Source organism: Euwallacea fornicatus, chromosome 7 (assembly GCF_040115645.1).
Source record: "Euwallacea fornicatus isolate EFF26 chromosome 7, ASM4011564v1, whole genome shotgun sequence".
Classification (NCBI taxonomy): Eukaryota; Metazoa; Arthropoda; class Insecta; order Coleoptera; family Curculionidae; genus Euwallacea; species Euwallacea fornicatus.
This window is the reverse complement of record NC_089547.1, coordinates 1,876,339-1,940,613: the sequence shown is the minus strand read 5'-3', so window position 1 is coordinate 1,940,613 and position 64,275 is coordinate 1,876,339. Positions and strand designations below refer to the sequence as shown.

Here is a 64,275-nt window from a genome sequence, read left to right as displayed (position 1 = left end):
CCCTTAAAATCGTATTTATGTTACTGCGTAAAATGCACCAACTTTCAGCAGAGAAATCTAAGTCTGGCAAATTTTCCATTAAACTTTCAATTCAAAGACCCACATGCTCACGGCTTTGTATTCCCTCTCTAGTCTCTCATAAAACCAATAACAATATTGGCTGTTTTCTGACTGTTAACCCCATGTTTGCGAATCAAAAGGTCGTCTTCAAAATCAGCATTTTTCTGCAAGCACGTATCGACAGACCCAATAAAATATTATTCGCCCTAAAATTTATAGACACAGATTTCGACTTTTACTGTGCAACACGTATTGCCTTTGGTGATAAAGCTGTATATCTTTGATATTTCCGAAGTTGCCCATATTGTAAATACGTGCCTCTAGCTAAACAAGCGAATTTATAAGCCAGTTTTTGGATTACACAAGTTGCAGAGCACTTATTTCACTTTATAACGTAGCGATACTTGCACACTACAAATTTAGCATACGTGATTGGAATGGAACTTCGCCATGAACTTATAAGCGAACTTCTCGCAAGAGAAAAATCGCACTAACCCAATTTTCCAATCAATTAATCAAGATCTCTTCATAACCGGTGACTAATTCAAATTAGAAAATCGGAGCTGCTGTAAATAACTGAGGGCAAACGTCTTTATAAAGGGATTAATGTGCCAGAAAGAAGATGAAAGAAAAACGCCATTAAACAAACATTGGCCAATTAAGCGAGGGATTTAAAAAGGTCGAAGGGCTGAGGCATTTGTCGTCAAAAGTGAAATTTATGAGTGGCTTTATCAAAGTAGAGAAAAATGAGCCATTAAACATCGGTAACATATCCGGTCCATTAAAAGTGCGTTCGAAAAAGTCACAAAGCCTTTTAGCAGGAAAGCAACTGCGCTCTGCAGTTAATCCTTGATGGAAATAAAAGGGCCACCCAACCATCAATCTCTCGAAATAAATCAACACCGAGTCGTCGATCAAAAGAGCCATCAGTTTTCATTTGGACGTGTGTCGATACAGCTAATAACAAAATATTTTTGCCCGAATATGGAAGAAGTTTCCATTAGGTCGATTTCTCAGCTTTTAGAAAGTTTTTACTATTTCCCGTCTGTCAATCTTGATTATCGTTTGCGTCAAACACTTTCGCGAACTTCTTTTGTTGCCCGATGTTCGTAGGGTAAAACGTGGTTCGAAGAAAATCAACAATGGCTTCAAGTTTTCCACGGGAAAATCGAATCGGTCGAATGACATAAGTGTATGTCTTTAAATTAACAAGTTTTCTATGCAGTTAGTTACTAAAGGTTGGGCCACAAAATGGAGGATGCGCCATTTTTCTAAAAAAAATTAACTAATTCAACTTGACCTATTTTCTGATCACTTGTCATAAACGCCCTGTAAAATTGTTGGTATTTAGGTGTTATGTTAGGATTTTATCGGAAATTTCCTTTTTCGAATGCTTTCAATTGAATAATTGTTTACATTTATGATTTTATTATAAATCCCAAGTAACCTGTATCTCGAAATATCTCGAAAATTACAAATTTACAGACAATAATTTATTAATCACCCCGTAGTTACTTTTCAATTATTTATCAACCATTTGATTTTGATATCACAATTCCTAAACATTCTATATAAAGCTCTGGGGGCTACATTATCGATATTCGGTTAGATTTCCGTTGGATTCAAGTTAACCTAGAAATAGGTTTCTCTCCTTCTATTTACTGTTATTGCCGTGCAACTCCAGTTTGCTTAACAACTCTATTAATCAATTCATGCAGATATCAATACTGCGATCTAGATACAACTGAGAAGTCGACTTTTATTGTGCTTGGGACACAACTAATCTAATTTAATATGTTGCATTACGTAGCATCTCAAACGAAATTTTGGCAGTTTTAATGACTATTCCAACATTTCACTCCAACCTTGTGTCTCTAAAAAATATTTCGATCGTTTAAACCGTTGGGTAAAGCAGTAGTTTCGAATAAATATCTTTCCATGAAGTTGACGAAAACATTAAAAAAAAAATAAAGAAGCTGCATAGAAAAAGAAAATAAATTTCAGTAATTGATATATCATGTTATTGTTATGGCTATTTTAATGGTATTCCTGTAACACGCGCAAGGATGAAATTGGGGGAGTGCACTTTATTCCAAATTTGTTTGCCTCAGAATAAACGTTGAGGTATTCTTGGAATTTTCCGAGAAGCCATTATCTTGAAAGATTATAGGGGGCTCAAGTCAAGATCTTGCATCTTATAAAACGTCACTTTTTTGTTGGTGCAGCTTATTTAAAATCCCTGAAAACGCATAGAATTCTATTATTTTCAACCTGTAGACACCTTTGAAGCGTATTCTTTTAGGTCCGAAACGGAAACGAGAAAGTGTTAGATAATCTGATTACTTTATTACAAAATTCTCACCCTACATCGGCGTATAAATAAATAGGGCGACAATGCGAACAATAATCCCTCCCCTACCGACAATAAAACGATATCGAGTTTAACAGTATAAAACCGGATGAGAGGAGTGAAAAGCAAATATATCGCTTTAAAAGCATCTCAATTTGTCCCATTACTTCTGTACGTGTACGAAATAACGAGACATTATATTTTAAATGGAGGTTACATAAAGGACTGCGTCAGCCGTAAATGATACTACATAAGTAAGGATAAGAGGGTTGCTTTGTATCTGCGAATGTATTGTGTCGCATTCTTATCAATTCGAGACGAGGAGATCTTTTAATACATTTCGATAAATTGCCACATGTCCGGGGTTCGTAAATAAGGGCGCCGGGTTAACTTCGCATGCTTTAATCTAAATAAAACGTTTGAACGTTCCATTATGTTTACATGAGATATGTTAATATCGCTATTTGTCCAGAGATAGGAGAGATTTGTTGACTGTTAGTTCGGCCACCTGCAGGGGAGGTTTTACACCAAATTCGTGTTCCAGAGACATTTGCCCTCACACGGGCATGTTTCAAAGCAACCCTCATACGTTATGCACTTTACTACACACCGATAAAGGGTAATGATATAAGCGCACATCACTTTCCCTTTTTTTAGGCTAATGGAAATTGAAATAACCACCAATTATATTATGCATCTCAAAGGTTCACGTAATTACAGGGCCCTAACCCGAACTTGGCGCTACTAATAGATCTCGTTTTACTGGAGGTATTGGAGGAATTGTACAGTGAAATTAACAGATTTCGGGGCGGATTTAGTTCTAAAGAGGCTCAAATGCGTACCTTCCTTTAAGCTACTCTAAGAGCGAACTTAATCCTCAATTTCAAATTTCCCAGAAACATTGTTTGATGTCAACTTAAAAGCGCTTCTGCCCGACTAAATAAAGAGAATTCCTTTTTGCTTTTGCGAGATGTCACTCCTGATCTGCATACGTACGCAATACATCTAGAACATAATTTTCTAATATCTCTGAAATATCTTTTACAGAACATTTCGTTCCGACACCCGTCAAGCGGAAGCTTTTTTCTGTATTTTTTTGACTTTACCAGGCAGGTTCACTCAAAAATAATAAGGATTTGACTGAATTTATCCGATCGATTGAAATGGGAACGATTCGTATGCACTAGGCCATGTAAAATTGGACTTGAGTTATGGCTCTGGTTTTAAAATTCCACCTACAAGGCGTACGAAATCACTTCGCTTCGGAACTTTTAATAAGTCGAGAGTCAAAATGATTTGCGAGCTACCATTAATGCAAAAGTTACACTTTCAATGTATGTTTTGATGAAACGTACAAATTTCGTACCTATAAGGACATCTTTGATTGGGTTAGTCCAATTTGAAAATAAATTTATAAAAAAACAAATTTTTAGTATTTTCAATGCACTTTCTAATTTAAAAGAATATATAAAAAATGTTTAACCCATTCTACATTGAATTATAAGTTTGGCAACATAGTTTCGACAATAACTCCCGCGAATCTGACGTAACGCCATTAGCAACTCCATGAAAACTAATTTACGGTTCTTAAACAAAAAACGGTTACATCGTTGTCAGCTTTTGCTAGTTTGTAGGATAAATGATTAAACTTATTTTTATAAATTTATCATCAAATCCTGATTTACATTACATCAAAAGCATAACTTTATCTTGAAACTACTTTACTTCACACATTTTAGGTTCCAAAACTCTCATACTCACGTTTATATCCACTTTCGTAAAAACCAAATAATATTATTCCACGATGTTCACGAATCAACGGGTCGTGTTACAAACAAGAATTTTTCTAGAAACACTAGAGATAAGCCTAAAAAAATATATATGTCCGTAGTTTGCGGATTAACGGTTGATGGAAAAAGCACCCTTATCAGGAGGGTTATCCCAGTTTTATATTTCATACATGCTTGAACTAACCAGCTGGCTATTTTTGTCCAATTTGGAAACATAATTTTAAAATTAAATTAAAATCGGTTTGTCGTTATGCACATGTCAGGCCCCACATGTGCTTCCAGAATATAAGTTATTAATTTTTTACTACTTTTTGCATGTTCTGCATGGCATGAAATTGCCCTACGTTCAAAGCTTTAATGCACAAAGATGCCTTTTATAATCCGCAGGTACAAAAGAAGGCGGAAATATTTAAATTTCATTTCCTGGATTTGGTGAGCAACCATGTGGATAAATAATGAAAAAACCTAACGAACCTAAAAACATCAAACTTGATTAAAAACTTGTTATTGGCGTTATCTAAGACCTCTCTCCATCCTACCAATTCGTAATTATTATCGTTTTATTTTTGCCTCGTCGAAGAGCGAATCTCTCATAAATTTTTATGATTTCATTGAGATATCTGGACAAGTTTTGAAAGCTCGCTGCCGGTTTTTCGTTTTGTTGTCCGATTCCCGGGTGCAAGAAAATTTTATTTAATTGGAACTTATCTCGAAGGGTTGAGTAATTCCGAATGAAAACGTCGCTGCTGAAGTTTCTCCTTAATAAGTTTTTCGAATTTCCTAACAGCCCGAACGGCAGTCAACTTTAATGAAAGACGTACTCAGAAATCTAATAATTATGTTTTTCGAAGAACATTTTTATGTATAGATTAAAAATCATTAGCCGCAAAATATTGTATAAATTAACCAGCAGGAACAATCGAGATTGTCTCTCTCTCTCTCTCTCTCTCTCTCTCTCTCTCTCTCTCTCTCTCTCTCCCTCCCTCCCTCCCTCTCTCTCCCTCTCTCTACCTCCCTCCCTACCTCCCTTCCTCCCTCCCTACCTCCCTTCCTCCCTCCCTACCTCCCTCTATCTCACTCCCTCTCTCTCTACCTCCCTCTCTCTCTCTCTCTTTCTCTCCCTCTCAGACACATACAGACGAAGGGAAGTAGTATGATAATTAGGCGCAATAAATTGCTGTCTAAATATATCCAATCAAGCTCCCCAGTTACACGAAATCCAAGAATGAAGTCATAATAAACTCATTCACGTCAAATTTGTCATTACCAGCAATAAAAATAATTTATGGTCTGAATCACTAATGTTCATAATTAGTAGGGTGGTTATCATTTTTTACATATATCAACGACGGTATTCAATATCATTTTAATCTTCAAATTTTCAAACAAAAAAATCACTTTATTACGGACAACTAGAGAATTTCATTCCCCATTGTGCCAACTAATTTTTGTAAGGAAACGGAAATTAATTTCGCGATGATTATTTATGTATACATGTGTTTCCATTACTTTCCATATCCCGTGCAACATCAAACCATTTGTACATAAATTGGGACAGGTCCATTAACAACACTAAACTAACAACTAGAATTGGTATGTTTTCGCCCGGCAATTTTTAACATTTTTATTTGAAAGCCATTAAAGCGGGCTACGCCCTAGGTGCGTCTGCAGTGTGGCCCATATTGAGCCTCCATGTAAACCCTGGAGTGTAGATTGTAAAATAAGTAGAAGGTTAGGGAAAGCAAACAATTCAAGAATGAGAAAACGTTACGCCAATATCATCGGAATTATCCTAAATCGCCCAAAAAGGACAAAAAACCTCAAACAGGACAAGAAGTTCGATAGAACTGAACAAATCAAACCCTCAACCCACATTGCAAGCTTGTGCTACGTCATACATCGTGTACATCAAAGCTCCTCCCACTAACGCCAACGCATGAGCGGGCGTTTACACATAGTATAAATACGAGGCACGATCCACTTGCTTCTTCAGTCACGAAAAGTCAGAAAGAGAACGTTTCAGAATATAATTTGACCGGCCGTGAAACCTTTTGAAAACGTTTGACAGATTTCAAAAATACTTTTTCGAAAACGCTCTTGCATTTTTCAAAATAACTGACTCCAAAACGAAAAAGAATAAGGTAGTTTTCAAAAAGGCATCGAACTGACCATTGTTCATAGTTCTGAAGTTGATTGGAAGATGTATAGGGTACAGCAGACTCATGTGAACAACAATATGCGGAAAAATATTAATTTTAATGATACCCAATTTCAGTGACTTATGAAATTTTAACCGCCGAAAAACAAATTCTTTTAAAGTACAGGTCGTATTAATTGCCTCGATGAGCTGTATCAGCCTGTATTAGAAAGGTTGCGCTGTATCTTTTAGTTCTCGAGATCGAAACTAGCAATCCTAAAGATTTTCGGGATTTTAAAAGTCCCTCCGATTTTTCTTTCTATTATCTTTTGATTAAGACTTTAGCAGTTTAGATTTCTAGACACCCATACACATAGGCCGAATTTAAGCCCCACTGGATACCTATGTAATCGTGCTTATTCCGTTGACATCAAGTGAGCAGACGGGCGCAACCAAAATTCTTATCGTGTTTACACTAAAAGCGTAATACAGTTGGCTCATATTGAATTACATGGGGATGCTCGAAAGCGGAACAATATAGCAATAAAAATGTAGAACACGTTTCTTCGCTTTTATTTATGGGTGATGCCACTTTAGTTTGTAGGGCGGCAGACACTTTTTAAATCGGCTTTAGCTGCGAGAACTAATAATTGTCGGGGATTCGAAAAGGAGAGAGGGAAAGAGAGAGAATTTCCCTCAAGCCTAAGTTTGATTATCTTTTCGTGGTATTTGAGCATTTCAACTGGGCAAAATGACGAAGGACATGACTCAATTACAGTCATTCACCATGTTATCAGGAAGTTTTTGCTGAGTTTCATAAGACTCCTTCTATAGAGTATGCTCTCATAAAACGTAGAAGACCGCTGATAAATTTTCCATTTCACGTCCAATCTCCAGCCTAAGGCATGCTCCATAAAAAGCATAGAATTAGGAAATCCCAGTAGAGTTGGCCTGGAATAAAAGAATGCTAAAGCAATGCTTAAAACCGGATATATACGCGAGGGAAACGCCCTCTTTTATTAAGGAGGATAAAATATCCAATAATAATTCCTTACTTTATATCTCTGTCTGATACAGACAAAAACCTATTGCCGTTTTATGGCGTTATTAAAGGCAAATAAACGTCCCCAGTATCAATCTCAAAATCAATGAATTATTATTTCCCAGTTTTATCGTCTTCGCCGTTTTACGGTTACACGGTTATTTTCCTCGGCAAATTACACTTCTCTGACAATTCGATCCGATATAAATTACATATTGCAATTAACGTGATACAAAGCGATAAAAGCTCGGGGTTTTTCAATAATAAGTGAGCACTTCAATCGGGCTGCCTATTTAAAACGATAACAAATCAGCAATCAAAAATCAGCGCTGAAAGCTATTTTCAACAGGTAGCGAAAACAAATAAGCTTCCGTTGCAATGTTAATTTAATATTTTTATTATAGCGCGATATAACGTGAGCATGACACATTTCAATTAGATAGAACAAACAAAACGAATTAAAACTTTGTTTGTTGTTCACGTGTGCTTCCATCTAAATTAGAGTCGGGCTTAATATGTTTCAAAAAAAGGAACAGTGCTATTACTATACATTACAGCACTGAACATTGCGAAAAAACCCAATATTTCCAACAAAAACTTCGCACAGTAAATGTTATTTCTTGACGAAATGGAGAACCGCACATTGTTTAGTGAAACAGAAAGTGCGTATAAGCTCGTATAACCTTATAACCATTGTATAATTTAATCAGTGCCAGATACAGGACGGTAATTAAAATAATTAAATGCTTCGAAAGTTCCGGAGTGTAAAGTTGGTAATTGCTGGCCGGGTTTAACCGAGCTCTTTACAGCTATGCCGGCAACTTTAGACTTATCGGAAGTTTTAAATGGGGGTTGTTTCGCACTGAAACTTAATAGATTCGGCTTTAAGGGTCGGTTTAATGTGTCCAGGACGGTTTAGTTAACGCTTAAGCTTATCACTTATTTGTTTAAAATTTTCGAGGCCCTCGAAAATAACTAACGGTTACTAGGACGTAGCGAGAAGATCAAATTGTGATGATAATTGAGGAACGGCTTGAAAGACGAGTTTCGAATTGTCTGAGAAAAATGTGTTCATGCAAAGCAACTGGAGGAATTTATTTTGTTGAAATTTCGACGATTTTGCAATGAGTAAATTTCAAGTAGAACCTCCATGCACTCCCATATTATACGACATTGGTTTTTTAGTGACTCTATCGACCTAATTCCACAACTTGGAAAACTACATTGCGATTTAAACAAGTGTAAAAAATCAGATAATTCGCATTTTTTTAATAAATAAGTCGCTGTAATAAGTAAAATTTCTCACCTCCTCTTGCCGCCCTAAATCTCCTTTAATTACGACCCTTACGAATTAAAGTTGATAGTCCATTATATTGCTATATTTAAAGAGATAAATTGACATTCTAATCTTGAAGAAAAATCAGTGGAACAGCTTGCTTGTGAACTTTATTAATTCTTGACTTGCTTAACCACAACTAAAATTTCAATTTTCCGAACAATTTCGGAATAACGAAGACTGATGCTTTTTCACCTGGGGTAATTATCTTAGAGAGGTGCCTCAAATTAATCGTGTCGATGAGCTCTATGTTGCAAGCATAAGCCGGATTGTGATATCCCTTTTAGTATCTAAGGTACGAGCTTACTTTGAGACTTATCTGCAACCTTTCCAAAGTCAAGAATCTGAGGACTTCCCGTGAAACTGTAACATAGGAGTGATGATCTTATACACAGATCACTCCTTTAAATCTAGCCCAAAACATGATTTTCTCTACTCATTACTTAAGTTTCTAAGATATCAATTACATTAAAGGCACGCAAAGAAATCAGGTAAACTTACAAATGAGTACAGACGGGCAGTATCTCTAAACGTTTCCGTCACCTTTTTATCGGTAATTTATACGAGACTCGTCTTTTTTCCGAGCTTTATCTCGACTTATTCCTGACGTGGGGTCATTTGTAACCTCAAAAAGTCGCATTTCTCTTAGTCAGCGCGAACACTTGTTTCAGTTATTTTTAGTTCAGTTCACCCCCCATTTCGGGGATGTTTTATGCATCAAAGACTGCATCGCCACTCAATATGGAGAGAAACTTTGTCATCTGAATTATGGCTGCAGGTGTCATCTTCCTCGGCCTAATCAGAGAATAAGAGATTAATTTTCATTTGTAAAGTTACGGTGTTAATTAAGGCTATTCCCCAGTGACTGACACATTAAGTCCAACTCCGGGTCTTATCTAACCCTTATGTAAACCGGGCATAAATCTTAGGCACAACTTTCTATGCTCTGGGATTTAAGGAGGCAATCGAGGGATTCGGTATAATTCATACTGGGTCTTTTAGGGGCAAAAAATGTCACACCCATATAGAGGCCCAAAGAGGGCTTTTATTGGGATATATGTTAGGTAATTGCCTGGATGACACGGCAAAACTCCCATTGCAGTCACGTACATTCCAGCAAATTACCACCAGTCAACATATATTAACCAGACTAATTTGTTGGGCACCTCTTTGTAGCGTTGCAGTGCCTGTTCGTACCACCAAGGAGCAAAATGGCAGCACGTTTTGTATTAAAAATGTTGCGTTTGTGCCAAGACTTGGAAATTTTATGACAAAGACGCTGGTGCCAACATGTGAGCTATTGAGCAAATTTGCTTTAGTCGCCGCTACATCATACTAATTTTTCTCACTTCTTTACGAGCTGCATGTGCTGAGGTGCAAAACCGTGTGACTGAAGCAAATATTTGGTTCATGTCCTGATTTTGAAAACGAAGTTCTTGCTCTTCCGCTGATAGCAAAGTCTCGCTACGACAACGCTGTGTTCAAACTTACTTTTAAGATGAGTAGATAAACAGAGCCTTTAGAAATGCACTTATTTTCCCTTATCTCCCATGACATTCGTCACCATAGCCCGAATTCCTGCAATGCGGCCCCGACCATGTATACGCAAACCCGATTTATAACGTCCGGAATCATTCCGGGAATGTTAAAAAGGCGTTTTTGTTGAATTAAACACGAACCCGGAAACGAGTTCAAGTCCGGAATCGTGGGAATTTATCGTGGACCGAGAAATAACTACCATAATTTGACTGGTAACTTTTTCCAACACGACTACGAAATTTCGCCGAAAGTTTGAAATAAACGCAAACGCGAAAGAAAAATAACACTTTCCGTCCTAATCTAATAAAAATCTCAAGCTGAACTTTTAAGTCGAAGGCAAATCTCTGCTGGACGGCAGCGTCAATCAAAGTAGAAGAGCGCAATTTGCAAGAGCAAGTTTCGAGGAAGTTACATAATTAATTTTTCAACTCCTCGAATATTTAGTTTTTCTTAAGTGGCAGAAAAGTTTTTCATCATTAAAAGTTGCGCTGCCAGGTAGGCACTTCGGACGTTTTACTTCTGTACTATACTTGGTACTTAGTGCAAGTACGTGCTCGAGAATCTAATTTCGAATTTAGATAATCTGCAGATGATTCTCAAATCGGTTTAAATGCACTCAGATTATGATTTTCTTAGAAATTTTCAGAACTTGTAATTTTCACCACGGAAGATATACAAATTAGCGGGCTTCCGCTAATTTGTTTATCTAGCTAAATTAAAGGAATTGATAATTGCTTTTCAACGTTTGTTTTTACGCGAAATAAATAAATCCCCAAGAAATAAATATTTATTTAGGCAAGCAACTCAAGGCAAAGCCTCCAAAAGTTGTGGCGTGCGGGCAGGTTCGTTCTTAATTAGAACGGGCCAAAAGTTCTTTATTGTCATGGAACCGAGTGGAAAAAGAGCTTTTCAAGGGCTTTTGTCCCTTGAACAACCTGTTTAAAATTGCACGAAACATTTTTCACTGTAAAAAAAAGGGTGTTTATTTACCACTATAATCAACATAAAATGCATCTAGCAAAATCTCCAGACACGAGAAAAGCATGGCCCCATTAGGGTAGCAACACGAAGTGTTACGGAAATTACAGCGAGATTGTGCGAATTCGATAATCGTCCGGGATTCATGCGAATCATCTGCCTCATTATCAAGGGGAATATTAAATATAATCATTGCAAAGTGCAAAGGTTCAGAACAAAGCCCTGGCTGCAAGACAACCAACTTGATGGCCGATTACGTTTCGGTTTAAATTCGATTAATAAGCTCGAATCAGAGTTAACGAGGGTTCGAAAAGGGGAAGTTTGCAGTACTATATAATAGAAACCGTTTATTTAGGGTTAATCAGCATAAACTTAAATCTAAAGAGTTTTCTTCACAGACGGGTAAAGGAAAAGGTGCATGCTATTTCTTGATGAAAGGTTGAACCAAAATGGGACGAATTGCGCGATTGCTTGGGATTAACTGCGAGTCAGCTGCTTCACTATCGTAAAATGAAAGGGTTCAAAACAAAGTTCTGGCTGTAAGAAAACCAATTTGATGGTCGATTACGTTCCTGTTTAATTTCGAATATGAATATTCGAAAGAGAATTTAAAAAGCTCCGAAAAAAGGAAGTTTTGCAGTAGGTAAAGTGTAGATAGCACTTATTTAAGAATAACTGAAATAAAACTAATGCACTGGAGCTTTTACCTCGAAATTACGGCTGACCGAAGTAACGGCGAACGAAATTTGCAATTAAAATTTCTTGACAAAATTGTGCATGGTGACACAATGCAGTTGTTTGGCGAAAGGTAAGATTCGCCCTTTGAAGTTCATTAACACACTGAATTACCATCTTGAAGAGGAGGAAACGTTGACAATTTGGTAAAAGCAAAAGTTGTTAATATCAAAGTTGCTAAAATAATAATAGTAATAACAATAATTTCCGAAGTTTCATAATGGCGAACGGAGAGTAAATTTGCACAAGCGACTTATATACTACGTTCGGCTTCCACAAAATTAAATCGACCCACGGTATCGGAAATATTTGCTCTTACTCTCTCCGAAATTGGATTCTATTGTGCTATCGGAAATGGTGACGTTGAACCGTTACCTTTCCTATGATAGATGATTAGATTATATGCTTCGAGTTAACGAGTTACATTTCTATTAGACATAGACGTAGAATCCCATGAGACCTAAGTAAAGGCTTTAGAAACTTGATAGCGTTTAGTCATATCTATTTTCAATTATTATTAATGAAGTATTACCAACAGAACGAGTTTCTGACCTTGCGACAACGATTGCAGTGGACATTAGCAAATTTAAGTAAATCATGAGAAAAACGTGTACATAGACGTAAACCAGGCCGAAACCCTTCCATTTAACGTTAGCGCACAGATTGCAGGGATTCGTAAAGTTAGATTAGTGTTACTTTACAACGTTTCTCTGCAAACGGCAAACGCGAAGAGAATTTCTATGCGCAAGCGCAACGTTATAAATAACGTTTGCGTTGAAGGTCTTTATGCTTAAAGTAAAAAAGTATATTATCAAAAGGGTTGAGGCAACAGACGGATATCGAGTGCAAAGATGCAGGCTGCACCGTAAGTACTAAAACCACACCGGAATCGTTTTAGTTTTATGGGCCGAAGGTGAATCAATGTTTTGAATTTGGCCGATTTTAGAACCCGAACCGGAACGAAAATGAGTAGAAATGTTTGAGAGGATTTTTCAATCAAAATTCAAATTTTTCAATTTTGATTTATTAAGTTTTCTGTGATGCGGCATTGAAAACGATAATCGACAATTTTCTACGAGTGGATGTATACGAGGTTTTGTGTTTTGGCTACCAATAAAGAAGCTGCGAAATTTACTTAAGGTTCCCGTAGCCTTAACTACTAACTTACTTTCACTTGTCACCATGAAGCACCCTGCCCCAACCATACCCAGTCGGGCGTTTCGCTTAATTCAAGCTTGACAGACCGGTGTCATTTCCTCTTCCTCTGGTACTGGGGGATCAGTGCGTCTGCGCACATGAAACGTAGCATACGCTTCCAATTCAATTAAGCAAAGTGCTTTCTTCTTTCCTTTTAGAAGTGGTTGCCCCACTTGAAGATCTATATAGCATCGAAGGTCTTGCATCGTAGCAGTGAAATTCACAAAAAGCGTCCATCCTATTGAAAAATATACGACCAACGCATAATACGGGCTGAAACGTTACGTTCTTTGTGCGCCGATGCTCCACCAGAGCAATGACGAATAAATTCGTCGAAGTTTCCAGATATTTCCATGTATGTTTAGTCAACATCGAGAGGCACGGAAAACCACTTATACGCTTATGTCCCCACCGCTTATATGCCCGAAAAATGTTCCCAATTTTATACCGTTTTCATCTCTGGCTTCACCCTATTAGCAACAGTATGCACAGTCGCAATATTCTTTGAGATAAATTCACAAAGGGATTGATTTTATGGAACTCCTTCCCCTATCAGTCTCAAAAAGAACTAAAATAGATAAAATATTTGTCCAGCACTATGCTGCGAACCCAGCAAACATCGTTGCCCTATATAGAATAACACTGCTACGACCTTAAGGTCAAAACTATATCTCGCGGGCCTCTCCGGAAACAATAATATTTGCCTTTACGTTGACTAAATTGAATCTTTGGCTTTGTTTGCCGATCGGAATACGTTTTGTGTTAACAAGTTCTGAAACCTCCGGCTTATTGATATGTGGCTTACACCCGGTGAAATTGGATTTTCTTCGGATTACTGCAAACAGTTAGTAATTAACTTTTTTCATTTTAGGTCTAAACCGAATTAATTGTTTACGCTTTAGGCAGGAAAATTGATAGTGACACAGCAATAAAATATAAGTGGGGCGCGAAAGTTGCTAATTAATCGTCGCTAGGTGGCGGGAGACAAAAACCGATTTGAATTAAACTCGGGGAAACGCAATTATTCATTTCACTCCCTGCGAACCCTCTAAATCTGGACCAGTATCAAGCGTTTTTACTGAAGATAATTTCCAGGAGATCCTCGTTAGAACGTACTCACAACAATTGCCGACACCGTATTTTTCGCCCAACGTCCGTAAGGCCAACGTTCCCCAATATTGCCTTGCGAGAAAAACGACGGTTCTACCCGATATCCCGATGAATATTATTCCAAATTCATATACATTGTCCCCTTCATGAATATATTCACCAGAAATTTGTATATGAAAGGATTCTAGCTTCAATATGAGAGCTTTTTATATTGCCGCCTCTTTCGTCACGCTGATATTTTATTTCCTAAAATTTTATTCGCAACAACATTGTTGCGGGAAACCAGAACCAAAATAAGCTTTTTATAGGCTTACTTACGCGAGTTAAAAGTGCAAATTAAACCCCCCTAACGATTGAGCTTTAAACGCCACATTTGCCACTTGAGCTCTCGAACGACTATGGAAATTAAAAATATTAATCCCCGGGCCCTGGCGCTGGAAATTGAATACAGATCCGCAAATTAAAATCAATTTTAAAGCTATTTCTGTTTTGCCGGTTCTTGAAGAATTAATTACGACAACCGCACGAAATTTGGGGAGGGCGGGAGTTCTGAAATATGCAACTCTCGTTTCGGTTAGTCCAAAAAAAACTCCGGGAAAAGTAGTTGACAGGCGACGGAGATGTAATTTTTTTTTCGGGGGCTATAAAACGATTTTGGCAGAGGCCTTTAGAGCGAATAATCGAATGGACTATCAGACCTTCCTCAAGCACTCGCGCAAATCCCATTTATGAGACAAAAATCTATCGCGTATTCGCACCTCTCAAAAAGCCACCGGGCCGGAAACATTGTTATATTAAGTTTTGGATTGCTTTTCCCTTTATTTATTTTGTTATTCACGATTCACCGACTCCCCATGTTTCCGATTTAATTAAGTTCTTTGGGGTGCGTGCTGCCACAAATCGCACTGAAAATTTTCAATAACAATATAAACAACCGATAACTCAATTAAAAAACTCCGCCTCTTTATCGGTCCAAATGATCGGAAATCCAACTTAAGGCCGAGCCCGTAAATTTCCTGCAAATTGGTGCAACGATGATCACGTGACAAAAGTGTTTTACATGCGAACATTTTCTAGTCGGGCCCATAAATACACATACAGAATATTCGCCGTGTATTTTTTCTGAATAAAGCCCAACCTGGTTATTACAATGGTTATCAACGTCAAAAGTATAATGAGTCTATTAACGTGTCAACGTTAGAAAATATCTGAAATAGGGGCAGCCACGACAGGTTGGGTGCGCAGCCTATTTTTCGATGTTAGCCCGATAAATTCTTTTATCTTTTTACCGATTGCAAATAAGGGGAAGTTCGTGAGTCATGAATATCGGACACTAGGTGCCTACTGCTATATGTTTTGAGTACAAGGCAAGGAGTGGATCGCAGATATGTCATATCACAGCAGTCAATCTGAACTAAGCTGCCTTCGTTCTTGCATTCAGCTTGGCCCCTGAACTTCGACAAAACAATGAAAGAAAAAATTTAGTTAAAAAATTCACGAAAGAACGGAAAAATGGTATTAAGGAATGGACATATACAGAGTCCGTCATATGGAACAATGACAATAACTTTTTTCATTTTTCTACCAAAAATTTTATCAAGTAAAACCTACAAGACTAATTTGTTATCACTTTTTGATGACCTTGAGCTTTTTTTCTTGCCCCCTTCCAATCCAACGAAGTCCAACTTGTGTTTTTCAAACGTGACCTTCGATTTCTGACTTATTTTATTGAATCCACACTTATTTGCGTATACAGACATAGCAAATTTTACTGGGGTTAGATAAGAAAAATTGCGAGAAAAAATGACTTTCCTTATATTATCGAAAAAGTTAAATTCAATCAGAAGAGCAAAGAAAAAACAATTATTGCTTGCAAGAATTTATTGTTATTTAATGTTGAAAGCATTTGTTCAAAAAGTCTTCCGTCGTTATCCAAACAGAATGTTATTCTTTGCATGAATGATCTTCTCACCTGAACGTACATACGTGTCTTGCCTGATCGATTACATTACACCGACGATACGACCCCTCAAATGATTTACGTTATTTGGCCGATCCTTATTAACTTGATATTTTAAATGGCTCCAAAATAAAAAGTCGCAGGGACTTAAATCGGGTGACCGAGCTGGTCACTATTTCACTAAGCAGAAAATTGGTACTTCTCTTCTTTAAATTAAAAATTGTAATTTCCGAAATGCTATTTACTTGATGTTTAAAACAAACACAGGCTGTTTTTGTTATTTTGCTTTTCTGATTAAATTTTATTTTTTAAATAAAATAAAGAGAATAATTTGTTTCTCCGCTTTTTCTTATCTAACCCCAATAAAATTTTACGTCTGTATGCGAAAATAATTGTAGACTCCACCAAAGAAGTCAGTAATAAAGGGTCACATTTGAAAAACACAAGTTGGACTTCGTTGGATTGTAATGGGGCAAAGAAAAAAGTTCAAGGTGAACAAAAAATGACAACAAATTAGCCTCGCAGCTTTTACTTGAAACATTTTTTGATGGAAAAATTATTTAAAAAATATTGCCATTATTCCATGTATGTATACGACGAATCCTGTATGGATGGCCCGCACGACTCGCAAGTAACTAAAATGAAATATAAAACAATTTTGCAAATTTTCCGTTTTTTCCAGATATCCCCGAAACCGTTCGTTATATTTTAATTATCAAACAGGCATTTTGTTGAGTGCCCAATTGCGCAACGATGCCCACCATTTAGCCATCGCTCAATTTTTATGCAACATCTAACGCTGCAAATTTTCAAAAGCAATGTAGAAATACTCAAAATTGAACTTAGGGATATCAAAAGAACTGAAATAGACGTAAGACACTTAAAACGTTGTTAAAAGTGTAAATATTTTGCTCTCTGTATCTCAGTAACGAAACTTTGGCCGCCTATTCATCCAGCCCTTTTACCTCAAAATGACGTGTTTCTGCCCCGATAAAACATTTATCAAATTAGAAACAAAAACTAGATCACTTCAAAACAATTACCAGATCGCTTTACAAATCCGACCCATTTCGAATAATTCCAAAGCTAAGGTTGTTTAATATAATCACTACAATGTAGAAAATTGCTGCATTCTTCGTGTTGTCCGACGCTGAAACAATTACATGGACAAATGGTAATTACTTAGAAAGATAAGTAATTTCGTAATTTGGCGTGGACAAAAAAAGTGCCGCAACAAAGGACCTGTGTCCCGCCCATTTTTCTTGCCAAGTAACGCCATTTAGAACTCGACTCCCCGTTATTGTGTTACACATACAGGCCTAATCGGTCAACGTCAGACATAATAAGGGTTCGTGGCGGCCAAATTCGACAGATGATAACTTATTTTTATGTCACGATATGTAATTTTCCTTCGTTTCGTCCCCTACTGTTTAAACTGCATTTTATGGACTTTATGGAATTCGAAGTCTCTAAGCTCACCGAGGGTCCTTAAACCATATAAATAACCGCTCCAAGCAGGTAGAGGAATCCCTTTGTTGCTGTTGCTTTGGAATTAACGCTAATGTGCAAACACCGGGCACAGTTAAAACAATATTAGCGACTATCCGGTTCTAGCTGCGGTTCGCCTCTTTAAAGGATAATTAGAATGGGGACAAGCGGTAAACCCCGCGTCACCAAGGGCAGCAATCCCTTTTTGAAATACGAGAAATAGTTTCGCCCCGAAATTGCCGCATGTCCCAAATTTGAAAACGATCTACGCGAAGGTATTAATACCACAGCGTTACCATCAAACAGATTTCAAATTATTACCCCAACATTAATCTCGGCCTAAACCTAAAAAATACCTCTTCAATAACGTTCTCCGTGATCCCCGCCATCGACGTATTCCCATCACTCATTTTTTCGGGTGCGCTATTTTTTAAATAATAGAAATTATGCTCTCGACACCTACCATTAATCTTTTGTGACATCAATTTGTTTTTTATGAGCCCCTGCTTTAAAGGACCCTCCCTGGTTAAAAATTGGATATTCAAATATGTGTTGATAAGAACAGGAAGATCTATGTGCGCAGAATCTTCAAGGTTCTGATGTTTTAATAACAACATTTCTCTGCTTCGCTTTGATCAGATTAATACAATTTCTTATGTATTACTAAAGCTAATTGCAGTCACACCTGATATCCATGCGATGTAAGCTGCCACCTTCGTGTAAACAGAATGGTTGAATGTTAACTTGCACAGAGGCAGAACTGCTAGACGGCTAGTGATTCCTATTTGAAAGAATTTCCCTTTGCTCTTCATAACCAACGGTCCACCACTATCACCCTGAAAAAAGAAATTGATATTCACATTTATTCCCAAAACAATGGCGATAAAAAAGACTATTTTCTTGGATCAAAACGCATGCCCTCTAAACCTTCGCTATTCATAATTAATTTCCCGAAAAAATCCAAAAAGAAAAATGCCCCTGTAGTAGCGTGAGTTAGCCTTCACCTACACATTCAGGCCTTCGTATAAATAAACAAAACATGGCTTTTAAATAAAATATATTCTCTGCACACGTTATGTCAGTTTTTCCCGGATAAATAGGGGAAAAACGCTCCCTTGCGTGATTCCGTTCTGTTCCCCTCTAAATTTTTAAACGATTAAGCTTCCCTTTCTCGATCCCTTTTGGCGCCCAGATTAAGTGGCAACATCAATTTTTCGCATTTTGAAAAATACAAAATAATTCTAAAGAAGCCACCAAACGCCCTGTAACTATGTTTGGCAAATTTCGTAACAGAGTGGGCGCTTGACTTTGTAAAAAAATTCAAATCAAGTCTGTTCGCGAAATCGATTGTGCACTTTAAATTTCTTTCCCCCAACGAATAATAAACTAATGGACAAAAAAAAAGACAATATGTACATTATTCAATTTCAATCTTACATAGATTTTTCAGTTTTAAATGGATTTTGATCATTTTTTCTTTGATAAATTGTTTTCATTTTAATCATTATTGGAGATTAATCTTTTAACAAAAGTTGTAATTAATTTGTCATGACACAGGGTGAAACCAAGGGGTACTTTTTGTTCTAGATTTCTGAACACCCTGTGGAAAAATCCGAAGACACTACGGGATATCTTTGTATGCAATTGTAAGGCTTCGTGTTTCCTTAACATTTCTTTTTTGATTCATAACAATACATCCATTTTGAAAGAAATTACAACCTTTTAACGAAAAAATGCGATTTACCAAAAGAAAATCAAAACATGTCAAACAAATAAACAATTATAAATAATATAAACTAAAAGCCAAGTTAAAGATAAATAAATTTAAGATACAATTAGAAATTAGTCTTTGTGGAATATTTTCCCACTCTTGGAGAAGAGTTATTTGAAGATTTGCAATGGTTTCCAGCTGTCTGTTATGAATACGACACCCTAGCATGTCCCATACATGTTCAACTGGGTTTAGGTCACGTATGCGAGGAAGCCCTTATTAAACCAATTTAACCATTGTAACTCCATTTCATCTAAGGAGTTACTAACAACTAATATTTCTTAATTAAAATGTTATTTTCATTATTGTATATTTGTTTGACATGTTTTGATTTTTTTGGTAAATTCCATCTTTTTGTAAAAAAAAGCAATTCTTTTCAGGATGGATGAATTTTTATGAATTTAAAAAAATGTTAAGTCCAGCTTTGCAACTGGAGACAAAGATATGTTATGGTGGCTTCAAATTCTCCCACAGGGTGTTCAGAAATCTAGGTCAAAAAGCACCTCTTATTTCCACGGTGTATGATGATAAATTAATTACAACTTTTAGAAAAATTAATTTCCAATAATAATTAAAATAAAAGCACCTGTAATTTAGCAATATATATATATATATATATATTGATATACAAAAACTAAACGATATTTATATTGTCCGATTCTTTATTTCCAAGAGTGTACATTAAATGTGGCTACAGGTTCTGGCAAAGTTACTGCAATTCGTTTTAAAATTGATTTTTTTATCGAAATTTGATGAAAATCATCTTATGTAAATTTATTCACACATGTCTACTCATTAGACTGCACATTAAACTCTGAATCGGGATTTCCCCTAAATACCATATTAGTACGAATATCATACCTCTGTAACACAGATCCTCCTCTGGTACTACGATAATATTAGTGTGATATTTAGAGGAAAGACCATCTTACAATTTACGACCATTTAAGCACACATTGCACCTCACCTCTCTGTTCATTTAATCAAAATCAAAGCTTTTCACTCTACAGAAGCTGACATGATTTAATTTGAGTGTTCACTGTTGCGGATAGTTCATATAATGAAGTGTTCATATAACCGAGTGCCCACTGTATATTGACATTCTTGTTTGGCGTCGCTATTATTTTCTTTATTGTTAAGCCTGAGTAGATTTTTCCGGTAAACACGAATAAATTGCTGGAGAAAAAACAGCATAAACATATTTTTGAAAAAATATAAAAATTCGAGGTTTTGAACATCCACTAGAAGGGTATTAAGAGGTTATCTCGCTTTCTGGGTTATTCTTAATTTAATAAACGGTACCATATTTTTTTAGTCACACTGTGTATTTTTACAACAAACCTTGCAAGCCTTGCCTTCATGGATCGTAGAAGTGCAACATAGCTGAGAATGAGTTGCCTTAAGCAGACATTTCTTAGCTGAATTAACATGAAGAGTTGCTCGCCTCAGCCTTGAGGGCCTTTGCAAAAAATCTGAAAAAAAATAATAAAGATACACATAGGAATAGTAAATATTAATCAAACCGTTTATAACACCCAATCCCGTCAAATAGACAGTCTGTCCTATGAGGTTTTCGCTGTTATTCGTATGCAATGCCACTGTCTGGATGAACCTAACTGAGAACCATAACTAAATGGAAGCATTCGCCAGAAGAAAGAGCTATGCAACCGTTCGAGATACGCAACAAAAGTTGATCAGTTAAAATTGATCCGAAGCAGTTGGACAACTGCTGACTGTGCTGAACGCGGCTATCACGTGCTAAATTAAATTCGCCTGCTCTAATTTACCTGCTTATAACCGCAGGTGTAGTTAAAGTCAGCAACCCTATGTCGTTGTCCCCCCCTCCGCTAAAGTAGCCCTCATGGATGTATACATCGGAGACTTCCAAACTTTGGCCGTCCCTGAGATCTGAGTAAACACTTCCCACCGAAACTTTGATTAAACGTCTAAAGTAAAAGGAAGAAGTTGTATAAATGTTTGATTGTCATCTCAAGTGCAATATCCGGCTGTAAATTGCGTTAGAAACTTTAATCTAATATAAGCTTAGGTGGAAATTGACTCGAACTTACGAAGGAAACTGTTTACCATCTCGTTCCAGGCAGTGAGCTGCAGTCAGGACCCATTTAGGGTGTATCAGGCTGCCTCCACAAAATATCAGCCGAGTGCTATTTACTTGAGTAACTAACGAGGCATGGTGAGGAAAATCGCCTTCATTTGGTTCCGTTGGTTTGGTAAATCCCTGTGAGTACGAAGACGATTTTTGTTATCTACTCGCTGAAAAAAATACACAGATAAGCAGAACCGGCCCAACGGGGAAGGGGGCAGGTCGAGCGACGGCTCAGGGCGGCGGATTTTTCTGGCCGGCGATTTTTCTTGGGGGTAAGAGCCGATAATTAAAAATATAGCCCGGGGCTCCAGACTTGCTTAGGCCGGCCCTGCACATACGATAAGTGTTACATACGTTGACAATGCCCCTCCTGGTGTCGAATCGAATGCACAGCACCATATTTACAGAGATTATAAACCAGGCAATAAAGCTGGGTAAATTATTGCCTTTGGAGCAAATCATAGCTCCTCCATTTTCAAAGCGACAAACGTAAATACGTACTGACAATTTGAGTTAAAATAACAGCTTATTTCTACCCGGCAGCGCTACTGCGTATTTTATGAACAAAAGCGATTTTATCTATTGTCGAAAAATAAATTACAATTTTGATTATTTCCAGCAGGATGACAATGTTCTGGTTATAAAAATGGCGGAGTTTTTCCGGGCCATTAATTTTATGGAGCTCGAAAATAATGCAATTTGTCATTGAATTTTCTGCTTCCGGAGCAACGGTAACGCGGATATACCTGGCGGAAAAATACCTCAGTCGGTAGTATGAAATTATTCGTAAAAATTTATAAATCGTACGAAATTCTACGCTCTTCAATTATTCACGAAAGCAGTCAATTATTAAGCTAGTCCCGAAAAATTGGAGTTTAAACATTTACCTAAAACGTAATAAAGCGTCTCTTGAAACATTCATCTTTTTAAATTAGCTGTACACCCTCGTCGCGGCATTTGAGCTTTTCCATTGTTAAAACGGCTTTATTTCTCGCATCTCTCTAATTTTAACGTTGAATATGAAATTAAAAGGCTTTACCTCCGAGTTGTCGAGAGAAATCCATTTATGGGCGGACGTTTCAAATTTGGTACACAATTTTCTCCGAATACGTTTTTGCGAAGTTGGGAGTTGGGTTGCAGGCAATTCGGTACACATACCGAGATCTCTAAAGCCGTGAAAGGCGCAGAAATGGTTAAATGAAAGGTAATTTTTTAGTCAATAATGTCTGTCGCAAAATCTAAACAACGCTCTATCTATAAATACAGAGAAAACCAAAAGTCCCGCATAAATTCATTAAAAATTGAAGGAAATATTTTTCCTGGAAATTATGTTGGAATAATGGAAATATTGTTTTTAGTTGTGCATTCTTGACGTCACAAACATGTATACAGAGCTACCCTTCTAGTAGATAAATGTACTTTTTCAATTTTTTCTTATCGAACCCCATATATATTATGACGTTTTTGAGTTCTTTGAGGAATTCGGAACATATTTTACCCATGTCTAAATTCCACAATTATTGCGTAGCTATATAGAAGAGTTAAAAAAATAAATTACTCAAAAAGATCAACAAATACTTGATCAAATGATACGAAAATTCTTGAAGAATTTAAATTGCGGCTTGCCCCCTGTCAGGAAGGCAACGGGGCACAATTCAAACATGTAATACATTAGTTTACAGTAGTGAGAAAAATTAAAAAGCACATTTATCTACTACATAGGTAACCTTGTATACCTGACTGTTTCACCAGAAAAAGAACAACTTAAAACAATACTTGAGCTGTTCCAGCATTTTCATGAAAAATAATTCTTTCAATTGTTAATGAATTTTTGCGGAACTTTTAGACCTCTCTGTATAATAAATTAAAATGGAAATTCCCTTGCTACTCTGAATTCCTTATTTAATTTCAAACCGTTTCAAATCAAAATTGTTTTATAGGGATGCGGAAGAAAACAATTGTAATGTAGATGTTGAAATCTGCAAAACTTAAATCATTTTTGTATTTTTCAGTTGTTCTTTTTTATTATTATAGGTTGTTTCCTTGAGTTTAGGCTTGAATTTATTTATTATATGTCCCTATCTTACAATTTACAAAACGTTTCAAAAATTTCTAATTTTCTGTATTTTTATTTTAAATAATTTCAAAGTATCCATCTCAAGGGGATACTACAAATTTTTACATGCCTCCACCCAATTCAAAAAGACTATGGTCCATAGGTACTTCAAATAGGGTACGCAACGACAATACTAAACCAAACAACTGAGCCATTTTATCACAGTGGTATCATAGTGGACATTGAACTATACCGTCTGGCTGGATCACTTTTCAAAGAAATACTCGAAATCAAAGAGACTCCACTAACCATAGCGATTATCCATAGGAGATTAACCGTCTGCAGAGTGCCAACAAGCATGAAACCGATAACGGCATGGTTCGGAATTCTTTCTGCAAGGTAACATGGAACGTTTCTCATCATAGATGTGTCCTGTGATAATTATTCGTAGTAATAGAACTTCTTTGATTTCATGTGATGGTTTTATAAATCGTTTTATATATTTCTTAACAAAATGATTAGTGATAAACTTGCATTAACCCATCATCCTTCGGTTTACTGCAATATAAATTAAATGTTAAAACCAATAGAGCTGTATTTGGGTATTATAAGAACCTTACGATTTTCTAACAGAGGAGTGTAAAATTCCTGCAAATGTCTGTTTTCGTCTCCGTTTTCCGTCTCTTCTAGTGTCTACGTATTAAAACAATATTCGAAACATTCTCAGCTTAATAAACTTTTGAATCCGCAGCGGAGGAGTCAGATATGAAATTTCGAACATAGCTTAGTAAACCAATTGACTGCGTAAGTATACCGACAATGAAAAATTGATGCCAACTAAGTTCGGAATTGAAACTCAAATTGCACTTTAATGTCTTATATAAAATTGTCTTTTAATTTCCATTTTAAGCCGTTGATTAAGAGTTCTAAGGTTTCCTTTGAAAGTAGAACGCGTATCAAATAAACTGTGAAATCGAAAATACACCACTTTTACTGCAATAATCAAGTCCTGTACCTTTTATTATTTTCTAGTCTCATATAGTTCGAATTTGAAGCAACCTACTTGTTGTAATACCAACAATAATTATATTTTCAATTAGAGACAAATTTCCTGCACCTCATTTCCATTTCAATTAAGATAAAATTGGCAAACAAAGAAAGTGAATTACAGAAACCTAAAGCGGCGCCCGGCCCACATTTTCAAGGGGGTAAATACTCGGCATGACGTGACGAAAGGGCGATAAAGTCACAAAAACTTAATAAATGGTATACCACAACGAACGGGCTACAATGGCCCGATGGGGTGTTGCGTAAATAATTTTCATAAAAATCGAATGAATTCCTGCCTTTTTTTCTGTTTTTCATGCTAATTTTCCTTTTATTTCGTAGGGAAGTGATTTTTATGCATATAGGGGAACCTGAATGATTTATTTTTATCGGGCCGACCTGGATCCTTTCTGGAATAAACAAACCATTATTATTTACGTTTATGTATTTTGTAATAGGTTGTTAAGGCGGTATTGTTAACACCGTGTTCGTCGATTATATGATAATTTATATTCGCTGAGCATTTTCTAGGATAACTGCTGACCTTTGCGCATCGGTATGCAGGTCACTGCTACAAAACCCTCGATGGAAATATTTGATAATGTAAGAGGCACAGGATAGGTTAAATTACAAAAAAGTTGTGCATTCTAATGAAAAACAAAAAATTAAATAATATATATATAAGCTGTTCCAATAAAAATCTTAAAGTGGGTGTTAGTTTACCATAGAAACGGCAACACTTTCAAAATATTTTAGAAGCGTAGAGCATTTTAATTTTCCTGCAGGACCGAATTTCACCTATAATTCTTTCCACTTTCAAAAAAATGTCAAACCTTCCATCAAGCATAGGTCACCCAGTTTATTCTTTCTGTGGATAATGTCCTCTGCTGTTAACTCATATATTGACAGTTATATTTAAACCAGAGTTCTAGTTTTCTTCTAATACACTTCTGCTCAATAAAAACAAGACATAGAGAGTTATATTTCCCTACCTAACCTGGGGAACATTAGAGCCAACCCTGGGTAAATAAGATTCCTTTGAGTTTTTCTCAGCTTAAAGCAGCTCTGGAAGAGACATGAGAATGAATTGCACAAGAAGCCAGTTGGGAGTTTGTACATTCTGAGAAATATTATCAACTGTATTTGTTACTATGTCAAATGTTTCATTTTTGATTCACATACCCTATATCTCTTCTTGGCCAGAGGACATTCTATTGGAATAAGTATTCTCACTTCAGAGTTCTGTAAGATTGATTGTTCAACTTAGATACAGGGGAGAATGCTTCTCTGCATTCGGGTTGTTGATAATGTCCTGTCTCTACATTTTCAAATGTGTAATATAGTCCTTTTTTATGTCTATGTGCAGCACTGTTTTTTAGATTTAGTGAAAATGAATGGGTTTTAGTACTAGTCACACTCAAAAGAGCCTGTTCAAGAATTTTTATATTTTAACCATTGTAAATAATCAATCTTGCTGATCGTTGGAAAAGGATCTAACTAATAATCACCTTTTCGTTAACGATACGCCGAACAATATTTCTAGAACTTTTAGTACTTGAGTTCTTTGTAACCGAGAAATTACTCTCTTGCATTCTTATGCTTGTAGTTACATTATGGCTTTGACTTCGTCAGCCTAGTTCCTTTCTTTTGTAAACCTACTTAAGGTACTATTTAACAATATAATATATTGTTTTATGAGTTGTTTCAAAGTTTTGAGTTTAAACAAAATCCATGATAGCCAACTGGTGTCACAACTGGAAGCATTACAAACGTCTGAAATGTCTAAAGCAAAATACTGATTTGTTTACGTCTCACAGGAATTCGTCAATGTCCATAATCATGCTATTTGGGCTAGAAATGACTTTGTTCCCATTTATTAGCAATTGACGTATGATGACCATCTTGTATACTAGAACGTGCAATATTGTAATGTTCTACATTCTGCTTTAAAATTGTGTTCTTTAAGGAATTTTGAAGAAAATTATTAATAGTATTTCATTTTTAAATATCGTTCAAACTTTGAGACAAGTGATATTGTAGAAATTTCTGTTAAAATTTACGTTTCACACGTTTATGAAAGGTTCAGCGAACGATTTTTAATGAGATGTTGACAAAATGATAGTTTAGTTTAATAACTCCACCTATCCCTTTGCATTTAAATATTAAAAGCTGTGAATAATATTATTTATTTTTAACATAAATATTTTAAGAAACAACATACAATACACAACAAATTCAAAGGTAAATAACAAACACTTATGACTATGACAGATGCCATATGATTGACGTTTTAATAAATTATACATATATTTTTTCTACAACGAAAATACCCTCGTTACATCATCCAGATTAATATATTGGTGAACCTAATGCAAAAAATCTAAATTAACAGTCGTGTTGATGACAGTAAACATGATTAATGAAAATATACATTACGAAATAGTAATAACACTAAATAATTCTCTTATAATAAATACAACCTGTCAACAATAAAAATGCACCAACACCGAAAAAAATACTTTTTTTGTTCAAACATTATAAAAAAAAAAGCGTTTAGCAGCATGTATTAATTACTTTGTAAATTCTGATGACGACAAATGAATATTTGCGATTAAAATTCAACTAATGTATAACTAAACACTCTCAATGACGTTAAACATGATTTTAGAGAATTCAAAATGAAGAGGCGCCATCTTTACGGTTAATAGATTGCTAAAGTACATGTCAGGGCAACTGACAGCGGAAGTCGCAAAGTAACGTGGGTGGGAGTTTCAAGTTTTCTTTTTGTTAAATTATGTAAATTAAATTATTGCCAAAATTCTGTGGGTGGTGGTTAAAGAAGTCCATAAATTTGAATAAAATTAACTTACAATTTCATTATATAGGTCCCAACGAGAACAAAAGAAAGTCGCAACAGGGAATCTCACTAAATGTTAAATATATTAGCAGCTTTTATTATAATTTAACCCAGTAATTTTATTATGTTGTCTACGTTGCTGAAATCTGTGATTGTGATATCGGCGTTTGGTATTGGTACTGCAAATCAACTCAGGAAGTTGCAGGTGAAAACTAAAATAATTATTTAATGTAAAAAATCCATTTAAGCTGTATCCACGTTCAACAACTGCATCCTGGATGTTTTATTCAGAAAAACCCACTTATTGCATTCAAATATTTTCCAGCAAAACCACACCCCTCAACGCTTGACCAACAGCGAAATCAAATACCTAGCAGGCTTATCTGACACCAATTACTTTAATACAGCAATCGACAATATTCTCGTTCCCAGAGTAGTGGGAACAGACAACCATGAAATTGTTCACAACTACATTACTTCTGAGCTGGAGAAACATGGCTGGAATGTGTATGTCGATGAATTTGAAGCAGAGACTCCCAACTTTGGTCGGTTGACTTTCAAAAACATAATAGGAGCTTTGAATCCTGATGCTGATAGGTTTCTGGTGCTTGCCTGCCATTATGATAGCAAGTATTTTGAAAATGAAGTATTTGTTGGTAAGTTAAATCATTTTTGAAAAAGCCACACACCGTTATTATAGAAATAGTGCTTTATAACAATTTTTCTTCAATCAAGGAATCAGAGATATTTAATTAAGCCACAGCAGATACAACAATTTGACAATTTGCACCCCTGCGCCTTAACACGACAAAATATTAGCAGACGCCGGTGTTTGTTGTTCTTTTATGAAGCAAACCTGAAACAGACACCAGAGTCTGCCTTGACACTCACTGGGTTATGCAAGTTTCAAAGGTATTTTTCTATGTGATCTGCTTTGTTTTGAGTGTTACATGATACTCATATAAACCTTGATATTAACAAAATGCATATAGAGGATATTTTTGCTTAACATAAAGAATATTTAGTAAATTTTGACTTTAGACCGTGATTGGTAAAAAATGCCATTGTGCCCTAGGTGCCATAGACTCCGCAGTTCCATGCGCAATGTTATTGAATCTAGCGCAAACCCTTCGTTCCCAACTCGACTCAATAAAATCAAATTCCGACCTCAGCCTTAAGTTCGTCTTTTTCGATGGCGAAGAAGCTTTTTTGAAATGGGGACCCAAAGACTCAATATATGGAGCCCGACATTTGGCTTCAAAATACCACAAAGACCGATCCTTGGCCAGAAGCACCGGAGAAACCGTGTCTGAATTGCAAAAGATTGATATACTGGTACTTTTAGATTTAATTGGGCACAAAGACGCGAGCTTTTTTAACTATTTCGCCGACACAACTAGATGGTTAGTTAATCGACAAAAAATGCTGAATCTCACACACTTCTTAAAAAATATATTGATAGGTTTAACAGAATGGTTGACGCAGAAGATAGGCTTCACAACTTGGCTCAACTCTATCCAAGACGTAACAGGTACTTTGTCCCGAGAGACTTTTTCACCGGTAACATCGAAGACGATCATTTGCCGTTTTTACGAAAAAGTATATAATTAATTCGAACTTAAAAGTAATTTTATTCATGGAAACTTATTTGTCAGATGTGCCAATCTTGCACTTGATTCCTCTGCCATTTCCTCCCGAATGGCACACTTCAAAAGATGACAGGAGCATTATCGACTTAAGCACCGTAGAAAACCTCAACAGGATCTTACGAATATTCGTCACGGAGTACTTGCACGCGTCAGTAACAAATTAATTTTAAATATTCCCATCTTCAGCGATACTATCATTTGATATTAAACTTCTACCCCATATGAACAAATCGTTACTTAAATCTCATTTTACATATATTTTACTTATACATTTATTTTTTACTAATATTATATTGTTTTAATGTGTTTTGTGTTAACTATAGTTACCTTTCGGATACCTCGGAGGACATTCCCGACAAAGAGTTGTAGTCGAAGATTTCCGACAGGTTGCGCAATGTTCTGATTCAGAATCAGTATTACTTTTAAGATTTTATTTTTGTTTAAGCATTCTTACAGTTAATCTACAAAAGTAAGAGGCATTTCTTAGATTAAAATATGTGTGATATTTTATTTTTTAAAACTTTGTTAATAAACGATATTTTTTTTGCAATGTGAAGTTAACGTTCTAGTAGTCAATGTTGGGAGGCTGAAACTCCTGACTTTATTTTTGAATAAACGAGCAATGAAAATGTAAAATTGTTTTCTTAAAGAACCTTATCAGGAATTTTGTGTAAATACTGTAATATATATATTTCTTTTGCTGATAATCTAATTTAAGCGCATTTTATCAGCTTTTTTTATTATTAACCTTTTAGTTCACTAAAGCAAAAATGAGTTTAACACTAACCATATTATTTTATGCAGTAGTTTTCTTGGGCATAATAAAACTTTACTTAAAACTCACAACAGTATGGTGCACAAGCAATGTTTGTTTAATCGGAAAAACTGCCATTGTTACTGGAGCCAACTGCGGTAGGTACAAAAATTATAGAGCATACAAGAGAATTAATTTAATTAGGGATTGGATATGAGACTGCGGAAGATTTCGCAAAACGTGGGGCCAAAGTCATTCTGGCGTGTCGGGATGAGGGTAGAGGCTCAAAGGCTGTTGAAAAAATCATCAAATCTACAGATAACAAGAACGTTTTTTTTAAGCAATTGGATTTGTCTTCGTTGGAGTCTGTTAGGAAATTCGTAGAAGATATTAATAAATCCGAAAAAAGGTCCAACAATAATGAGTATATAATTCAGCTAGAAGAAAAGGTAATTATTTTTGCAGGTTAGATATCTTGGTTAACAACGCAGGAGTTGGAACTTATGGCAAAGAGAAAAGTGAAAACGGGTTGCTAATGTTGATGCAAATCAACTATTTTAGTCCGTTCTTGCTCACGTATTTACTCCTAGGTTAGTACCTACAAGCATTATATATGCTAATTGAACGTACTTTATAGTTTAAGATTCGTTACATTTAAGATCTTTTGAGAAACACCTCAAACTCACGTATAATAAACGTGTCATCAATAGTGGCCAAATATGTGAATGACTTCGATGTTGAGGCTCTGAACAATTTCCCGAAATCTAAATACGATAGCTTTGCAAACACCAAATTATACTCATTTAGCAAGCTCTGCAACATTCTTTTCACCATAGAGTTATCAAAAAAACTTAAAGGAACTAGTACAACTACATATTCTCTGCACCCAGGTATAGGAAACACTGAGATTTTAAGAAAGGTTCCACCAATTATTAAACTTTTCATCGGCATTATCTTCAAGTGTTTTTGCAAAGTAAGGAAATTATTTAATTATCGATATAAGAGGTTAATTTGATTTATAACAGAGCCCCATTGAAGCAGCCCAAACAAGTATTTACTGTAGTGTAGCCAAAGGTATAGAACAGATGTCAGGGGAGCATTTCCATGAATGCCACAGGGTGAAGACATATAACACGGCGGAAGATCCAGAGTTGGCGAAACAGTTGTGGAAAACCACAAAACATATTCTAAATTTACTAGAGATAATGTAATAATTTCATAATTGAAATTAAAATAAGATATAAGTAGGTACAAAGTACAACAAAATACATCTTATCGATATAACGGGAATGATGACTTGCTTAAAATTGATGGGAATTGAATCCATGGGATGCATGTTTTTGTGTTAATAAATAATTTCAATTCAGGGCGTATTTTATAATACTTATTCCCCTATTCTTTACGCACAGTATAAAGTTGTTTCAATTGAGGGGATGTCGTAGGACTTGAATTACCTCTGCAAAAACTACATTACAACACAAGGAGAGTTCAACAGAGTTCAATACCAAACTGACTAATTCTGGCAATTTCTATGATATGGTGGATAGCGCGTTTTGCATAATACTGTATCTTTAATTATTAAGCTGAAAATTAATGACGAACTGTCAATATTCTTGGTAGACATTTTGTGAAAGATTTTGCGAGTGGGAAATCAGATTAAATAAGCCGTAAATTTATTCTTATATTTTGAATTTATCCTGGTATATACCAAATATGACATATACCAAACAAGAATCTTTGCAAACTATTGTTGTTACCGCAGTATGAATGACAATAGCTATACAAATATTTCAGTACTTACCTCACTACACAACTTTTGATCCATGTCATTGGCTTATTAAATATCTTCTTTATATTACATCCGTTTGCTTAACCAGTAGAAATTAAAGCTAGCTACAGTAACATTATCTCACACCTGATAAAATCTACAAAACTTTTTTGTCATATGTACATTCAGATGTGACTCATTGTATCCTGATATCTTACGAATATATCTCAAAGTTAAATCAACGCTTTATCGTGATCTTTTGAAAACTACTAAATATGTCTAGATAATTAAAACCACCGAGAAACAGATTTATTCCAATTAAAAAAATTCATCACTTAATAAAAAGTTTGTTTCTCTTAAACATTTTGGTGAACAATACCGGAGCTGTAGATTTCAGTAAAGAAATTAGTAAAAATGGCTTATTAAAGCTCTTGTAAACCAACTTTTTAAGCCATTCTTACTCACAAATTTCCTTTTAGGACAGTTTAACTTCACTGTCATCAAAAATTCATAAAAGGCAATTTTCATGCTGAAGGAGCTCAAACCAGTATGTACAGCAGCATTACTAAGGGCAAATAGGCACTTTCCGGAGGAACGTTTCAATTATTCTAATGTTGTCAATCATTACCGAACTGCATAAGATCCGGGTTTAGCGAAACGAGTGTGGAAAGTCACTGAAGAGTTTTTAATAATTAAATCTCATTAAAACCAAACTTTAACATGCCTTTTTCCAATTTTAATTGAAATGATCACTTCAATAATTCTTAAATAACTGTTCCATGTAAGCAACTAGTTCGGTAACATGAACTTGTTCCTAGCGAAGAGAACCGTTATTCAAACAAATATATCACCCTTTAAAAAATACCCTTACCTTCAAGGTAGTATCTCGACTTCTTAGCAAAACCAAACCGTCTTTTAAAGTCTTTTCATTCAACAAAACACTATAAGGAACCCCTAACTCGTCATAGTGCCTCCATTGAACTTCCAGAGGCAGTTTTGAACTACTGGGTAGCAATAACGTAGATAAATGATTAGATCTAAGTTGTTTCGTTAAATAAAGTGCTAAATCTTTCAGTTCAGATCTATTTGATGCAACTAAAAATTATCAGTGGAATACTATAAAAAATTAAGACCAGCTTACCACCTTCAGCAAATATTGCAAAAGTGATACTATAAGGAGCAATCTTGCGATGAAACCTCAATAAAGTACGCATGTTTCCTTTATAGTTGGATTCGTCATAAGCATCGCAGATTGTATTCATGAACATAGCATTTAAACTAATGTTACTAATTACACAATGGCTTTGAACAATCTTCTTGCCTTCCTTAAACTAACATAACATTAGTGAAATTTTGCAGTTTCTTTAGTTAGTAAAATACCTTGCTAGCTTCAATAATTGCCTCTTTTGGCTTAGGGTGAAGGGAGATTGTTTCAACTAGCTGAGAATTCCAAGGATATGTTGCCATAATTTGAACAGTTTGAATATTGTTCTCATCAGTTTTAATGTCTGTTATACTGTAGCGACCAGGGTTTGGAGAAAACTGAAATCTTTCTAACTACAGTTTAAAGTATGGACTTTAATAAGTTTGCACCTTACGCCACCAAATTCGTCTTTCTCGTTGCCATTGATGATAGAATTGTGTTGAGTTTACAGAAGATACAAACATACTGCACTTTAAGTTAACTTTATCTTCATTAGAGAAACAATTATTGAAATCTACTTCTTTACACATAATATTATTTTTACTTAGTTCTGATTTATTTTTCTGAATTTCAGCAATACCAAATGGCAGCCTTTCCATACAGATATTTCTTGCAAATTGAAAAGCTTCAATGAAACTACTATTATCTGCAAGAAATACTGTGTTTTCCTTATTTGTAACAAAGCTATAATGCCACTCCTTTGTTAAGTTACATTGCAAAAGAGTTCCAATGGGGCCCACCTTCAGCTGGGCACTATTCAGCCCTGAAGATGCAATTTTTCTTAGAAAGCCATGTTTTTCACACAAACTAATAATTATATTGAACATAGTTTTTATGAGTTATGAGGTTTAAATTCATTAGGTTCCCTTTCAAAAAGCAGGTCCTCTCTACTTTCTAATGGAATATTCCCCGGTGGAGCCACAAAATAGTCTTCTTCAGTAAGGGAGGCGTTTTCTAATATTATTTCCTTGCAATTGCCGTCAGTTACTTCATCTTCTCGCAATCTCAAAGGACTAGAGATAAAAAGTGGATTTGAATATTTTTTATTTTTGTAAATGAATAAGATAAAAAAATGTTGCCTGTTGTTAAAACAAAAAATAGCAACTACAACAAAGTTGTTGCCATCTTGATTTAATAACGCTAAGGTGTTTTTAAGATGATTTTTTTATGATATTGCAGGTCAAAATTTATTGAAACTTTTAAAAATAAATTTCTGGATTACTCAAGACTTAAATTAAACAGATTACACTGTACTCCTATAACAAATGATAAAATTAAGATTTAAATTGCAACCTACATGTCTTCCAAAACTGTAATGAGAGGTTCAACTCCCGTGGTATCTACTTGTTGGATTTGGTCAGCAAACTCTATAGCAGCTTCCAAAGTATCAATACCCTTTTTATTAGCACAGTCTACAAGCGATAATCGCTCTAATAGCGCAATAGTGTCGACGTCAATTTTGGTCCTAGAAGGCAACTTTTGAGGGTCTATTCGAGACTCAAAGTGTTTCTCAGGAACAAGATTTTTTAACGGTTTAATCAACTTCTGTGGTCGCTTTATACTACAGAATTGCCTGAATTGAAATATGTAAAGAGCTATTTTATTCATTACTTAAGAATTTGACTTTAAATACGCTTTTTATTTATTTTTTTGTGAATATACTTTTGAGACAAAACTAACCTCAATTTTACTTTGATCATTAAATCTAACCTCAATATTTTTTGTCACATACCTAACGCACTTGTCATTTAAGCGCTCATTGATGAGACGAAGAAATACAGCGAAACAATTCCCCACCATTACATTATTCGGAAGAACTCGATGAAAGATTTTTTTCGTAACAATTAGTTTAATTATAGAATTTTCAGTGTTTATCCAGGAATGGGGATAATAAATATGAAATATTTAACTTACTTCTTATTGATTGTACCGATAACCTAAACTACGAAAATGGGGAAATAGATTAAACTCATCAGCAGTAGGCATGTAAGCAATTGCAGTATTAACTATTTTTTCGCTTTTAAATAAAAATAATATAAGACTTGATCATAAAAAAACCATCTATTACTAAATTTGGATTAATTTCTTACAAATAACTACTGCCTTATCATTCTCCAAGAATCCTCTTGACTTTTTCTAGAATTCCTGGCCCTGGAAAGCTAATTTGGGTCCCCAAGCGAGTGACCGTGTCTGCGGCCACAAAACATGCAGCTTCAATACATTTTTCAATGGCTACACTCTTAAAATAAGCTAAAAAGTAAGCCAAGGCTCCAATAAATGCATCTCCTGCCCCTGTACTATCTACACTTGTGACCTTAGGGGATTTTGCTATGAAAATTTTTTTGCCAGTTTCATTTGTAAGGAATACTGCCCCTGCAGAGCCCAGAGTTATTAATACATTTTGGCATCCCTTGGATAATAGATATCTTGCTGCAGTCTCTGCATCACTAAATATGACAATTTTGTTTACTTCTGATAAACTGACATATATCTACCTTATATTATTCACAGGAAAACCACAAAACACCGCTGCTTCAGTTTCATTAATACAAAATATTGTTGGCAATTTCAGCAGTTGTTCCTCAAATTTTGATAAAGCTGGAGCACCATTTAATATGGAAATCTATAATTGTTCTTTGTTTAAGGCAAATTTGAACAACAGAGCATTAAACATACTCCTTTGCAAATTTGCATTGCTTTTATAGCAGTTTCTACAGGTGTCTCCAACTGCAAGACTAAAACATCTGCAGAATTTATAAGAAATTGAGCTTCTTCAACATCTTTCACAGTAAGCTTATTGTTAGCCCCAGCAACTATTACAATCTGATTTATTCCATCATCAGCTACATTAATTTGTGCTATGCCACTGCTTGAATTTTCTGTGATTTTTACGTACTGAGTGTCAACATGCTCAGCTTCTAAATTAGCAATGTATTTAGAGCCCCAAACATCATCTCCCACCTAAACAACCATTTGAAAGAGGAGCTAAGATAGATGGTACAACATACCCGTGCTATTAAAGCTGTAGTTCCCCCCAATTTTGCCGCTGCCACACATTGATTAGCTCCCTTTCCCCCAAAGTTTGTTACAAATTTATGACCATGGATGGTTTCACCTGAATTTGGAAGTCTGGGTGAGTAACTGTAAAGTTTTAGAATTCAGTTTGAACTCTGCATTAATTATTCTTGGTCAAAAGTGATATTTGGCTTTTTGAGTGTGAAGAAGATAGAGAAAGGTATGAATAAATGTAAATAAGAATTTTACTTAAGCCAAGATACCTTACAAAATCAATCATACAGGAGCCTACAACAACGATTTTGGTAGACATTTTGTTTTGTGATTTCTACAGAACACTCGAAATGATATTGAAAGTTCATTATAGAAATAAAAATTTGTTTTATAATCTTATCATTTTCTTGAAAATTAAGTAAAGTGAGCTTTAAAATGACGAATAGTAAATAAATAACAAATATGAAGTTAACCGTTAATGAAAATAACACATGATGAGTTTAATCAGCTGATGGCTTTTGTCTAACTTCACAAACGTCAGAAAATTAAATTCAAACCTGTAATAAGGGACGAAAAATTGAATATTTAAAATTTGAATTTACTTTAAATCCAAAACCATTTTCACTACAAGGATACGAAAATTTGCGTCACTTGAATTTCGCATCATTTTACTTTTACGCTGATAAATCTAAATTTGCAACGATTCTTACCACTTATATTTTCTCTTTACATTTATTTCGCGGCAGTTTATGGTAGCGTTTATACTGTTTGTCACAACTTAGCAGATAATAACTTACTCATCGATAAAAGTTTTAATTAGGAAACTCAAACTAAACCTAAAAATATTAAAAAGAATTTTTGAAAACATATAATAAAATGGCGTGTAAGCGATGTTGCCATGTTAACATTCAATAAAGTGAAACGTTCTGAACGGCATTAGTAATCTTCGCGTCAATGTCAATATCACTGTCACTTTTTTTCTTATTATATATTGTGATGTGACATCTCATCTATTGCAAAATAAACAAATTTCAATTAATTTAACCCATTTTTAACGAGTCATATGAATGAATCTTAATTAATGTGTGTCTCAGCTATCAATTTATACAAAAATCAGTGTCGGTACTCATCTCCTTACTTCACTACTCGCGAAAAATCAACCTCAAATTCAGAAAAATGATTGACAAATAAATTGTAGTTTACCACTTGCCCTTAAGGTATAAGAGCGTGAAACGATGTCTGGTCACGCAGTGGTTGTGTGGGAATTTGAGATCAGATCTGGGTATTGGAAGCCTTACAGTCCTGAAGTCAGCCAACACCTTGAGAGAGCTAACGCTAAACAACTTACCAGAGCCTTACTTTCTGATGCTGACCCAGTACTTCAGAACTACTATGTGAATTTGAGAACTCTTACCCAAGAATTAGAATATTCAGGTGAGCTTCTTCTTGTGTGGCTATTATCTTCTGATAGTAAATAAATGAATCTAGATGTAGTTGTACCTGTACGTCGCAAATGCTATCCTCCCTCAAGTCCAGCAGGTAAGGGTGCAAAATGGGAATGTGTAGGCTCAGACCACGATTGGCATGCTTTTGATATGGACATTCAGTGTCTCATTGAAGAAGCTTGGGCTCAAGGGGATCAGACTATAGACATGAGTAAGACCCATCTTGGGTTTCCTTATGTTATCAATTTCAGTAATTTAACTCAAATGTGGTTGGCCAATGGGTATGTGAGAAGTGTGAGGCGTATGAAGCAAGCCCCTTATCCCTTAGTTAAAGTTCGGTTGGAGGAATTAGCTCCCATTACTGGTAAGTGTGAATTATGTTGAATCATTAGTTCAGGCTGAAATTCCACAAAACTCTTATAAATTCTTTAAATTCCTGATAGGTGTACACCAAAATTCACCAATGATGTTACTCTTGATATATATGATTGTTTAGATTTATGTTTTTTGTTTTGACCATCATTAGTATTTGTTAAATAGGTCGCAGAAATGCTGATATTAGAAAATCCTGTCCCCAAACTCAACAAAATCAATCAGTTAAAGTAATTGGCACAAGTGCAGCCTTAAATTCGTCTTCTGAGCCTACAACCAAAAAACTTCCTTCCAAGAAAAAAACGAAAAATAATGGCAAAAATGGCAATGACACCCCAACAAACTTAGCCAAAGTTATATTGAGCAATTTAAACATTTTTGGTAAGCTTTCTCAACTATTTTTTACCAGAGAAAGAAAAAAATTTACTAGCTATGATCTTTCAGGACACAAGTCAGCAAATGTTAGCCCTACAGGGTCCACGCAAAGAATTGATAATAGCATATTATTAGATGCAGATAGTAGTAGTACAAAATCGGGTAGACGTCCTAGTTTAGACACAGTGTCGACTTATTTGAGTCAGGAAAGCCGTGAAAGCCAAGCCACAGCTTCCACTGCTGATTTAATCAACTGCAGTGGGAGTGATGATGGTCTTGCTGATGGCATTGACAATGTTTCATCAATTGTTGGTAAGCAATAATATGACCCTTTGCCTCATCTCAGGACAAAATTATTAAAATCCTGAAAAATTTAGTGAGGGCATAAAGTTACTATTAAGTTGACAACTCCATTTCTATATAAACTGTTCTCCTTCCCAATAAACTTACTAGTACTTAAATAAAATCATTATGATATTGAAAATTTTATAATGTAAATTACTTTAGGTTTGGATCCTGCAAGTGCCACAATATCTCGATTTGTGCGTGTTTCAAAACCGAGTGAATGGGCCCCAAGACAACCCTGTCCTCTATGCAGACAGACCTTAAAACCATCTCTGGTGGTCATAGCCTTACCCTGTAATCATGTTCTTCATTTAGATTGCCTGAATTATTCCTTAACAGAACTGCAGGAAGCGGGAGATGAGTTACACATTCAGTGTTCAGTTTGTGGATGTGTTTATGGGGAGAAGCATGGGAACCAGCCTTGTGGGACTATGGAATGGGGTGTAGTCGAGCGCAGTTTGCCTGGCTATCAGAATTTCAGGACTATTCAAATTGTGTATAAGTAAGTTGTAATTTTTTTGTTTAGGTCGGGATTTTAAGTGTTGGTGCTAAAATAGATATATAAATGTTTATTACAATCAATAAAAATTTTTAATAAAAATATTCGTTTTTCCATTTGTAACTCGAAATATGCCCATTACACTTTTTCAGCATACAATCAGGTATCCAAGGGCCAGATCATCCAAATCCGGGTCGTGAATTTTACGCAGTGGGTTTTCCTAGAGTTGCATATCTTCCAGACAATCCCAAAGGACGGAAAGTCCTACGGCTGCTCGATGAGGCGTGGCACAGGAGGTTAATATTCACGGTAAGTTCATGTTTTATACAATTTATCGCCCAAACTATTTCATTTACCACATTCGTACGTCTCATTAGTTTATAATAATGGCAACTACGTCAAATAGTTCACACGTCGAAGCGGAATCTAGTACGAAAATTCTTTTATTTTTATTTTTTTACATATGCTTCAATTATTTTAAAGCGTAATTCTAGTCAAACTGTGGTTTTCACTTGTAAAATTTTGATTTAACGCTGCCCAAAAAAATATCGATCATAAGCTCTAAAATACTTCTGAAATGATCTCTTAAAATTTATTAAAGATGGATTATATTCAGGATGGTTTAACACTTTAAATTCCTGACCAAACTAGTCTGAACGAAAAACCCCTTAAGACCTCTTGAATAATAATTTATTAATAGTACTTTAATTTCGTCTAAAATTAAATCAATAATTTCTCACTAAATCAATACCATAAATTGGATAGCAAACAAGTGGACTTTTATTCAGTGATTATTTAGAATAAAAAGGTCCTGTTTGACTAGTAGTTGTTACAAATTATTATTTAACGACAAAAACCTTTGCTCATTTGTTAATTTCTCATTTTGCCCTCTTTGTCCCTCCAATGCCAACACCCCATACATATGCACACAGATAACCAGATCCAACACTACCGGATGCGAAGATGTAGTATCTTGGAATATTCCTCACAAGACTGAAATGGGGCCAAGTAACAATCCACACAGCTATCCGGATTCCGGATACTTGACTAGAATTTTAAGAGAATTGGAGGCTTTGGGTGTGGTTGAGGAGCGTAGGAGTAGAGAGAAGAGATAAGTAAGTTGTGTCTTTTCATCACAACTCTAAATTGTGTAATATAAATTTAAAAGCAACAAAGAGAATTTTCAGAAAATTCTCAACAATGTTTCGTGATTATTGTTTCTGCAATATCTCAATTTACAAAGTTGCAATAATAGTTGACTTTTTTAATATATAGAAAAATATTTTATTTTATGTGTTTTTTAAGTTGCAACAGTTACTTTCGCAATACAAATTACATGCAAGAATCGTTACGGTTTTAGACTGCCGAAGCAAAGCTTTAAGGTTTTTGTTTTATTTGGTTTTATAGATTTTAGAGAATTTATTTTGAAGACTTCATAAGAGAATATTATTTTTAGAATTAGAAATATGTTTTTGAGACTTTATGATTTTATTTGTTCAGTTATTTTGCAAAAAAGCTGTATATAAGAACGGCCATTTCACACGTTTTTATTGCAAAGAAACCGATTTGATTGTAGCTCAAATATATTTGTATCAATTATTTTTTGATAATTCTTTGTACATTTTCCATGTATACTGCAAAGACAATACTGAATCAGTACAAACCAGTTTTACATATTGCATCTATTTTTAGGATTTAAATATCTCCTTTAGCAATATTTCTATATGTTTACATAAGAAAATACTTTAATAAAGTTCACAGTAATAACGAATATTCACATTAATATATTTTGTTTACTGTCTATTAACTCTATTTTATACTGGAAACCTTAAATCTGTATCTTTCAAGTTTTCTTCTATCCACTGATTTGCCTCTTTTTCCGTTTCCTGATCAAAATACGACTGCCAACCGCCCGTTTTCCCCTTTCTTACGAAACCTTCTTCGTTTTTTAAGACAATTCCTAATTTCTCCATCAAATCGTAATTAACCGATTTGTTTTTTTTGAAATTTTCAATATTCAAATAATCTTCCAGAGAATCTAGTTCTTCGCAAGTATAGGATTTCCCTAGAAAAGCGCATATTTTCTCCATGTGTTGCCTAAAGTTCTGAAAAATATGATGTATTTTTATTTTTATGATATTTTTATAATGAGTTTTTTTCATGCTGAACAATATACCACTACCTTGCTCATATTCTCGTAAAAGATGAACATCACATTTTCTTCATGGCGCATTTTCCAGCCTTCTTTTAGATGCTCCCAATAGGGCGTCCATGGTTCTAGAATTTTGCAAACATTCTATATATGCATTTGAGTTAATACAGCAAAATTGGTACAACTTACGCAGATTATTTTTAAAATAAAACCAATAGTTTTTGAAATCTCCTTTATATCCTTGCGTTCTTATTGATCTGTTTAGGTGGTAGAAGGACACTGCCACGTCTTTAGGGTTTCTGGCCACATACACTACCTGCATCAAATCTTTCAATCGTGACACCACATAGGCTACTTAAAACTTGTACCTTGCATCCGGTTTTGGTTAAATTTGGTGGCAGCAAACTGAAGGGCAAGTGGGTCTTGATAAACCTTCTTTCTTGACTATGCGAGAAGGTTTTCCACGCCGGATAATCGATTTGTTGCACCGATTTATAATTTTCAACGTCACTCTTGTTCTCTTCCAAAAACTCTGCCTTGACATCTTTATGCACAAAACTACTGAATCTAACAGATACGTTTGTGTTAAATTGGATATTTAATACCACAAAATATTCTCCTTACTCCAAAAAGGGAAATCGAGCAGTTAAAGGCAATTCGGCTGCTCTGTTGTAATCCAAGTTGTTGCACAATAGCCAAATCATCTCCTGTGTCCATGTAGTCCCAGATCTTGGAAAAGTTATCACGATAACATCGTCGTTTCTCAGCTCAAAATTGTAATAATTTTCAGCTTCCTTTGCAAATCCGCTTGGAAAAAACCACTTTTTAGGGCCCACTTGAACAAATCCAGTTCTTTCCCCTAAGGAAAATAATTCACTTTGTTGATTTTTGTTATAATTTTCCTACCTGAAAAATCTTGTAAAAGCTGAGAATTTAGTTGAGAATCCACACTTTTAATTTCATAAGGAAAAGATAATTTATGGTCTTCACGCTTGGTTTTCTTTGAGTTGATTTCCATATCTTCGTTGATCCACTCGTCGGCGCAAAGAGGCATTTTTCACCGAAAACTGTAATCTTAAGTTTAAGACCCGTCACAAAGAGTACAGAACGAAATTGCCAATGGCCAACAATTCAAAACTCGATTAAAAAAGAGATCTTGCCACGATTCCGTATTTTATTTACCAACCAAAACAGACCGCAAAAGACGTTTAGTGCGATGGTACTCTTATGGTATACTGACATGCGATTTTGCGTAGTATATAATCGCTAGTAGGTATACCACTTTAAGAATATGCACTTTCTCCATTGTGTAATTGATCAGTTCAGTCTAGCAAGTAACAGTTTCTTAAAAGGACTGACTCTGAAGCACATAAGGAACTTTTATCGAGGTTAAGCAAATTTAAGAGTCAGATGACTTTATTAACGTTTGATTTTAGCAATAAGCAGCGTTAATGCCAAACAAACTGTTTAAAGTTCCAGGGAGAGTTTCTTTAAGCTTTATTTGGGTTGAAACCAAGGTGTATCATAAAAACATGAAGTAAGACAATTTAAACCTTGTGAAATGACATTTTTTTTCAAGTAGCAGTTATTCCTTCTTGGCTAATCAAGTCATGAATCATACATTGCAATGCTCAAACCAACTTTTAATATGCATGAAATATCCTTGCATTGACTTACTTTATTGAAAGTATTTCTTTAGCAGGCATTGTTATGTAAAAAATTCTTAAATATAAACTTTAATGTATATATTTATTTGTTTATTGCACACCCAATTGATACCTTAATTTAAGAAGCTTTCTTTTTCGGGCTTAAATTAGTATTATGTTGTTTTTGTCAAGAGAAAGTGTTTCCTGAAGATTCGGAGGCGTTGCCCCTGTTTCCGCAGGCTCAAAAAATGCTGTTATGCTTATGGCCCATGTATATTCAAGATATATACACCACGAATTTAATGGAAGAAAATTAATAAATTTTTGTTTCTAATAATCAAATTGATGTTATCAGAGAAAGATATGTTGCACCATAAACTTTTTTATCACATTTAAAATTCAAATTTGTACGGAAAAAATTTTAACTTTAGGCAACCAGACAAACACACAAAAAGGCGGGAATAATGTTTACTGTATGTGTACTTGTTTGAAATAATACATGCTATCCATCTAATTGCTATCTCTTTTTAACTTATAAAGACAAGAAAAAGAAGGTCCGAACTCAACGATCTTGGTTCATTATTCATATATTAAATTTACTACTCCTAACCTAACATTTTTAATTTAGAAAAGAAACATTTAATTACATTAACATTCACTTTTAAAACCAGAATTCTTTTTAAAATCCACTATGACTTCTCAAATTCAACGCTCGTTTCTTGACTACAAAAACTGCTCACATAAATTTTCTCAAAATGAAACAGACTACACAAAACAATACTGTAGTATCTACCTGGCTAGGCTACACGAAATGGAGGCTCTTCTGGTTCAACGAGTGCAGCAAAAATGGGGTGATAAATATCCCATTTACAAGCTTCATAAACTCGCAGAAGGGGACAATAAATGTGTAGTGATAGGAACTTTATTCAAGGATCAGAAGTTGAAGCCTTCTGTTTTAAAACAGCTTGCAGAGAGTAATCAATTGGTGCCCCAACCTGTTCTGATGCATTTTACAGACGAGACAGATGTGCTCTTTATGGAAGATGAAGTTCAGAGATACCAGATTTTAGGTAAAAATAATGTTAAATTTGAGATAATCAATATGAATTGAAAATTGATCTTTAAGGCAAAATTGATGCCACTAAATTAGTAACTGGAATAACATGTGCACTACTAGGCAGTGACATAGGAAAAGGCAAATTTCTAGTAGATGAATATGTTTTTGCTGGTTATCGAGAGCAAGTAGAACGTCCAGTTTTTGATTCAGCTTCATATGTGCTTTTGCTCAGTGGACTTAACTTTGTTGAGCATGCTAAACATGGCATGAATTTGCAATTGCTTTCCTATTGGGTGAGCGGGCTATTTGGGGATGTGGACCGAATTTCCAAGATTTGCCGAGTCATAATTGCAGGAAATAGTATTAGAACTGAGCCTCCTAAAGCCACAACAACAATTTCTATGGTTTCTCGTATCAGTGAGTCTTCAGACTCAGTTGAGGCCGTTAAGGCATTTGACAGTTTTCTTCTGAATCTGTGCCAAGTTGTTGATGTTGATATTATGCCAGGAGAGCATGACCCATCCAATCATATTTTGCCACAAAAACCTATGCATTTTTGCATGTTTCCCCAGTCATCACAATATAAGTCATTCAATCAAGTTTCAAATCCTTACCATTGTGACTTGGGGAAATTGAAAATAACAGGAACTTCAGGGCAGCCAATAAGAGATATTATGAGATACTCTGAAATCACTAATAATTTAGAAGCAATGGAAGACTGCTTGATTTGGAACCATTTAGCTCCCACAGCTCCAGACACATTGGGGTGTTTTCCTTATTATTCCACTGATCCTTTTATTATTAGTGAATGTCCTCATGTCGTTTTTGCAGGGAATCAAACTGAATTTGCAAGCAAAATGATTACAGGTAATGTCACATAGTGTTATTTAGAAGACATTAGCAGTTTTATTGTTTTTTTTTTAGGTGAAAGTGGCCAAAAAGTATGTTTAATTAGCATTCCAGAATTCTCAAAGACATTTGAAGGTGTGTTATTAAATTTACAAACGTTAGAGTCCTTCGTTGTATCATTTGAAACCAGATGAAAAAAAAATATATATTCAGGATTGATTTTTATTGTCATAATCATCATTGTATATTACACATTATTTTTAATAGTTAATCTAGATTTTTTTTGATATACTAAAATCTTGCCACTTAAATTGAAATACCAATTCAATGTTCGTCAGGATAAGAACATTATCACTCATTAGTCAAAACTCAGTATTGTGTGAAAAAAATCCCTGTGCCAATTTTCCTAAAAGTATATGGCCTGCGTCTGTTTCTCCCACTAAAAAAATAATTATTAATAAAAACAAAAAAGTTGAATCCTTAATCATTACCTTATGCCACGGATGAACTTAGCATTCGGTGGAAAAATCTTGGAATCTAACGACTCCAAGTAAACATCCAAATACGAACAAAGATGTGTTAGTTGAGCGGATAACAGCCATGCTGAGCTTTTAACTCCATAATTCCCCCAATTTACGTTCAAAACTCGTTCGATATCCTTAAAATAAGACAATGTTAAAAACATTAAATAAGATTTCAAGGAAATTTACCCGAATTTCATCAGAATTCGATGAATTGTGAACGCCCTTGTAATTAAGATTTAGAGCAAATATCGGTGGTAGTGTCGGGTAAGTGTTCTTAATAACCACAAAGGTTTGCAGTGATGCTAAAAATCAAATTAAATATTGAACTTGAAAAAAAAACCTGTAGCAGCAAACCTTCTCCTCTTAATATTTTTACGCTATAAAACAAATCTGAGGATGTGACAATGTCTTCATCAATCAAGGATTGTGTGAACTGTGCTTGGCAGAAGTTTTGATAAGTGGTGGAAGACCATTTAGAAATGGTAGACACACGACTTATGGGTGCCTCTATGGTGTCCGGAATTGCAGGCAGGGTATTTTGTTCTAAATATAAATATATTCATTACAAAATGCTGTAAAAATAATTTTTTTACTCCAAGTTTAATGACGTATTACTGGAAGAAGCAATATATAATATTCAAATTCGTTCAATGAGGATATTGGAAGCAATGAGATTGGTGGTATCAAATAAGTTTACGAATATTATGTTAACTTTGAAGCATATCACAATATTAAGTAACTATTACTTTTTGAAATTACACGTTCTTAAATTTGGAATAAACATTAACATTGCACATCTAAATTGCTGCACCAGCAGCAGTTTACTTACATACCTAACTGTTGCATTTGCCTAGCCAAATGCGTCCTGTTTGCCAGCCGCTTCTTTATAATTTTTAACACTGTTTCTACGTTTTGTTGGCTAAACTTCTCGCAGTATTTCTAAATTAATTTTACTTAGAATGGGTTGGTGGGAGTTAAAAAAACTTACCCTTGGAGCCAAAAAATTAATTCCACACACTGCTTGAGCCCAACCATAAGCATATCCAATATCAGGTACTAATGATTGTAACGAACTAAGGCCCATTTTCCTTAAGACATAGCCAGTTCCGGGATTAGGGCTTTCCAAGCCTGAATCATTCTCTAATAGTTCACTTAAAATGTTGTGCCCAGATAAAATTTCTCTGGCAGTATTTGCTAAAAAAAGATTGATAAATAAATTTATACATATGAGTAATTAATAAAAATTCACCAGTTATGTTTGAAGGAACATCAACTTTCGCACTCACAGTAACCAGCTTCAATTTCAAATAATAACTGAATGAAACATTCAATTTTGGCCCATCATCCACTTTTAACATAAGTTCAACCTTCAATGGATGAACTTCCAACAATTTCTTTTTTTTCTCTTCCAATGGATCTACTTGTTGTACGGATTTCCTATGACGTCTCTTTTTAACCTCTATCACTTCCTATAAAGTCATAAAAAAATACATATTTTCAGACTTTTAATTCCCTTGCACTCACTTCAACTTCAGGAAGTTCAGTTTCAGGTTCCGAATCCTCATTCAATCCATTGGAAGTGGCCACCTCTAGTGCTTCATTAAACTGAGTGGCGTCGTCTTTATTTCCCAAAATTGTGACCTCAATGGTTGTTGCTAGAATTCTATGTTGTAATACCATCCGATCTTTTGAAATTTAAACTCACCAAACACACTCTTATAGGCAACAATATTTGCATATAAAATGTACAAAGGATCTGGTAATAGAGCTGCAAGGGCGTGTTCTTTTCGGGTAACATCTCCAGAAATTCCCAAATGTTCCTGCAGTGGTTTTGTCGCTTTTATTACTGAGTTTAGCAGCGGCAAAAGGTCGCTAAGCTTCTGCTTACGTTGGGTTATCTCTGTGTTGAGCCGTTATAATTAAAGGATGTCTATTTAATAATATTTCAACTTACCAGCCACAACTTTCTTCTTTTTCTCTTCTAATAACTTGCATTCTTCAGCTAAATTCTTTCTTTGGGTCAGCTCCCACTCCAGCCTGGCCAATCTTAAAGCATGGGCCTGCTCTTGGTCATTTGGGTTAAAATCTGTAAATTTACTGGTGACTGTCTCAGGAGCGTTTTTCATAAATTCCTCTAAGCTCACTAGTTGGATATTTTCGTCATCAGATCTAATAAAGACGTTATAGCACACTCAAAGAAAACATAACAATAGTTTCTTACTTGAATGCCAAGCACTTGTTCGTTTCATTAACCAAATGGTAAAGCTCATAAACAAGGTTCTGGTAGGTCAGTTTAATGCTATCACATTTCTGCTTTTCAACATTCAATGTTTCCCGCTCAACTACTTGACTGAGTTTATCCATTCGGTTCAGTTTTTTCATTATACAAATTTTGACCACCATATCCATCAAATGACTTGTTAAAGGCTCTAATTTTGGGGGGGCCTATAAAAATGTCCCATTGACTAGGTTTCTGATAATAACTTTTTTTTTTAACTCACATCATTTTGATTTTTTAGGTCTCTTACTTGAGATAAATGATCTTGAACATCTTTAATAACTTCTACAAATAGTGCAGAATCAGCAGCCAGATTGCAGTTTTTGGCTTCTTTTTCTTCATACTCACATACTTTCTAAAAGAAGTTCGATAATGGATAACTTGTGTGTAAAGGTGAGGAATATTGGAATTAACTTTTCAAAATTTCGGTTAAATAATGTTGTCCAGAATAAGTAACATGTAGCTGAGGTAGGCTGCACAAAAAAGATATATATGATATATATTAAAATAACTAAAATTGCTCATACTAATTCCCAAGATTCAAAATTGATAACAAATTGCTTCTTGTAAATCTAAATTTGAAATCAAGTTGGGCAGTTCCTTACATGGATCTTAATAATGACAATAGTGCCATAACCGATAGGTGCATACCCCTTCTATATCAAGCAAGTTTAAAAACGTTCTTTGGAGACGAATATTGTTATATTGTTAATGCTGCTGTACCTGATAAATATCGAGCTCCGGGCCTGCTTCTACTGATGCAGTTTTCCGCTTCTTTTTCATAGGACTTCCTGCACTTGTTTCTTTAACCATTTTCAGAATTTTCTAGGCAAAAACCCTGTGTTTAAGGATAATTTAGTTGTTTTGTATTTGTTTAATGTTATTAAATTACCGAAAATAGTTTAGGTTATGTATAGAGTCTATTAACTTGTCCGCAAGACTAAAGGTACTATTAACCGCTGTCGCTGTTAAAATAATTTGTGTGTTAAAGCATGTTTCTGTAGATAATGTAATTATTGTAGTTAATAGAATTGAAGAATATTGAAAATTAAAGAAGAAACAAAATATTTGGAGAATTATTTTATAAATGACATACTCCACTATGCAACCAACATGACTTGTCATAGATTACAAGCTCTTCTATGCAACCTCAATAATTTCCAATAATGTAGAATAACCTAAAAATTGGTTGTTTATGCATTATTTGTGTTTTGTATTTTAAAAATTATTTTTTACACAAAATATCAAAATAAATAAATACATTATTATGATATGACTATAAATAGTAAGAATAAGATATGGAAGAAGAGGTATTATTATTAAACATACCTAGTTATGACGAACAGGAGTACGACGATGTCGAAGAAAGGGATAACATGGATGTTGATGAAGTTGATGAGACTGGTATGTCTTAAATCTCACTTCCCATTGTACCAACATTTTTATCAACATGTTACTTAATTTTCTCTTTAGAAAAATCTAAAGAGAAAAAAATTGCCTCAAAATTACCACCCTCTATACGGGGCCTTATGGGTGAGGCAAATCTCCGTTTTGCCCGAGGCGAAGTAGAGTTAGCCAAAAAGATGTGCTTTGAAGTTATTCGACAAGCTCCTGAAGCTTATGAACCTTATTTGACCTTGGCTCAGATGTATGAAAATCATAATGTGAAAAAGTACAAAGGTTATTATTTAAATACAAAAGTTATTGAGGGTTTTTATTAAAAATTTGCCTTAGGATTTTTAATGCTTGCTGCCTATTTACACCCCTCAGATTCAGATATTTGGAGCAGGCTGGCAGAAGTGGAGATCTTGGATAATCAGATATCTGCAGCAGTAGTGTGTTATTCCAAAGCCATTAGATCAAATCCACACAACATTGAATTACACATCAAGCGAATAAATCTAATTAAAGAAAAATGTAACTAAAAAAATTCAACATCTGACATATATTTCTTAATAACTCATTTAGTGCCTCAACGGACTAAACAAATACAGTTGCTAAGGCTGAATTTAGCCAAAGTGTTACCCAAGAGCAAACACTCACAGATTTTGGCAGTTTGTACAGAAATTGCCAAAGCTCACTATGAGGCAAAAAATTACATTCGTGCCATTGAAGCTTTGAAAATATGTCTCATGCGTATCCCTGAACACACAAGTCAAGATGTGTTAAATATGATGCTGGAGTTGTTACTAATAAGTGAAAGGTCAGTGTTTAAATGTATAAATGGGCTAAACAGGGCACTCCTAAAAAGGAAATTTTACTTCTAGTCAAGATTTGTCTTATTTAAAAAGTTTTTGTTTTTTTTTTAATTTCTATAGAGTAACCCAATTGTTTTTTTTTTATAGATATTCTGAATGTCTAGACATTTTTACTCAATTTTGTGGATTTCAATTTGATTTATCTATAAGTGATGATATGTCTATTATTATTCACCATTTCATTATGCCTGAGAATGTCCATGTAAGCTCTATTTCTTCCTACAGCTTTCACACAAAGTTAACCAGCTCTTTATTTTAGTTAGACATAAAAACTAAATTCATAGTCTGCCTAATTAACCTCCAATCCTACCACCTTATTGAAGGGCTCATTCATTCAATGCTAGAAAAGGATGATGTGGAAGTTTCTGGGGCTATGTACTTTGAAATTGCAGAGGCTTTAATGAATTTGCATTTATATAAAGAAGCCCTAGCGCTGCTTCTTCCGCTAGTTAAAAGCAAGAATTACTCATTGGCTGCAATTTGGTTGAAGCACGGAGAGACTTTGAGCAAGTTAAATATGTATGATCAGGCTATTGATGCCTACCAAACTGTTATATCTTTGGCTCCTAATCATGTAGAAGTACTCTATCCTCTGGCAATGCTTCTCCTCAAACAGAATAGAAAAGAGGAGGCTTTAAAGGTGCTTTCACAGGATTTCAGGTTTGTTTCTGTTTATTTATTTTTCCACATTATCTCTTAGTAGTCTACAATAATTATTTTTTATATTATGCATACTCATAGTACGGGAAAGTTGCATGTGGCAGTACTTGTAGAACAAATGAAACTGTTGAAGCAAATTGGCGATTTGGAGAACTACTGGAAATGTTGTGAAATGCTTTTGTCAAGACATTGCATTATTTTCAAAGATTACGACGAATTGCGGGTAATTTTGAACGCGACAAACAGGGATAAATGGCAAAAACTTGCCAGATTGCGAATGATTAAAGGGGATGTTGATGACTTGGATAGTGTCTTAGAAAGTAATGGGTAATTAAAAGTAAACTGTGTATATACATGTTATTAGTTTTCTAGGCATATTTGAACCGACAGTTGACGACGAGTACAAAATTTTTCTGGACATTTTAAAGTTTGCCTTTGAACAGAAGGCTTACAGTGAGCTACAGAAGTTTAGTTTCATGGGTTTAACCTCAAAGAGGTTTGGGCAATATTTCCGTGAGATCTATTGCATTTTATGGAAGTATAGGAATAATAAGTCTGTATAATTGCAGCTGAGATCTATGTAATTGCCTGCTATGCATGCATTTTTACCAAAGACTATTATCACGCTTATCTTATAACCCGACATTTGCTGATTCAACACCCTGATAACTATAAGGCGTGGAATTTCTTTTCGATCACCGCAAATCACACGCAAGAAACGATTAAAGTTACACGGTTTTTTGGTGAGATTTATTCGTCTGTTTTTTTTCTTTCAATTATTTTTCCCTATCTTCAATAAGTTACTTTCTTTTCTTCTTAGAAAGCGCAGTAGCTAAATCCAGAATGCCTGTTGCCTACACAGACCTCTTGAGAGCCAACCACTACTGCTCAGTGGCACTTTTCCCTCAGTGTTTGAGCTATTTTTTGAATGATTATAAAGACACGCAAAATTCTTATTCGGCCTTCATGATAGGTAATTTTTAATACATAAAATGTGTGTATAACTTCTAACTCTGCTCATTAGGTATGGTAATGTTGCAACAGTACTGCCAAAGAAAACCAACTCCGATTAATAAGAAAACCTTAGTAGAAATGGTCACTTATTTGTTTCTTAACTACGCCAAAATACGGAGCAAAAATGCACAACAAGAGGTTTATTACAATTTGGGCCGCATGTACCAGCAAATCGGGGTGTTCCACTTAGCTGAGCACTTCTACAAGTTGGTATGATGAGATTTTCAAGTTTTAAGTTGATGAAAAATTAGCAATTTATAGGTTTTCAAAGTGCAAAATCGGTTCCTGCAGGAATATCCTGAGTACCTGGACTTAAGACAAGAAGCTGCATACAATTTGCATTTGATTTATAAAAATTCAGGGAATTTAGATGCGGCAAGAGCGGTGTTATGGAAATATGTTGTAATATAAGTTTTAGCCTGCAAATAACATTTGTTAAGGTGTTATTAATAAACTGGGTATATTTGATTAAGTTTTTTTTTTATTCCAATATTAAACCCATTTTTAAAGTCTTCGGAGTGTGGATCAGATCATATTATATATACACAATATAATAAACGTAAAATAATACATTTACAGAGTCCCCTAACATGCTCTAAATAATCCATTATTCCCGTGTATAAAAGTGACTCTGTATGCATACCATAATTTAGCAAATGCTTCCGATCTTTCATAATAGCCTTTACTTCAATTCTTATATGCATTATGCGCTGTAAAAACCTGCAGCATTACTTGATTCATACCGAAAGATTGTCAATGGCAACACGATCATCAACCAGTACAAACAAAACCAAGCGTAAATGTAAATATCGCTAAGCAATATATAATCGAGGATTATTTACGTTTGAAGGCATCGTTAAAGACTATGCCTTTATTTGGAAATAAATTTTCTCCGAGAAAAACACCTATAAGAAAGAGTAAAACGAACGTAAATTCGGACAAGCTACTAGATGATTTGGTAGGCGAAAATAGGTCAGTAAAAATTTGTCTAGGAGGGCAGGAACTGCTGTTTGAGAATGGGGAATGGATGCCGTGTAAGTTTCCTTCTAAACATTTCTTCATATAGGTTACTATAATCCATGATTTTATACGAAAAGGTTCAGGTAAAAACAGTTCCACTCATAAGATGAACCAAAAATTCAAGAAGAAGAACCACGAATTGCAAGAAGAAAATAATCTACTCAAAGTTAAATATGAGCTTGTATTAAATATGGTAAGTGAGGAGCTTAAAAAGAAAACTTATTTGTAAAGTCGCCATGTTGTGAAAAGAAGTTTCCTATGCGATGGCCTATCTCGAACTAAACCGATAACATACTAGTGATGGTTTATGGGCTTACAAATAAGTCCAGCCAAACCACAGTTGATTTTCTTCTTGTTTGCTCTAATTATTTTCTGTTGTGTGTTTTTAAGAAAAATTTTTGCTGCAATTCAAGAACTTTTAATATTATTTTAGCTATCTGAAGTTACTGCTGAAAAGGAACAACTGGAAAGGGAATTGGGAAAAGTAAGAAAATCGACCAAAAGATAACCTTACTAATGTTACAACAAACCTATGTATGCGAATAAAAACAATAGAGTTTCTCATAAAGTTTAATTTTTTAAACAAATATATACTTAATACAACTTTTTTTTATCTATAAAATGACCTTAACAATGCGAATCTCTTAAAAATAAATCGATAACTTACATTTGTACAATAATTAATTGGGGCAGTGGTTCTTTGTGTGACCTAATTAATATTCCAATTATAAATAAAATCTATATAACAAAAAAAATAATATTTAGTACCTTCTTGAGCACATTTTCCACATTTTCGTTTAGCCCTCGTACCGGTACTTCCACCTGTCTTCGTTTTAGCATAAGGCGCAGCCCGATTTTTTCCCTTGCCCCTCGAAGCTTTACCTTTAAAACTCCAATTCAAATTGCTCCCTCCATCATCACCCCAACCACCTCCTCCTCTGTGATCGTCTCCGTCATCACCACCACCACGACCCCCTCCTCTGTCATCAGCCTGAATTTTTTTTTAATAATTGAATTTATTTATTAACAAAATCATACCTCATCCGCCCATTGGAAAAACTTGCATCCTCCCGTCATATTAGGGCAGCAATAAAATTGTCGCCCTTTATTGGGACCCTCTTTATTCACGGTTCGCAGTGCCGCGTTCTGATTGCATTTGCATTGAATTTCGGTAACACTTCCCATCATACGAGTAGAATTTTGATGGTTGTTGCTAGTTTGTGTGGTGTTGGAATCGTTTAGCGTATTCCAAGCGAAGAAATTACAGGCTGATTGGGCGCACTTGTAAAACTGCTTCCCTATGTTATGAGAAGAGAGTAAAATGAATTTTACTATTATAATAAGAATATATATGGGTTTTAAACCTTTGTTGGGGCCATTTTTTTTCACTGTTAGCAAAATAGCTTCTTGGTCGCACTGACAAACAATGTCATTACGTCTAGAGGTGTCTCCAGGATTTGTAAAGTTGCCAAAGCTGCTTCGATTTGAATTTGATCCTATTTTAAGCGTTTGTTTGAAAATTTAGTTGAAAAGTTTAAAAAATAAACACGCTGCCTTATATCAGACATAGAAGGTTAATAAACAACATTTTCATCTTTAATTTATCTATTGCAGTATTTGCTTTTTTACATACCTGAAGGACCAGGCATGTTGTCTAAATTCGGTCTAAAAGTCCCTCCTTCAGTGCTACCAGAATTTGTACTTCCTATCGGTGAATTATTGAAGAAAGTATTCAAAGTTTGAGTTCGAGGCGCACTGCTCGACTCATATTGATTATGTTGATTATTTGCCCGGTTTTGCAGTTGATTCAGGTTCTCTGCAGGACGTGGTTCTGGATTTGCTGTATAGAAATGTGGAAATAAAACAAATTTGTTATAGTACATTAGATCGTACTGCCAAAGACATAGGTTTGGAAAGTTTGATGCTAATTTGACTAAGCAAAGTTAAACTAACGGCAGAAATTTTAATTCAAAACTTTAACTCCAGCAATTATGGAAAGAAATGTAATATTTAATAGTAACGAAGCGATTGCGACCTATGTTAATATGAATTTTTTGCTATTTTTTATACCATAAGATGCTAAACTAATTTCTGAAAACTCAGAATAACAAACCATTAAAATTGTCAGCAAAGTTACCTCTCACTGGGAGATTATTTCGAGTTGTAGCTCTTGCACCATTAACTAAAAATTTCCAAAAAGTATCTTTTACCGCAAATATAACAAAGTGTCTAACTTACCCCTACTCACGTTAACTAAATTAATATCTAACGATTCTATTACGTTTTCGTCACAGCCACATATACATAATGTGTTAGGATTGGGATCCCCTGGGAAGGGATTTGGTCGAAAAGTGAACCTAAGACGCTTACAGTCTGGGCCACACTAAAATATGAAAGATAAAAATATGTTGAGGCTATGATTATTTAACGGTAAAAATTTATGCATATCTAAAAGCGAATGCACTCAAAAAGCTTTTTATTACCTGTGGGCAATGTTGGTCTGTAACTTCAACATTTTTAACCATACTAGGAAACCACACTGAGTTTTTGCAGTCCGGAAATCCTGTACAAGTAATATACTTCCCAACCCCATCTTTCTTGGTTCTGCAATAGTCTATTGTGATTACATCTCCCTTCATTACCCTTTCGCTCACCTTAACACCATATCTCTACCGCATTTAGGGCACTTACAGACGGGTCTGAAATCATCCCTTCCTCCCACGTTGACAATTGGATCCTGCGTCTGCTGAGCCTGATCTCCCAATCTATTCGATAAAGTATTGTCTATAAGTCGCATTTTTTCAGCAACAGTTGTGAATACGGCCTTATATTTTTCAATTTGTTCACGTCTCACTACTTCAGGGTCTTTGTGCCCTTCACAGATTAGTTTTAGGTTGTTTTCGAATTCTGCGCGTAACGTAGGTTTGGCTAAGGAAACTTCCAAGCCTATATCATTGTACCTTAAAATTATGTTTTTCTTTTAATTTAAAATGTTTATATACTGCAATTATTTATATACCCTTCCACCAAACCCATGCCCAATCTGCCAGGTACAAAATATATGTCATTTAGTCCAACATATTCTCTGGATTTGATGGTGTCTATATGATCTGCATGAGTGGCATCAGTACCAATTCCATGCTTCTCCATTAAGGCTATAAGGTCGGCCTCAGTGAGCAATTTTGGAGGTGAGGTCTGGCTTTCTGCCTAGAATTTTTTTTTACCCTCGCGAACTTATTCAAACGGAATTAAAATACCATTTCTAACACTGTGGGAATGAAAGTGTCACCTTGCTCGTAATTATTAATTTCTTTAGCATTCCACTTTTCATACGTGTAAACATCAAGGTAGTTTCTTTCCAGAATAATCAGGCCTTTAGCAGTAAATTTTTCGCCTGCAATATCCACGTTAACGGTAGTCTCAAAGCCTTGAGCGTCTTTATGAACACACCCCAAAAAGTGTCGTACAATGTATTCATAAACTCTCTTATCATTACCCTGAAGATTGTTTGCATATTTCGTAGGATGTATTGGAGGATGGGCCTAGAGATATTTATATAACGTGGATTTAGAAGTGTGGCAATAGCTAAGAATCCCACGCATTATAGCAAAAATAGAATAGCGTGAAATAAAGTAACACTACCACATTTGAATTTGTAGTAAATGCTACGTGCCACATGATAATACATAAATATTAAAGGGACATCACCTGATCAGATTTTTTTCCCTGTCGGGGATTTGGGCCGCCTTCAGCAAGGATTCGCCTAGCAAACAGGCCCCATTCATTGTCGTCTTGTTGTTGTTCAACAAGGTTTATAAGATTTAATTCTTTGGGGAAAATATTGGTTTCTGTACGTGGATAACTTATAAAACCTTGAGTGTAGAGTTTTTCAGCAATTTTCATTGTGTCTTTGGCATTGATTCTGAGCTTTCTTGATATGTTTTTTTCCATTTCCTTAAATTACAACAATAGTAGAGAAACCAAAACTTTCAATAATTTTAGTACATACTACTGTGTCTAATGGTAGAGGCCGCCATTTGCTCTTTGGTTTGCTTTCTACACTCTCTACCTTTGCCAAAGAGTTCTCCTTACAATGATCCAAAATAGCTTCACATGAATTCTTATCAAATAGTCTATCTCTTTTCCATGAAAAGTCAGTTGTCAGTTCTTTTACTGTATGATTCACTTTAATTGAAAACAAAAAATTAAACAAATACTTTTCTAAAACTTTAAACAAAACAAACTTTTTATGCGCCAGAAAGCTTCAGGAATAAATTCCTCTATGGCCTGATATCTCTCCACAACAAACCCCAAAGTAGGAAATTGGCAGGACCCATAACTAATTAGTTTATCGCTCAATTTATTAGGAAAAACTTGTTGAAATCTCAAGGTCTGAAGCCTGGTAAAAGCAGCCCCTAATATGACTTTTCTCTTTATATATGAAATGAATTTAATTTTACACCCACCTGTCCTTAAGTCCAATTCCTGTCTGACATCAACAGCATCACTAATATTTTTATTTGGCTGCCCCAAAGTATTCAAAGCCCTGAATACTGAAGCTGAGGTTATTTCTGAGAATTTGGCCCTGTATATCCTTAGCTGTGGCTTTATATCTGTGCAAACCTTGATTATTTCATACCCAATATTTTCACCTTCTCTATCACAATCTGTCCATATAATTAAGCCTTGACAAGATCGAATCTCTCTTTCTAAAGTTTTCTTTAAAGACTCTGATATTTTAATTCTAAAAGCACATATAAAACTGATACCTACTTTAACTTTTTCATAATCTTTAGGACAAGCTTTGGTAACAGGGGCGTCGAATAAAACTAAAGGATTGCAGCTCTGCCAGTTACGATACATGATACCAAACTCATAATTGAGTAAATGGCCAGACACCGACGTCATAACCATTTGACAGTTTTCCCCAAACACTTGAGCGGTGAATTCGTAAATTTTGTTATAAGGGGATAGGCCTTCACGCTGAAATTTCATAGAGGAATTTGTTAACGCCGGATTTAACTGCATAGAGGTTCTTTACCCTTTGAGAGTGGCCTCTGGCCAGAATTGCAGCTATATTTTTTGCAGCATCATTCTTCTCAGCTACGTTTAAGTATTTCATTATAGTGGCTTTAACTTGCGTGCCGTAAAAGCGACGTAAATGCAAATTTGAAATTAAATTTTGTAAATATCCCATTTGTATTCATTTTCCTAATAGACGATTCTGAGGTTATGTTGTGTGCCACTGATGCAAAGTGAAAGCGCGATCGTCTCAAGTGTCAAGTAGTTCATGTGTTTTCTCTTTCTATTAGACACACTTTGGAACAACTCCCCTGACAAGATGAGAAACGTCTTTGGTTTAAAACATACCTATGGCAACGACCAATATAAAAGTGATCCGTTACCATTGGAAACATATGTTTGTTTTCATTTTGAAAATGTTTGTTTACATTCCGAAAACAAATTTATCGATATTTTTTATTATTAAAAAGTAACAAATCGCTGAATAATTCAATAAAAATGCCCACTTTTTAACCATGTACCTTTTCTTGATAACTGGACCATTCCTTGTAGTTTCTGGTGTTTCCACAGGTAAGGAGGTAAAGGTGCCAACTTCTGTCATGCTAAATTTTTTAACACATTTATGAAGGGGCTGCGAGGATTAACATAATTTCAAAATTACAAAAATCGATGAATCAGTATGTATTCAACAACTTTGAGAGGCATTTTCCCAGAACCAAGTAAGTAAATTATTATAATCCACTTGTTGTGAACAGGAGCTTATGTATTGCAGAACCTGTTTATAGACGCAATTTTGTCAAGGAAAACATCAAATCTATAAAGCACATGCAAGGGATCCTGCAAGAGGCTGGTGTCATTCATCCTAAAAAAAGATCATCTGCACAGGAGCATGACAGAAATATACTGCAGTTGACAAAATCTATGGAAAGTACCTCTAATAAAGCACTGAGAAACACTAACAAGCCTGAGGTTCAAACAAGTCACAGTGGGAAATATCAAGCACCTAATAAACCATCCAATGTGGAAAATGTTAAGCTGAAAGTCACTAAAACTAAGCAAACAAAAGTAAATAAAGAATTACAAGATAGGGCAGGAGAAATCAGATTAACTCACCGAGCAATGCAGACAGAGAGAGAAGAAGATATGGCTCAATTATATGACTCAGGAGTGATCAAATATCCCAGACCAGGGATCATGAAATCACTTGAATCACCTGTTTTTAAATCTCCACAAAATGGATGTGGAGATGAGCTTGGTAGTGTTGTGCAGGAATTTGAAAATTTGAGTAAATTCTTTGTTAAAATAATTTGCACTTATATTAAAAGATAACTTTTTAGCAACTCAGGAGGACGTTATTAAAGGAAACAAAAACATCAAAATAAAGGCTTCAAAGCTGAGCTCAGCAAAAGTGATGGGTCAAGCACCTGAAAATTATCAAAGAGGCATTGTTCCCAAGTATTTGCGAGACAGGAAGGAAGATCCTCCTGCAGAAATAGACTTTGAGTGCCCTTCAGGGCATATATTGCTGCCTGAAGAAGAAAGGAAGGAAACTTTAAGGGTATTGAGACAAAGTAAGTTTGGAGTTATTCTGAGAGAATAGAATTAATGTGTAATAATTTACAGGTTATGCTGATAGAATACAAGAGCTGAACATGATGCCTGTGAGAAGTGATACCCTGAGAATGAAGAAAAGGAAGGTAGAAATTGAAGAAGAATTAAAGAGAATTGATGGGGGAATAAAAGTGTTTCAAAGGCCTAAAGTTTATGTTAAAATTAATGCTTGATTAGGATTAAATGATAATTTTTTTTTGTAATTATAAGCAATAAATTGAAGTGTGTTGTCAATAGTGGAAATAAATCTTTATTTTTTCATATAAAGGCATCATATAAATTTTTCTAACATCATACATCAACAAAATGCATAAATTTATCAGCCAAGAACCTTAAATGTCCAATGCGAAACTGCTGCTCCTCATTTAAAAACCATTTATCATATTTAAAATCTGGAAAAAATATACCAATTTCTTTTTTGGCGGTTTCTAAAGAATCTACAATTGACCATGCTTAGCAATATAAAAACCGCAGATAAGACACTCACCAGACCCATGTGTTGCATTTCTAGTGTCTGAAAGACCATACTTCCCTCTAATTGAATTTGGAGCTTCAAATTGAGCTTTATATACCTTTGTAGGCCCCATTAAAGCTCTCCAGTCTTTTATGGCATTATCTTTAGCAAGTATATACAAGTCTGATTCACCACTATAAGTAGAGGAAGTGATGATATTAGGTGAGGTCTTGATATTGTAATACATGCCTCGACATGAATGTAATTAATCTATTGTAAAAGAACTTCCGCCTATGTTCCTCATAAAACAGTTCAGCTTCTTCTAATGTGATGTGTTTTCTCTTTGAACGCACTATTTTAAAGTTTGAGCTGATTATTGTATTTCGAATACCTTCTAGAGAAACTGGATTTTTTACTGCATGGGGCTTAATAATTGCTAAGGTGAGTTGCAACAAGGTCATTTATGTAAAGTGAGAATAAAAAGTTTAAGCTGTCTCTTTAGCATTCCCTGAGTTTTATTAAATTAATTTTTGTTAAATCAAATCGAAAAGAAAAACTTAAAAAAAGGAAAACGCGAACCTCACTTTTGTATTCTTAAGTCGTAACGTTTAATTGACTGATGAAGTAACAATAACAATAGTGCCAAACAATTATCTTTGAGACAATTGTGATACTTCACGTCAAGAATGAAATATTTGTCTCAAATCTAAACAACAAATTTTTAAAAGGAGAAAAATCAAATTCATAATTAGTGATGTTTTGGTTCCAGTAAGCTTGTGGGAATGACTTATCTATTTAAGGAACCAATTAATCTTTTATTACCAATATTTCAATAGAAAAAGAAATTTGAATTGAACTACTAATTTTATTTCATTTTATTAGCGATAATTTGGGCCAGCCAGGAACTCCGGCTACATTAACATAATGTAACAGTAACACATGCAAAATCGTGTAAACATAATTTTTTTCGAAGTCGATTTGGCACAGTGTCAACTGATCTAACGAACTCACATTCAAAGGGATTATTTCAAGAATTGCAAATGCAAAAACGTACACGAGCGCACTTTATTGAACCAATTAACCGACTAGACCGCCTTATCTCAATTATTCCCGGCATCAGAAGGTTCAGCCTTTAGAATTCGTTTTCGATTAAATATTGTCCTGGTAATTGGGGCACGTGTACCCCCTGGCTCATGCACTTAACAATAGATATTAGAAAATAGGTCAACGATGCAGAGGTCGAGGAAAAGCGCTTTAGGGAGTCGAAGCCAAAAATGAAATCTACGCGGTTGATATATTTTGCATGTTTTAGCAATAGGATTTAAAAAGGTGCGACAATTTAGTTTAGTACCGTATAAATCTTTTTTATATTAAACCCCTTCTATTGTCACCTTAGAAACGGAGGGACAAAATTCTACTTTTTACGATCATTCCAATGTACTTTTTCCAAAAAAAAGGTTACTCTTGCGCAGTTATATTACTGATTATAGGTGATAAAAAAAACTATAAAGCTGAAGGCGTATAGGCAAATCTGGATAAGCCAGAAAAGAAAAGAATAGGGAAACAGCTTTGCCCTTTATGAGGTTCATCAGAGCGCTCTCCTTGGTCCAATTTCTTTACTCAGCTTTTTTACGGGAGGAAATTTTAATTTAAATCGGGATAATTCTCAGTAACAAAACAGCCGGCTTTATTAAAATCCTAAATGCTTAATTTATTTTTCACGAGCAACAATTTATTTTATCCCTCTCTAACACCGGAGCCCCATAAAATCCACCCCCCAGGGATTCACGTTTTTGTGTTTCTGTTGTCGGCCATATTTTGAATACACCTTTTTTACATCTTTCTATAGAGTTTACGACGCCGTATAAACGGTTTAATATTCCACAACAATTCTTAACTGCCCGGATTTAACACCCCATTCTTTCTTAATGTAGGAGAGGGAGGTGGGATTCCCCTATCTTCTTGCATTCATTCGCAGGTCACGCTTATCATATTCGTTACATATTTTAATCCTCTTCTTTGTGCGATATTGGGTGTTTTAGAGGTTCCCTTAAATCTCTTTTGTTATAAAATTGGAGCTTACTAGCTCAGTAAAAAGTTTTACGAGCGCCGTAGAATATAAAGGATCGGAAAGTGACCCCACATGCGGTGGCGTACATAAAGTCCGAAAAGGGGACGAAAAATCTAATTTTATCAAATTGAATGGAAAAGACTCGTAAACTCCTCGCTCCAGTCTATTGTTGGGGGCTTGTTTGGGAACTCTCGATTATCTACTAAAAGATTGGAGCTATAGGGTTTTATTTGTCTGTAAGCTAAAAAAAGTTCACGAATTTTTATTGGCGCGGAATCTACTGTTACGGCCTCGATACTTTTGAATTGGATGTCTTTTTCGAAATAAGCCGGGACGCCCTCAAAGTTTACCTTTAAATTTTATGTGTGAACTGGGACGAGTGCGAGGATGGTTTTTGATGTGCATTTTTGGCAAAGTTTTTTGATTTCGTGCAAATACTAATTGTTGATTAAAAATAGACAAGGAAGATCTCAAAATAGAATTGGTTTACCACCAGGAAAAATGACATATTTTCGACGTATTGCTGGCAAAAATATTGATATCGCCGCACAACAAGGTCGAATGTGTTATTTGCCGAATATTTTCTGTTTCCTATAAATAGGCTCTCTTATCGGGAATAATGGTATTTTTGAAAATTATGATGCAACAGAGGCTAATTAATGGCTGAAACGTACAATTTATTTCAAACATAACTGCAACGAGGCGAATACTAATTATCTCATTATAGTGACTCAGGTACCGAAGGCCACACATCAACGACTCCTTGCAAATGCACTACACAATACAAGAAAAAACTGAGTACTTGATTCAAAAGAAATAATTATTTCTTTCGAATCTTTTTCTAAAGATCGATTTTTCTTCGAAAGCTCAGAACTTTAGTCAAGGGTAAGGTAAGCTGTGGAACGAACTGCTTACCAAAGATTGGTTGGTTAAGTATGATTTACCAAAGGGGAAGCCTGTTTTTTCGCACTTCTCTGGCATGTCCGATGTTGAAAGCAATGAAACAGATTATGTCCTCGAGTATTAATACACCGACCTAATTTTTTGAGCGTCTCTGCTAGCTAAATGGAACACAATGCAGACATCCCTTGATATTTACGATTAGAATTTTTCTAGTTTAGCTATATTGGCCTTGAGGTATGAAATAAACGTTCTCCAAGATGATGGCCAGTTAAGGAATGTTGTATAAAATTACTATAAAACCTTTACAAAGACTAAAATCGATTAATGCAGTCATCATCATGCTTACAAGGAATTTCATTTGAATACGGATACCGAATTGGCAAGTGTTTTAAATAGAATTTTAAAGTATTATAACGGTTAGTTCAATGATTAAAAGAAGCGAAATTTCATGAATTGCTGAGACAATCTAACATATGTCTCAGCAAATTATCGATGCATTCTTTAGAGTTCCGATTCAGCTTTTTGCATACAACATCTATTTCTTTGCTGCAATATTTAGGAATCACCCTGTACAGAGGTGAACTCTATTATTTTTCTGCAAATTATCTATATTCCGTATATGTATCGTATTCACCATATTATCAAGAAAGTAATTGCGGTTTATGGAAAAACCACTTGAAAGTTAGTCCTAAGAAAAATCAGCTTGCCGAAAAACTTTTACCACAATCGATAGACCATCAACATACGACCATCAAGTTTAATTAGTATCGGCAAATTTATATCAGTGGTGACGTAAAGCTACTAAAATTCCCAAATTGCAGTCGAATATTTGGGAAAATTCACGAATTTACGTGTCAACATTAAAAAAAACATATTAACATCGATAACAAAGGTTCGTATTAGTACTACTAAGGAACGATTATTTGCATGGATAGGTTAGATAGAAGACGTTAGGAATTTCAAACATTCAATTCCTTGGCGGATCTGTACATTATGCAAGTACACTAAGTAATTCCGAAATGACGAGATAAAAATATATGAGGTACGCAGACTCTTTTTATTTTAAATGTTTGGTGATGTCGAAAACAAGTCACATTACTGATTCTTAGCAAGCGTTTTAAAGCCTCGAAAATTACCATACAAAACTTGAGTTACAACAGTTTATTTGGTTAAAATCAGTAGCGTCTCCAAAAGGATTTTTGAATATGGGGAAGTCCCCGCTCAACTAGTTCGGACGTTTCTAGGGAATGACGTTAAAACGATTTAATTAGCACTAATTCAGCCACGTAGAATGTGAAAATGGCGTCATTTTGACGTCATCTTTTAGATATATTGGAATACCCAAGTTCAATAATCTATCTCAGATGAGGGCTTAAAAATTAAGAAAAAATAATATAAATGAAGAATAATTATTTGTACATTATTCTCAGAAAACTAACTGAGAACAACATCTGCTCTTTATTAAGAGCTCGGCCAAAAAACCTTATTAACATTTTGGTGACAAATTTGTCACCGTTTTCAGAACCTTAAAAAAAACTTTATATACAATAATGGTTTCTTGGTAATGGTGCAAACGTCATATCATTTAATTCTGTTATCATTATTAAAGGCAAGCCGGCATATACATATTTGACCTATGAAATTCTCTAATTTTAAAGTAATTGATGTTCTTCAATTCTGTTTTTTAAAGGTCTAGAGTTTATCCAGTGTTATAGGTTTAGAGGTTAAAGCTTTAAAGTCGATATAAATAAATTTTTTTACATTCGCGAGGAATTA

At 34.9% G+C, this 64,275-nt stretch overlaps 15 protein-coding genes across 26 annotated transcripts; 7 read left to right on the top strand and 8 right to left on the bottom strand.

Moving 5' to 3' along the window:
* Positions 1–17,592: 17,592 nt before the first annotated feature.
* On the bottom strand, positions 17,593–31,862 carry LOC136340315 (vitamin K-dependent protein C-like). 2 transcript variants are annotated; one of them, XM_066284294.1, is made up of 7 exons: positions 24,277–26,926; positions 21,955–24,214; positions 21,563–21,732; positions 21,281–21,439; positions 21,017–21,105; positions 20,835–20,965; positions 17,593–18,558 (listed from the first exon to the last, which is right to left on the bottom strand). In XM_066284294.1, the coding sequence occupies exons 2-7, from the start codon at positions 22,060–22,062 to the stop codon at positions 18,376–18,378; spliced, it is 840 nt and encodes a 279-aa protein (XP_066140391.1). In that variant the 5' UTR covers positions 22,063–24,214; positions 24,277–26,926; the 3' UTR covers positions 17,593–18,375. The 2 variants fall into 2 exon arrangements, with proteins under 2 accessions (XP_066140391.1, XP_066140393.1); XM_066284296.1 differs by lacking the exons at positions 21,955–24,214; positions 24,277–26,926 and adding an exon at positions 31,765–31,862.
* Positions 27,328–29,845, top strand: LOC136340312 (glutaminyl-peptide cyclotransferase-like). Its single transcript, XM_066284290.1, has 6 exons — positions 27,328–27,765; positions 27,886–28,216; positions 28,636–28,963; positions 29,023–29,159; positions 29,216–29,357; positions 29,533–29,845. The coding sequence occupies exons 1-6, from the start codon at positions 27,685–27,687 to the stop codon at positions 29,576–29,578; spliced, it is 1,065 nt and encodes a 354-aa protein (XP_066140387.1). The 5' UTR covers positions 27,328–27,684; the 3' UTR covers positions 29,579–29,845.
* On the bottom strand, positions 28,295–33,762 carry DNApol-gamma35 (DNA polymerase subunit gamma-2, mitochondrial). 3 transcript variants are annotated; one of them, XM_066284288.1, is made up of 6 exons: positions 33,325–33,762; positions 33,112–33,273; positions 32,873–33,062; positions 32,603–32,826; positions 32,456–32,545; positions 32,283–32,405 (listed from the first exon to the last, which is right to left on the bottom strand). In XM_066284288.1, the coding sequence occupies exons 1-5, from the start codon at positions 33,760–33,762 to the stop codon at positions 32,486–32,488; spliced, it is 1,074 nt and encodes a 357-aa protein (XP_066140385.1). In that variant the 3' UTR covers positions 32,283–32,405; positions 32,456–32,485. The 3 variants fall into 3 exon arrangements, with proteins under 3 accessions (XP_066140384.1, XP_066140385.1, XP_066140386.1); XM_066284287.1 differs by having other exon boundaries at positions 28,295–32,545; XM_066284289.1 differs by having other exon boundaries at positions 32,398–32,545; positions 32,876–33,062.
* LOC136340313 (retinol dehydrogenase 11-like) lies at positions 29,980–31,329 on the top strand. Its single transcript, XM_066284291.1, has 5 exons — positions 29,980–30,121; positions 30,168–30,372; positions 30,429–30,553; positions 30,623–30,936; positions 30,989–31,329. Exons 1-5 carry the CDS (start codon positions 29,980–29,982, stop codon positions 31,172–31,174), a joined length of 972 nt encoding a protein of 323 aa, XP_066140388.1. The 3' UTR covers positions 31,175–31,329.
* A 5-nt stretch (positions 33,763–33,767) lies between the features above and the next one.
* On the bottom strand, positions 33,768–34,871 carry GatC (glutamyl-tRNA(Gln) amidotransferase subunit C, mitochondrial). The gene is made up of 2 exons (XM_066284298.1): positions 34,233–34,871; positions 33,768–33,948 (listed from the first exon to the last, which is right to left on the bottom strand). Exons 1-2 carry the CDS (start codon positions 34,541–34,543, stop codon positions 33,768–33,770), a joined length of 492 nt encoding a protein of 163 aa, XP_066140395.1. The 5' UTR covers positions 34,544–34,871.
* LOC136340314 (ribokinase-like) lies at positions 33,816–36,414 on the bottom strand. 2 transcript variants are annotated; one of them, XM_066284293.1, is made up of 6 exons: positions 36,214–36,414; positions 35,944–36,076; positions 35,612–35,896; positions 35,431–35,558; positions 35,026–35,382; positions 33,816–33,948 (listed from the first exon to the last, which is right to left on the bottom strand). In XM_066284293.1, the coding sequence occupies exons 1-5, from the start codon at positions 36,261–36,263 to the stop codon at positions 35,043–35,045; spliced, it is 936 nt and encodes a 311-aa protein (XP_066140390.1). In that variant the 5' UTR covers positions 36,264–36,414; the 3' UTR covers positions 33,816–33,948; positions 35,026–35,042. The 2 variants fall into 2 exon arrangements, with proteins under 2 accessions (XP_066140390.1, XP_066140389.1); XM_066284292.1 differs by lacking the exon at positions 33,816–33,948 and having other exon boundaries at positions 34,978–35,382.
* Positions 36,415–36,921: 507 nt separating this feature from the next.
* On the top strand, positions 36,922–40,763 carry dx (deltex). The gene is made up of 7 exons (XM_066284281.1): positions 36,922–37,378; positions 37,433–37,753; positions 37,930–38,142; positions 38,206–38,448; positions 38,644–38,983; positions 39,133–39,289; positions 39,913–40,763. The coding sequence occupies exons 1-7, from the start codon at positions 37,180–37,182 to the stop codon at positions 40,093–40,095; spliced, it is 1,656 nt and encodes a 551-aa protein (XP_066140378.1). The 5' UTR covers positions 36,922–37,179; the 3' UTR covers positions 40,096–40,763.
* St4 (Sulfotransferase 4) lies at positions 40,745–42,561 on the bottom strand. Of its 2 annotated transcripts, none has more exons than XM_066284284.1 (6): positions 42,039–42,561; positions 41,757–41,991; positions 41,501–41,699; positions 41,322–41,448; positions 41,160–41,257; positions 40,745–41,085 (listed from the first exon to the last, which is right to left on the bottom strand). In XM_066284284.1, exons 1-6 carry the CDS (start codon positions 42,184–42,186, stop codon positions 40,795–40,797), a joined length of 1,098 nt encoding a protein of 365 aa, XP_066140381.1. In that variant the 5' UTR covers positions 42,187–42,561; the 3' UTR covers positions 40,745–40,794. The 2 variants fall into 2 exon arrangements, with proteins under 2 accessions (XP_066140381.1, XP_066140382.1); XM_066284285.1 differs by having other exon boundaries at positions 41,163–41,257; positions 42,039–42,546.
* Positions 42,562–43,379: 818 nt separating this feature from the next.
* Positions 43,380–44,955, top strand: PolD2 (DNA polymerase delta subunit 2). Its single transcript, XM_066284283.1, has 3 exons — positions 43,380–43,848; positions 43,905–44,702; positions 44,760–44,955. Exons 1-3 carry the CDS (start codon positions 43,470–43,472, stop codon positions 44,876–44,878), a joined length of 1,296 nt encoding a protein of 431 aa, XP_066140380.1. The 5' UTR covers positions 43,380–43,469; the 3' UTR covers positions 44,879–44,955.
* Positions 44,893–48,508, bottom strand: thoc5 (THO complex 5). Its single transcript, XM_066284280.1, has 14 exons — positions 48,379–48,508; positions 48,210–48,324; positions 47,710–47,841; positions 47,430–47,653; positions 47,163–47,377; positions 46,914–47,108; positions 46,733–46,863; positions 46,458–46,677; positions 46,197–46,402; positions 46,042–46,147; positions 45,563–45,751; positions 45,395–45,510; positions 45,176–45,342; positions 44,893–45,123 (listed from the first exon to the last, which is right to left on the bottom strand). The coding sequence occupies exons 2-14, from the start codon at positions 48,297–48,299 to the stop codon at positions 45,054–45,056; spliced, it is 2,061 nt and encodes a 686-aa protein (XP_066140377.1). The 5' UTR covers positions 48,300–48,324; positions 48,379–48,508; the 3' UTR covers positions 44,893–45,053.
* Positions 48,509–48,639: 131 nt separating this feature from the next.
* On the top strand, positions 48,640–51,886 carry LOC136340305 (general transcription factor 3C polypeptide 3). The gene is made up of 12 exons (XM_066284279.1): positions 48,640–48,890; positions 48,960–49,166; positions 49,221–49,403; positions 49,455–49,689; positions 49,832–49,946; positions 50,004–50,404; positions 50,486–50,724; positions 50,777–50,917; positions 50,974–51,147; positions 51,225–51,377; positions 51,429–51,628; positions 51,680–51,886. Exons 1-12 carry the CDS (start codon positions 48,785–48,787, stop codon positions 51,827–51,829), a joined length of 2,304 nt encoding a protein of 767 aa, XP_066140376.1. The 5' UTR covers positions 48,640–48,784; the 3' UTR covers positions 51,830–51,886.
* Positions 51,887–52,155: 269 nt separating this feature from the next.
* Positions 52,156–53,019, top strand: Cby (Chibby). Its single transcript, XM_066283617.1, has 3 exons — positions 52,156–52,452; positions 52,516–52,631; positions 52,872–53,019. Exons 1-3 carry the CDS (start codon positions 52,284–52,286, stop codon positions 52,944–52,946), a joined length of 360 nt encoding a protein of 119 aa, XP_066139714.1. The 5' UTR covers positions 52,156–52,283; the 3' UTR covers positions 52,947–53,019.
* Top3alpha (topoisomerase 3-alpha) lies at positions 52,996–57,714 on the bottom strand. 5 transcript variants are annotated; one of them, XM_066283609.1, is made up of 17 exons: positions 57,480–57,711; positions 57,212–57,421; positions 56,905–57,157; positions 56,683–56,853; positions 56,448–56,623; positions 56,147–56,392; positions 55,696–55,980; positions 55,458–55,645; positions 55,093–55,398; positions 54,922–55,042; positions 54,677–54,821; positions 54,552–54,620; positions 54,072–54,278; positions 53,803–53,934; positions 53,477–53,736; positions 53,207–53,429; positions 52,996–53,147 (listed from the first exon to the last, which is right to left on the bottom strand). In XM_066283609.1, exons 1-17 carry the CDS (start codon positions 57,633–57,635, stop codon positions 53,119–53,121), a joined length of 3,177 nt encoding a protein of 1,058 aa, XP_066139706.1. In that variant the 5' UTR covers positions 57,636–57,711; the 3' UTR covers positions 52,996–53,118. The 5 variants fall into 5 exon arrangements, with proteins under 5 accessions (XP_066139706.1, XP_066139704.1, XP_066139705.1 ...); XM_066283607.1 differs by having other exon boundaries at positions 53,477–53,934; positions 57,480–57,714; XM_066283608.1 differs by having other exon boundaries at positions 53,477–53,934; positions 54,576–54,620; positions 57,480–57,713.
* A 107-nt stretch (positions 57,715–57,821) lies between these two features.
* LOC136339956 (uncharacterized) lies at positions 57,822–59,244 on the top strand. 3 transcript variants are annotated; one of them, XM_066283613.1, is made up of 5 exons: positions 57,833–58,030; positions 58,089–58,179; positions 58,246–58,745; positions 58,798–59,031; positions 59,084–59,244. In XM_066283613.1, the coding sequence occupies exons 1-5, from the start codon at positions 57,976–57,978 to the stop codon at positions 59,242–59,244; spliced, it is 1,041 nt and encodes a 346-aa protein (XP_066139710.1). In that variant the 5' UTR covers positions 57,833–57,975. The 3 variants fall into 3 exon arrangements, with proteins under 3 accessions (XP_066139711.1, XP_066139710.1, XP_066139712.1); XM_066283615.1 differs by having other exon boundaries at positions 57,840–58,030; positions 58,233–58,745; XM_066283614.1 differs by having other exon boundaries at positions 57,822–58,179; positions 58,233–58,745.
* A 54-nt stretch (positions 59,245–59,298) lies between these two features.
* On the bottom strand, positions 59,299–60,132 carry nmdyn-D6. Its single transcript, XM_066283616.1, has 3 exons — positions 59,775–60,132; positions 59,559–59,719; positions 59,299–59,508 (listed from the first exon to the last, which is right to left on the bottom strand). The coding sequence occupies exons 1-3, from the start codon at positions 59,984–59,986 to the stop codon at positions 59,363–59,365; spliced, it is 519 nt and encodes a 172-aa protein (XP_066139713.1). The 5' UTR covers positions 59,987–60,132; the 3' UTR covers positions 59,299–59,362.
* Positions 60,133–64,275: the final 4,143 nt, after the last annotated feature.

Excerpts from the sequence above, each read along its gene's own strand:
- LOC136340315 (XM_066284294.1), bottom strand. The coding sequence starts at position 22,062 with ATGATTTGCTCCAAAGGCAATAATTTACCCAGCTTTATTGCCTGGTTT. Across the intron at positions 21,440-21,562 it reads GATGGTAAACAGTTTCCTTC|ACGTTTAATCAAAGTTTCGG; the intron begins GTAAGTTCGAGT and ends CTTTTACTTTAG. Across the intron at positions 18,559-20,834 it reads ATGAAGGCAAGGCTTGCAAG|GGTGATAGTGGTGGACCGTT; the intron begins GTTTGTTGTAAA and ends TTCTTTTTTCAG.
- LOC136340312 (XM_066284290.1), top strand. The coding sequence starts at position 27,685 with ATGTTGTCTACGTTGCTGAAATCTGTGATTGTGATATCGGCGTTTGGT. Across the intron at positions 27,766-27,885 it reads ATCAACTCAGGAAGTTGCAG|CAAAACCACACCCCTCAACG; the intron begins GTGAAAACTAAA and ends AATATTTTCCAG. Across the intron at positions 28,217-28,635 it reads TGAAAATGAAGTATTTGTTG|GTGCCATAGACTCCGCAGTT; the intron begins GTAAGTTAAATC and ends ATTGTGCCCTAG.
- LOC136340313 (XM_066284291.1), top strand. The coding sequence starts at position 29,980 with ATGAGTTTAACACTAACCATATTATTTTATGCAGTAGTTTTCTTGGGC. Across the intron at positions 30,554-30,622 it reads GCTCACGTATTTACTCCTAG|ATCTTTTGAGAAACACCTCA; the intron begins GTTAGTACCTAC and ends GTTACATTTAAG. Across the intron at positions 30,937-30,988 it reads TCTTCAAGTGTTTTTGCAAA|AGCCCCATTGAAGCAGCCCA; the intron begins GTAAGGAAATTA and ends GATTTATAACAG.
- DNApol-gamma35 (XM_066284287.1), bottom strand. The coding sequence starts at position 33,762 with ATGTTCAATATAATTATTAGTTTGTGTGAAAAACATGGCTTTCTAAGA. Across the intron at positions 33,274-33,324 it reads GACGAATTTGGTGGCGTAAG|TTTTCTCCAAACCCTGGTCG; the intron begins GTGCAAACTTAT and ends GAAAGATTTCAG. Across the intron at positions 33,063-33,111 it reads CAATTATTGAAGCTAGCAAG|TTTAAGGAAGGCAAGAAGAT; the intron begins GTATTTTACTAA and ends ATGTTATGTTAG.
- GatC (XM_066284298.1), bottom strand. The coding sequence starts at position 34,543 with ATGAATAAAATAGCTCTTTACATATTTCAATTCAGGCAATTCTGTAGT. Across the intron at positions 33,949-34,232 it reads ATTACAGTTTTGGAAGACAT|TCCTTTGAGATTGCGAGAAG; the intron begins GTAGGTTGCAAT and ends TTTTATCTCTAG.
- LOC136340314 (XM_066284293.1), bottom strand. The coding sequence starts at position 36,263 with ATGTCTACCAAAATCGTTGTTGTAGGCTCCTGTATGATTGATTTTGTA. Across the intron at positions 35,897-35,943 it reads CTACAGCTTTAATAGCACGG|GTGGGAGATGATGTTTGGGG; the intron begins GTATGTTGTACC and ends ATGGTTGTTTAG. Across the intron at positions 35,559-35,611 it reads CAATGCAAATTTGCAAAGGA|ATTTCCATATTAAATGGTGC; the intron begins GTATGTTTAATG and ends GAACAATTATAG.
- dx (XM_066284281.1), top strand. The coding sequence starts at position 37,180 with ATGTCTGGTCACGCAGTGGTTGTGTGGGAATTTGAGATCAGATCTGGG. Across the intron at positions 38,984-39,132 it reads ACTATTCAAATTGTGTATAA|CATACAATCAGGTATCCAAG; the intron begins GTAAGTTGTAAT and ends ACACTTTTTCAG. Across the intron at positions 39,290-39,912 it reads ACAGGAGGTTAATATTCACG|ATAACCAGATCCAACACTAC; the intron begins GTAAGTTCATGT and ends ATATGCACACAG.
- St4 (XM_066284284.1), bottom strand. The coding sequence starts at position 42,186 with ATGCCTCTTTGCGCCGACGAGTGGATCAACGAAGATATGGAAATCAAC. Across the intron at positions 41,449-41,500 it reads TAACCAAAACCGGATGCAAG|GTAGTGTATGTGGCCAGAAA; the intron begins GTACAAGTTTTA and ends GATTTGATGCAG. Across the intron at positions 41,086-41,159 it reads ACGAGAATATGAGCAAGGTA|AACTTTAGGCAACACATGGA; the intron begins GTGGTATATTGT and ends CATATTTTTCAG.
- PolD2 (XM_066284283.1), top strand. The coding sequence starts at position 43,470 with ATGACTTCTCAAATTCAACGCTCGTTTCTTGACTACAAAAACTGCTCA. Across the intron at positions 43,849-43,904 it reads TCAGAGATACCAGATTTTAG|GCAAAATTGATGCCACTAAA; the intron begins GTAAAAATAATG and ends TTGATCTTTAAG. Across the intron at positions 44,703-44,759 it reads TGCAAGCAAAATGATTACAG|GTGAAAGTGGCCAAAAAGTA; the intron begins GTAATGTCACAT and ends TTTTTTTTTTAG.
- thoc5 (XM_066284280.1), bottom strand. The coding sequence starts at position 48,299 with ATGGTTAAAGAAACAAGTGCAGGAAGTCCTATGAAAAAGAAGCGGAAA. Across the intron at positions 47,842-48,209 it reads CGGAGCTCGATATTTATCAG|AAAGTATGTGAGTATGAAGA; the intron begins GTACAGCAGCAT and ends AACTTCTTTTAG. Across the intron at positions 46,403-46,457 it reads TGTTCCTTCAAACATAACTG|CAAATACTGCCAGAGAAATT; the intron begins GTGAATTTTTAT and ends ATCTTTTTTTAG.
- LOC136340305 (XM_066284279.1), top strand. The coding sequence starts at position 48,785 with ATGGAAGAAGAGGTATTATTATTAAACATACCTAGTTATGACGAACAG. Across the intron at positions 49,690-49,831 it reads TTGTTACTAATAAGTGAAAG|ATATTCTGAATGTCTAGACA; the intron begins GTCAGTGTTTAA and ends TTTTTTTTATAG. Across the intron at positions 51,629-51,679 it reads CTGAGCACTTCTACAAGTTG|GTTTTCAAAGTGCAAAATCG; the intron begins GTATGATGAGAT and ends AGCAATTTATAG.
- Cby (XM_066283617.1), top strand. The coding sequence starts at position 52,284 with ATGCCTTTATTTGGAAATAAATTTTCTCCGAGAAAAACACCTATAAGA. Across the intron at positions 52,453-52,515 it reads GAATGGGGAATGGATGCCGT|GTTCAGGTAAAAACAGTTCC; the intron begins GTAAGTTTCCTT and ends TTATACGAAAAG. Across the intron at positions 52,632-52,871 it reads ATGAGCTTGTATTAAATATG|CTATCTGAAGTTACTGCTGA; the intron begins GTAAGTGAGGAG and ends ATATTATTTTAG.
- Top3alpha (XM_066283607.1), bottom strand. The coding sequence starts at position 57,635 with ATGGGATATTTACAAAATTTAATTTCAAATTTGCATTTACGTCGCTTT. Across the intron at positions 56,393-56,447 it reads CTCTACCATTAGACACAGTA|GAAATGGAAAAAAACATATC; the intron begins GTATGTACTAAA and ends TTGTAATTTAAG. Across the intron at positions 53,935-54,071 it reads CAACATGCCTGGTCCTTCAG|GATCAAATTCAAATCGAAGC; the intron begins GTATGTAAAAAA and ends CGCTTAAAATAG.
- LOC136339956 (XM_066283613.1), top strand. The coding sequence starts at position 57,976 with ATGTACCTTTTCTTGATAACTGGACCATTCCTTGTAGTTTCTGGTGTT. Across the intron at positions 58,180-58,245 it reads AGGCATTTTCCCAGAACCAA|ACGCAATTTTGTCAAGGAAA; the intron begins GTAAGTAAATTA and ends ACCTGTTTATAG. Across the intron at positions 59,032-59,083 it reads TTTAAGGGTATTGAGACAAA|GTTATGCTGATAGAATACAA; the intron begins GTAAGTTTGGAG and ends AATAATTTACAG.
- nmdyn-D6 (XM_066283616.1), bottom strand. The coding sequence starts at position 59,986 with ATGACCTTGTTGCAACTCACCTTAGCAATTATTAAGCCCCATGCAGTA. Across the intron at positions 59,720-59,774 it reads TTAATTACATTCATGTCGAG|TGGTGAATCAGACTTGTATA; the intron begins GCATGTATTACA and ends CTCTACTTATAG. Across the intron at positions 59,509-59,558 it reads AAATGCAACACATGGGTCTG|ATTCTTTAGAAACCGCCAAA; the intron begins GTGAGTGTCTTA and ends GGTCAATTGTAG.